Raw genomic sequence first — 71,578 nt, 5'->3', positions numbered from 1 at the left:
GAAGCTCCCCCACTGATGGGATAAGGGCATGCATATGGGTATTCTCAGTCTGAGGGGATGGCAGGGTGGCAGCATGCTTAGCCTCTCTATCTGCCCTGGCGTTACCCCGGCCACATCTTGATCCTCCCTCTGATGGGCTTTACAGTGTACCACCGCCACTTCCGAGGGGAGTTGTACGGCTTCTAGGAGCCGGAGGATTTGGGGCCCGTACTTGACTGGGGAGCCTTGGGCTGTCAGCATTCCCCTCTGCTTCCACAGGCCAGCATGAGCATGCAGCACCCCAAAAGCATACTTTGAATCAGTAAAAATGTTGACTCGCTTCCCTTTTGACAGTTCCAGTGCACGGGTCAGGGCTACCAGTTTGGCAAGCTGGGCAGAGGTCCCAGCAGGCAACCTCTCGGCCTCCACAGTATCATGGAGGGTCACAACAGCATAACCTGCCCTCCTTTGCCCATCTATCACAGTACTGCTGCCATTGGTGTACCACCATAATCTGCATTTGGGAGAGGTACATCCTTTAAATCCGGACGGCTGGAGTACTGGGCACCTATGATCTCTAGACAGTCATGTTCCTGTTCCTCTGTTTCTGGCAAGAGAGTGGCAGGGTTAAGGGAGGGGCAAGGCTGTAAGGTGACTTCAGAGTTCTCTAGTAGTTTGGCCTGATATCTAGCCATCCGAGCCTGGGTGAGCCAAAGGCCACCTTTTGCATCCAATAAGCCTCGGACCATATGGGGGAGTACATATTTGTATTGTCCCTCCCAAAGTTAGTTTTTCTGCTTCTGCCAGGGTCAGGGCAGTGGCTGCCACTGCCCACAGGCACGCTGGCCAGCTCTTGGCTACTTGGTCCAGTTGTTTAGAAAAATGTGCCACCGGACGTTTCCACGCTCCTAGCAGCTGTGTGAGCACTCCTAGGGCCACCCCCTTTCGTTCATGTACATACAACTGAAACGGCTTAGAAAGATCCGGCAGGCCCAGAGCTTCCATTAACTTTCTTTTCAAGATCTTAAATGCCCTGTCGGCCTCTGGGGTCCAATAGAAGGGGTCATGGTCTGCTCCTTTTACACAGTCCTACAGGGGTCTGGCCCATAGTCCAAACTCTGGGATTCATAACCTGCAAAAGCCTGCCATACCCAGAAATGCCCTGAGCCACTTACGATTACTTGGGGTAGGAACTTGGCATATAGCTTCCTTCCTTTCATTGGAAAGCTGGCACTCCTCTTGTCGTATGTGGAACCCGAGGTACCGTACCTCTGGGAGGGCTATGTGAGCCTTACTCCGTGCTACCCGATATCCTCTGAGTCCAATAAAATTGAGGAGGCTCAAGGCAGGGAGTTAAGCCCAGAGTGGCAATTTACAAATTATCTACATACTGCAGAAGGAGGGCCTCCTCATTGGTCTACTCCTCTAGATCTCTGGCCAGAGCCTGGCCGAAGAGGGTGGGGGAATTTTTAAATCCCTGGGCCAACACTGTCCAGCAAAGTTGTCTTTTAACTCTGTTCTGGTCCTCCCATTCAAAGGAGAAAACCTCCTGTGATGAGGATGCAACTAGGATGGCAAAGAAAGCATCTTTTAGATCTAAAACTGAAAAATGAGTATACTGTCCCCCTATAGGGTGTACGGGTTAGGGACGAAGGGTGCAGAGTCTTAACCCATTCATTTACTGCCCTTAGGTCTTGTACCAGCCGATAAGTGCCGTCAGGCTTCTGTACAGGTAAAATGGGAGTGTTCCAGGCAGACGGACATTCCCGGAGAATACCGTACATTAGGAATCGATGGCTTCCTGCAACCCCTCTCTGGCTTTCTTCTTGATTGGATATTGTTTTACTTGCACCGGGCCTTTACCTAGTATGAGCTGGACATGAATGGGGGCCTGGTGAGTAGTTTTCCCCGGGATCCCTGTTGCCCACACAAGGGGATACACTTGACCTTCCCATTGGCTCCATTGTGGGGGCTTGCATAGCCGAGGGTTTAACTGTAAGGGTCATGATCCATGCATTTTCAGAGGGTAGGGTAAGGGTTATTTCATCTTGAGTAAAATGCAGGGTGGTGCCTAGGTGGCACAGCAGATCTCGTCCCAGCAACGGGGTTGGGCAATCGGGGAGATATACCAGCTTATGGGAGATAGTCCTGTCCCCCAAAGTGCATTTCGCTGGGGCATACACTGGGCACTTGGTGCCTTTGCCTGTGGCTCCCACCACAGTAAGGGAATCTGCTACTGGCAGCTGAAGGGGTCGATTTACGGCAGTTTGTGCTGCTCCAGAGTCTACTAATAAGTCCATTTCTGCAATTCCCACTCATTTTTACTCGGGGTTCTGAGGGTAGGATGGTCCATCTCCCCTGACTCCCCTATTCTTGCTCCTCCACAGCCATCATAGAGGCACCTCCTATCTCCTTCCTGTTTGGGCACTCATTCTTCCAGTGTCCCTCCTGCCGACACAGTGCACACTGGTTGCATCCCAATCATCTCTCCTGCGGGCCTGGACATCCACTGTCCCTTCCTTCCCATCCACTTCCCCTCACACCAGCCTGCACCGCCGCTACCATCAGTCTCACTTGCTTCTTCTCCTTCTCCGTCTCTCTTAAACTATACACTCGATTTGCTGCTTCTAAAATCTGTGCCATGGTCACACCCATCAAATCCTTCTTTTTCTGTAGCTTTCTTCTAATATCTGGGGCTTCCCTGCTCGTAAATACCCCCTTTATGATTGCCTCGGTTTGCTGATCATCAGGGTCTGCATTGGTATTCTGCCAGATCATGTCCCGAATATGCTGTAGAAAGGCCCCTGGGCTTTCCTTTAGGTCCTGCACTACTTCATATGGTTTGGCCCAACTATTCTGCCGAACAGCTGCGTGACAGAGTCCATACAGCAACAGCTCCTTATAGGAGGTAAGGCGGGTCATATCTTGATTATCATTCGGGTCCCACCTAGGATCCACTAAGGGAACCTGGTCAGCCGGGGTCGGGACATGGTCACGGTTCTGGTCATATCGCCTTTGCGCTTCCTCCCTTGCCTTGGCTAGGACCTGTTGTCGCTCAACCTCGGACAGTAACGTTCGCAGAAGAATATTACAATCATCCCAATCCAGCTTCTGACTGCTAAGACATCCCTCAAAAACTGAAATAAACTTGCTGGGGTTGGTAGAGAACTCTCTTGCCTGTGCTTTGAAAGCAGCCAGGTCCACAGGATTAAAAGGCACATGAGTTTAGACCTGTATAGTCATGGTCGGCCGCCCTTCCTTTGCAGTACGGGCGATTTTAGTTCCAGTAAGCAATGGGTATAGTCCAGCAAATGGGACCTGGGCCTCTGTATGTGTGGGTGTAGGGGCCGAAGGGGACACCGGCTCTGCCATTACAGCTGGGGTGGGGGTCTGGGGACTAACAGCAGCCGCTACCGCTACCAAATCAGCCGAAGTCAAATTACAGCACTGTAAAATATCTGTTCTATTTCTTAAAACCATAAACAAATGCACATACAGATGTTCAGTCCACTTTCCCGCTCGCTCACAGAACAGGAGTAACTGGAGGATCGTGTTGTAATTAATTGACCCCCCCCGGTGGCCACCATTCCTGGTCCTCTAATTGATACTGTGGCCAATCAACCATACAGAACCTTTTTAATTTGCTTTTTGTCATTGGATCTGATCCAAATGCTTTCCAGTTTGCTAGAATGCAATCTAGGGGAGTACACTGTGCCTGCCTCCTGAGCTCTGTCCCTGTCCCATACCTACAGGGCAACTCTGGGCGTCCCCAGGTTCCAACAGAGCATACAATCCAGATTTCAAAAGGTTCCTACCTTATCCAAGGGACCGGTTCCCCACCGTCGCCCGCAGCTGCTCCTCTCCTTATCCAACAGATAGGTTCCTCACCATCGCCCACAGCTGCTTCTCCACTATATGAGTGTGTTGCACCATTGTGCCCTCCAGGGTCGATCAAATCACGTCTCCTCCGAGGCTCCCGATGAACTCACCGGTGTGCACTGGGCGTCGGTTGTTGCCGTAATCCTTGACCGCTGGGAGGGGTCTGGGCAAGGCTAAATAGCGGCCTCGTGGCCCACCCAGGGACGCCAAAAACTGTTGCCGGCACCCCGTGCCAGAGGCAAGCAACAGCAGGGGTTTGTTGCCCGGTATGCGTCACCCAATAAACACAACGGGGTGGAGAAGCAGAAAAGTTTATTTGGAGCTCCAAAGAAGATACAGGGAGAAAAGAATCTCAAATCCTGCACACAGAGCAGGCAGAGTCACATACCTTTATTCTCCTTATCTCTATTGCATTACACATCAGCCAGGTAAAACTGCTTTGCCTTATATGGGTTACAACAATACTTTTTCCGGCAACCTTGAATGAGCATTTTAGCAATTCAAAACAACAGCACAGCCTGCTTAGCCTTGCGATTAATGAGGCAAATAAGCAGTTATGGCCTTGTAGCTGATTCCTGCCGTTATCCTAATGTGGCGCCAGCAAAACCTACACAAAACAGCTCTATCTGCAGCTGCAGCATTATTCTGGGAGTGCAAGAGCTTTCTCAGGCCAGCCAGGACTGAATTCTGTGAAGGGGGGTTGAGCAAAGAGACTTCCTAGACACGCATGGCCTTCCAACCCCTCGACTTACCCAGTGGCCATGCCCTGGGACCCCAACACTAGGAACCTCTATCTTGCAGTGTCCAGTTTTGCCCGCTGGATGCTGAAATCTTATGAGTTTGTCAATTTAACAAAGAAGTTGATATGTACCAGCCTCTGATATGCTTCAAAGCAAACACACTGCTTCAGGTAGAACAAACAAACAGATTTATTAACTACAAAGATAATCATTTAAAATCTATAAGTCAAAACACAACAAGTCAGATTTGGTCAAATTAAATAAAAGCAGAACTCATTCTAAGCTGATCTTAACACTTTCAGGGCCCTTGCAAACTTAGATGCGTCTCACCACAGGCTGGCTAGTTGCCCTTCAGCCAAGCTCTCCCCTTTGATCAGCACTTCAGTCGCTTGATATGGTGTCTGTAGATGTAGGTGGAAGAGAGAAGAAGAGCATGGCAAATGTCTCTTCCTTTTATCATGTCCTTTCCTCACTCTTGGCTTTGACCCACCCTGACCCCCTTCAGCATCACATGAGAATTACTGAGTCTCTCCAAGCAAGGTTGAGCAATTCCCCTGGTGGGGCCTCATGCAGGTGAGTCATTGCATTGTAGCTCCCTTTCTGGACAATGGCTGTTGATGGGTTGTTTGACACACTGCCAGGGCTTTGGTTACTTTCCTTGCTGTTGCCTCTGGGGAGCTAATATCTGGTTAATTCCCCAATTTACAGCATGTTTTAGTGACAATCATACGACCAAATTCTCATAACTTCACATGCATCAATGATACACATATATGGACAGAGAAATGACTTTCAGCAGATCATAACCTTTCCCTTGATACCTTACATGTCATGCTTTATAAGCAAGATCACAATTATATGATATTGAGGAATATGGGGGCTAAAAAACACTCCCCCAAGATATAGAATGTCATAGAAGGGAGGTGGAAATGATCCAGCAAGTGACAGGGGGAGGGGAACAGAGGAGCCAACGACAGGGGTGGGGACTTGGGGGGAAAAGGTAAAGCAGGGTCAGAGCCTTAACACAAGAGATGGGGCAAGGGGTGGGGTTTCGGGGGTCCAGACACCAGCAGTTAGAGATGTGGCAACCCACTGAATTGTACATAGATCTATTGACCAGTTTGTCATGCTCACACAGCACAGTAAGGTCAGGAAAGGATTTAATGTCTCTTTGACTGTCCAGTAAGTGATTCAGGGAAGAGGGCCCAGCACCATGTCACCAGCCAGCTCTGCATGGAGCTCAGTCTGAGAGCCAGAGCATCAGGAGAAAACTTTACATCCCTTTATGAATAAGTAGCCAGAGCAGCCTGTCCTGGATCTGTTTCGTCCTCACCCTGTAGATGATGGGGTGCAGCATGGGGGGTATCAGGAGGTACACATTGGCCATGAGAACGTGGAAATGCAGGGCCACATTGTCACCAAATCGGTGCGTGAGGAAGGAGAAGATAACTGGGATGTAAGAGGCTAAAATGACAAATAGGTGGGAGCCGCAGGTCCCAAAAGTCTTGAGCCGGGCGTGTTTTGTCGGGAGACTGAAGATGGCCCTGAGAATCTGGATATAGGACATGGCAATAAAAATCACATCCAGACCCATCACCAAGAATGCCACAGAGAGACTATAGTAACTACTGATGCGGACATCAGCACAGGCCAGCTTCACCACGGCCATGTGCTCACAGTACGAGTGGGGGATAATGTTGGTTCTACAATATGGCCACCGCCTTGCCAGGATGGGATAGGGCAGTATGAGCATGCCACCGTGCAGCACCACGACCAGGCCAATCTTGGCCACCACGGGCTTTGTCAGGATAGTGGAATGTCTCAGGGGATCGCAGATGGCCACATACCTATCCAAAGCCATGGCCACGAAGATCCCAGACTACATCGTTGATACACAGTGAATGAAGTACATCTGGGTGAGGCAGGCACTGAAATTGATCTCCCTAGAATTGAACCAGAAGATGCTCAGCATTTTGGGCAGGGTGGACGTGGAGAGGACCAGGTCGCTGATGGCCAACATGCAGAGGAGATAATACATAGGCCCGTGGAGGCTTAGCTCCATCTTCACAATGAACAGGATGGTGAAGGTCCCAAAGACCGCAATGGAGTACATGGTGCAGAAGGGGATGGAGATCCAGACATGGGCAGTCTCCAGGCCAGGAATGCCCAGCAGGATGAAGGTGGAGGACTTGGTGAAGTCAGTTGTGTTGGAATTTGACATGGAGTATGGGAGAAGGTATCCAATTCTGAGGCAGAACCGTGTCTTCTGCATGTACCATACATTCAACAGACTTCTGTATGTGCCCAGAGTCAAGGGAGATGGTCACAGTACAAATGCCTAGTGGAGATACAATGTTAATATGAGACACTACATGCACTACTGGAGGCTGTTCTCATGGGTGAAGCAGATTGGTCTCTCTTCACACACTGAAAAATGACATTTTCTTTATTCAGATAAATGAATTATGAACAACTGACCCTACTAATGCCAATTCTGTATTTGATGGTGCTCCATGTGTCAATAATTCTAAATGTCATTGTATGGGAAATCTTAATAGGCAGCAGGAAACACGAGTTTGGATACTGGTTATCCAAGTGTTGTTTCTTAATGCAATGAAAGCCAGACTAGGGAGTCCATGCTGTAGGGAGTTCTCCATTCACCCGGTTGCTCAAATTTTGAGAGTGAAAAAAACCAAACCTTTGCCAAGACATTGCCAGGCAGAAACATCCCAACCAGAACACACCTCAGGGAGAAGACCTGGGTGTCATTAATAGCAGATCAACAAAACACCTGCTCGTTCACAGTAGTAGCCTGTCAAGGTTCCTTCCCCACTCTGAACTCTAGGGTACAGATGTGGGGACCTGCATGAAAGACCCCCTAAGATTATTCTTACCAGCTTAGGTTAAAAACTTCCTTAAGGTACAAACTTTTCCTTGGCCTTGAACTCTATGCTGCCACCACCAAGCGTGTTAAACAAAGAACAGGGAAAGAGCCCACTTGGAGACGTCTTCCCCCAAAATATCCCCCCAAGCACTACATCCGCTTTCCTGGGGAAAGCTTGATAAAAATCCTCACCAATTTGCATAGGTGAACACAGACCCAAACCCTTGGATCTTAAGAACAATGAAAAATCAATCAGGTTCTTAAAAGAAGAATTTTAATTAAAGAAAAGGTAAAAGAATCACCTCTATAAAATCAGGATGGTAAATACCTTACAGGGTAATCAGATTCAAAACATAGAGAATCCATCTAGGCAAAACCTTAAGTTACAAAAAGACACAAAAAGAGGAACATACATTCCATTCAGCACAGCTATTTTACCAGCCATTAAACAAAAGAAAATCTAACGCATTTCTAGCTAGATTACTTACTAACTTAACAGAAGTTCTAAAGAACATTCCTGACCTGGTTCCGGCGAAAGCATCACACAGACAGACAGACCCTTTGTCATCCCGTGTGTCCCCCCCGAGCTTTGAAAGTAACTTGTCTCTTCATTGGTCATTGTGGTCAGGTGCCAGCGATGTTATCTTAGCTTCTTAACACGTTACACATGAAAGGGTTTTGCCTCTGGCCAGGAGGGATTTTATAGTTCTGAATACAGAAAGGTGGTTACTCTTCCCTTTATATTTTTTGCCGTAGTGGCCAAATCAAAGACAATGTTTAGATGCCTAAGAAATGGGATGGAGAATAACCTGCTCTGCATATCAGCTCAGTTTTGGTCATCTAGTGTCTAAAAAGGATACAGCATTATAAAGGGGATTTCCAAAACAGGCTCTGAGAATGAGGAAAACTGCCATATGTGGACAAACTGAAAAGTTTAGGACTGTTTAGTTTAGAGAAGAGACAAAGAAGGGGGCAGATGATAGAGGAGAACATAATAAAAGAATGGAACAGATTACATTCAATTGGACAAACAGAGAACCGTTCCCAACTGTTAATAGCTATCTACAGATACCCTTCAAAAGGGCTAATTCCCCATAGCTCAAGAAATTATCAGCAAAGCTGATGGGGAGGAAAATATTCGACAGAAAAACGGGAATGAAAATTGGGAATTGATCAAGGGTACTGCACAGATGCAATAAAGTTCAATTTCTCTCAGACATTTGATTTAGTAGGGAAAACCATTCAGTTGAACACTCTACAAAGTCAGTGGAGCACATGTAAAATGTACTAAAAACTGGCTAACTGACAGATCTCAGAAAGTCATTGTCAAGGGGCCAGTCTCAGCAAATGGGGCTGTTCCCAGTGGGGTTCTGCAGGGATCAGTTCTAGGCCTGATGCTATTCAATATTTTCATCAAGGATCTGGAAGCAAATAGAAAATCACTGCAGATAAAATTTGTGGATGACCTGAAGATTGGCAGAGTGGTTATAATACAGTCAAATGCAAAGTGATCCTCTTGGAACAGGCAATGCAGGCTTGACCCACAGACTAGGGCATTGTATTATGGACACAGGGACCCTGAAAACAATTTAGGGGGTCACTGTGGAAGTCCAACTCATTGTGAGCTCCTAGTGTGATGCTGTGGCCAAAAGGGCTGATGTGATCCTTGGATGCATAAACAGGGGAGTGGTGAGTGGAAGCAGTGGAAGGATTTTACCTCTGCACATGGCATTGGTGAAAGCGACTGTGTCCACTTCTGGGGTCCACATTTCAAAAAGGAAGCTGAAAAATTGGAGCGGGTGCAGAAAAGAGCCACAGAAATGATTGGAGGATGGAGAAAATGCTGGACAGTGAGAGACTTAAAGGGCATCACATATTTAACTTATCAAAAAGACAACCAAGCAGAGACTTTTATGGGGTGAAAAACAATGGTAAAGCAGAGAAAGGCAGAGCAAGACCCAATGGCTGGAAGCTGAAAGCAGACAAATTCCAGCTGGAAAACTGGGCCAAATGTTTAGCACTGAGGGTGATTAACCATTGAAACAAACTGCCAAGGGTAGTGGTGGATTCTACAACTCTGCATGTCTGGAGCTCCAGTCTGGACACTTTTCTGGAAGATCTGCTTGATGGCTTCTCTGCACTTAAAACGCTACAGCAGTGCTACCGTAGCATTTCAATCTAGACACGACTCACACTGATGGCAGGGGCTCTCCTGTCAGTGTACGAGATCCACCTCCCCGAGAGGTGGCAGCAAGGTTGGTGGAAGAACTCTTCCATTGACCTCCTACTGTCTATACCAGTGTTAGGTTGATCTAGTGACATCCTTCAGGAGTGTGGATTATTTTGCTCTTGCAAACAAAGCAAATGCATTTTGGGGTTACATTAACAGAGACATAGCATGCAAGACACGGTAGGTGGTACTAAAACTCTAAGCAGTGCTGGTTAGGCATCAGTTGAAGCACTGTGTCCGGTTTGGGTCACCAGTGTATAGCAAGGATGTAGAGAAACTTGAAATGACCAGAGACAGGCGACATAAATGCTGAAAGGGATAGAGTTCAAGCCATACGAGCAAGGGCTGAAGGAACTGGCTATGTTTAGTTTGGAAAAGAGGAGATGAGTGGGACATGGCAGCAGTCTTCAAATACTTGAAAGGCTGCCATAAAAAAGATGAAGAAAAGTGGTTCTCTCTTGCCGCAGAGGACAGAACAAGAGGCGATGGGTTCAAACTACAGCATCGCAGATTTAGATTAAATCTCAGGATAAACTGCCTAAATGTAGGAACAGGAGGACAATGGAACAGAGGCCTAGGGAAGTCATGGAGGCTCCTTTACGGCAGGTTTTCTAAAGGAGGCTGGACACTCATCTGTCCTGGATGGTTTAGACACAACAAATCCAAAATCTTCGAAGCAGGTTAGACAAGATAACCCTTGCAGTCCCTTCTCATCCTGTGGCTCTAAGATTCTAGGATGTAGAATCCTAGTGTAGAACAGGCCTTAGTCAAACACAAGTCTTTGGGCTCAGTAGAGGGGTAACTGGGTGAACTTTAGTGGCCTGTGTTATACAGAAGGTCAGACTTGATGATCTAATGGTCTCTTCTGACCATAAACCCTATGAATCTATGAATAAAGAAAGTAGGTCAGGCATTTATATTTACTCTGTCTCACAACACACAAACAAGGGAACATTCAATTACATCAAAAGTCTGAATGTATAACACTGATGAAAGAAAATAGTTTACATAATCCATAGTTGGCCTGTGGAACTCCTTGCCACAGACGTTACTGAAGCAAAGTGTTTAGCTGAATGGGATTTACAAACGGATTGGCCATTGTCGGTGGTGCTGGTGGCACCACGGTTAGATAAATCTGTCTTACACCTTCAATTAGAAGACCTGATTTTCAGTTGCTTATAAGTTTGCCAATCTTTAAGCGTTTGGACTGAAATTTCCCACCCTGAGTGTCTGCTGCCGGCTGAATTGTTTTTTCAAAGTTTCAGACATAACAGATCAGCCGACTTCTCGAATGAAGCTAGGAAAGGCGATGTCTTGCCCATGTTGAAAAATTCTTATAGTTGTTCCAGTGAGGAGCCCTAGCACCTCCATGCTTTCCAGAAATTAAAAGTCAGGTAACAGCCCCACCCGTTAACAGCCAGAGCCCTGAGATGCAAGAGCAGGAGGAGACAGTGTCTGTGCATTAACACACAGCTGGCTCCTGAGGTCATTAATCAGTTTTTACTTCACAGGGAGTTTTGCCTCAGTGGGGCCAGAGAAATGTATGGGCCATGGCCTCAGAATTTGGCCTTGTACTGTCCCTTTACTGAAACCTTTCATCCTCAAGGATCCCCTGTGCCACTGAAATGCAGCCACCTCGGGGCTGGAGGCCATCAGCTGGGGCGGCACAGCAAAAAGGGACATTTTGGCCCATGATACTGGATCAAACTCATCCCTTGTGGCAAAAGCCCTGGGATGTTCAATGGCTGCACAGAGCGGAAAGGACCCCAGACCTATTCTCTGTCCCATCACGTCCATGTTGCCCTGGGTTTGTCGAGCAGCTGAGCTCCTCAGCAAGAGATGGTACCTGTGAATCCTGAGACGGAAGTGTCTTCCCTGGGAATCCCCTTCAGGCAGCCGTCTCCCACACCTCTCACCCCAGCATCTGCAGCAGCATCCCACACTGAGAGCTGAGACAGGGATCTGCACTGTTTATAATATAGCTCTGTGTAACCCCAGGGGGTTTGCTCAGCGTCTAGGGGAGAAGTGGCATCTGGATATAAACAGGCTGGAGACCGGAGACACTCTCGGCAATGTCTCTCTTTCCATGTCTGCGCTTCTGTGCTTTTTATCCATCTTTAGGAGTAAACCGTAATTAAGGGACCTTCCGAAAGGGAGAGGAGAACTCTTCAGCTTTGTGCTCAGTGAGGAATTGGCTGCTCTGTGTATTTGTGTATATTTAAAAATTATACTTGATTAGTAAGAAAACTAGGGATAATGCCTAGATCTGCCAAGGGTCTGATATCCTGGTTATTTACAGGGTGTCTGGATAGATTGTAGAAGGACAGATCTGGAGACTATGGGGAGACACAAGCACTCTCTGCAGGCACACGGGCCTGTTGCTAAGGGATCAGAGATCACTAATTCTCATCTAGAACTGTGACCATACTGTGCAGCACCTTTCATTGAAGGATGTTCAAAACACCTAGCAAAGGAAAGCCACTATGAACATATCCCCATTATGCAGACAGGTAAACTGAGGCATGAGGAGAGATGAAGTGGACATGGTCTCACAGAGATTGAGTGGCAGGATGACAGGCAGAACCCAGGAGTCCTGACATCCCTGCCATAAGCACAGTCTCTCCATCACACCAACACGGAAATGGACTCCACCTCTGGCAAGGGTTATCCGTTGGGTGGGATGCAGAGGAAAGTCTGGTAGAGGAAGTCTGAGCCTTCGCCATCTTCTGAAGGTGAATCTGAGGTTTTCAGAACTAGCTGGAGTTTGTGAGCTCCCTGTTCCTGTGAGGTGTGAACTCCAGGGCTCCACTTCCACTCCCATTCAGAAACCTGCCAACACATCCTAGTCCCTGTGGTCACTTCAGGGGAACAGACTCAGTAAAAGCAACACCAACCGAATGTTCCTGTGGATAGAGGGCAGTCAGAGGCCTTGTGACGTTGCACCCCTTAATGTTTTATGGAAATATGCTTATCAATGTTAATATGACATAACTGGAATATGTTTTATGCTACTGTCAAGATTCCTTCCCCACTCTGAACTCTAGGGTACAGATGTCAGGACCTGCATGAAAGACATCAGAAGCTTATTCTTACCAGCTGAGGTTTAAAACTTCCCCAAGGTACAAACTTTGACTTGGCCTTGAACCCTATGCTGCCACCACCAAGCATGTTAAACAAAGAACAGGGAAAGAGCCCACTTGGAGACGTCTTCCCCCAAAATATCCCCCCAAGACCTGCACCCCCTTTCCTGGAGAAGGCTTGATAAGAATCCTCACCAATTGGTACAGGTGAACACAGACCCAAACCCTTGGATCTTAAGAACAATGAAAAATCAATCCGGTTCTTAAAAGAAGAATTTTATTTAAAGAAAAGGTAAAAGAATCACCTCTGTAAAATCAGGATGGTAAATACTTTACAGGGTAATCAGATGCAAAACATAGAGAATCCCTCTAGGCAAAACCTTAAGTTACAAAAAGACACAAACACAGGAATACACATTCCCGCCAGCACAGCAAATTTCACAAGCCAAAAAAAAACAAAAGAAAATTTAATGCATTTTCCAGCTAGATTACTTACTAACTTTACAGGAGTTGGAAGGCTTGCATCCTTGATCTGTTCCTGGCAAAGGTATCACACAGACAGACAAAGCCCTTTGTCCCCCGTCCAGATTTGAAAGTATTTTGTCCCCTCATTCGTCATTTTGGTTTAGGTGCTAGCAAGGTTACCTTAGCTTCTTAACCTTTTACAGGTGAAAGGATTTTGCCCCTAGCCAGGAGGGAGTTTATAGCACTGTATACAGAAAGCTGGTGACCCTTCCCTTTGTAGTTAGGACAGCTACATATGCCATGTATCATTTCTCTGCAAAGGTTATGATCTACTGAATACATTCTTCCTATTTGTGTGCAAATATCATTTTTGTATTAGAAGTTATAAATATTGACTCTGTACTTGTTTGATTTTAAGTAGTCTTAGCTTAGTAAGGCATTTGGGCTGATTTTTTAGAAAGGAATGTGGAAGTTAAGTGCCCGATCAAGAAACACTTAACGGATGATGGATCTTGGAATACTCCAATCCACATACGAAGTCTACCTGAGGACTTTCAAGATAGCATGTGAACCATGGCTGCTACCTGTAAGTTCTGAGTCATGCATGGACATGTGACTTGCCCATGTGACTCCAAAACTCCATCTTGGAGCTGGGATTCTACACAGGGGGAGGGAGGGGTCTCCACCCACAAGAGAAAGTCTATTTAAGCCCCTGGGAGACTCCTCCATTTGGTCTTCAGCTGGCTCAAGAGATAGCCTCTCCACCCCCAAAGGATACCTGAAAGAAACTGGAACAAAGGACAGTAACCATCAGGGTGTGAGTGATTGCTGGACCTAGACTAGAAGGAGACTACTCTGTAAAAAAAAATTTACTGGAACATCTCTGAGGGTGAGATTTTCAACTGTAATCACTTTCTTATTGTATTAAGTTTAGACTTGCATGTTTTGTTTTATTTTGTTGGTAATTCACTTTGTTCTGTTTGTTATTACTTGGAACCACTTAAATCCTACTTCTTGTATTTAATAAAATCACTTTTTACTTATTAATTAACCCAGAGTATGTATTAATACCCGCGGGGGAGGGGAGGAGGGAACAGCTGTGCATATCTCTCTATCAGTGTTATTGAGGGCAAACAATTTATGAGTTTACCCTGTATAAGCTTTATACAGGGTAAGCTTTATACAGGGTAAAAAGGATTTAGTTGGGGTTTGGACCCCATTGGGAGCTGGGCACCTGAGCGTTGGAGACAGGAACATTTCTTAAGCTGTTTTCAGTTAAGCCTGCAGCCTTTTGGGGGACATTGTTCAGACCTGGGTCTGGGTTTGTAACAAGCTAATGTGTCTGGCTCAAGCAGGCAAGGTTCTGGAGTCCCAAGCTGGCAGGGAAAATGGCTTAGAGATAGTCCCAGCATATCAGTTGGCAGTTCCCGAGGGGTTTTCTGTGATCCAACCCATCACAGTAGCGTAGTCGAGCAGGATCTGTGCACAGCTGATTGCTTTGAGATACCGGTAGTGATTTTAAGTGTGTTTTGGGTGTGGTGGCTGGAGAACAGACAACGCAGTTACTGGTTTGTTATTTTCTGTTTGCTTATTTGTGGGAAGGGAATATAGGCAGGAAAATCAGCAACATGAGTGAGAGCAAGCCTCAGAAAAAGCTAGAACTGCACAGGCTGCAAATGGCTGAGAAAGAAAATGAACATAAAAGACAGATGGAATTAAAACAAATGGAAACTTATGCAGACGCAGCCAAGGAGGAAGCTGCCCACAAAAGGGCAATGGAAGCAGAGGCAGCCAGTGACAAAAGAGCCCTGGAGTTAAGAGAGAGAGAAATACAGACCCAGATTGAGGCCCAGAAGCATGAACTGGCTCTTATGGAGTGGAAGAGACAAAACCCTCCAGTTGCTGGCTCCACTTCCCCCAAAATCCACAAATGAGAGGAACTATGTTCACAGTATGATGAATCCAGCGATACTGCCAAATATTTCATCACCTTTGAGAGACTGTGCACCCTCCATGCAATCCCCAAAGATCCAAAGATGACCACATTGATAGGAAAATTGACTGGCAGAGCTCTGGACATATTCAATAAGATGCCTATTGATGATGCTTCAAACTATGGTAAATTTAAGGAATTGGTTTTGAAACAGTTTCACGTTACACCTAAAACCTACAGGGTTAAATTCAGGAGTCTTCAGAGGGGATCTGGATTGAGTAATGTGGCTTATGTAAATGAAATGATAGACTTGTTAGATAAGTGGGTGAGGGGAAATGGCATTACAAGCTTTGAAGGAATGTGTTATTTGGTTACTCAGGAACAATTCCTGCATATATGCAGTGATGACGTAAAACAGTATTTGTGGAACAAAAAGGTGAATTAGCTGGGTTTGCAGACTCTTTTTTTTTGGTTGGGTTTTTTTTTTTTGAGTATTGATTAGGCAATTGCATTGGGCCTAATGACCCACACTTGTGGTGGCTGTGGAATTGATTAAGGTGGTTAGCTCAGAACTTGTACGGCTCCAGTTACCCCCTTTGGTAGTCCCCTCAGCTCCCCCGGATTGCCCTGTCTTAAAAATAAAGGGAAGGGTAACCACCTTTCTGTATACACTGCTATCAAATCCCTCCTGGCCAGAGGCAAAATCCTTTCACCTGTGTAAGGGCTTGGGGGGGATATTTTGGGGAAATAGGAACTCCAAGTGGTCCTTTCCCTGTTCGTTGTCTAAAACACTTGGTGGTGGCAGCATTTTACCTAATCCAAGGGCAAAGACTTTGTGCCTTGGGGAAGTTTTAACCCAAGCTGGTAGAAATAAGCTTAGGGGGTCTTTCATGTGGGTCCCTACATCTGTACCCTAGAGTTCAGAGTGGGGAAGGAACCTTGACACCTCCCCTTGAGCTGCCTCTGAGCAGTATTTGCCCCTCTGTTCACTAGGTCCCACCAGGGGGTTTACCTCTCAGTCTCCTAATACACATTGGCCATCAAGGGAAGATAAGCATCCTACCCCCATCCTTTCTTTTGGGACTTCTTTAAAGTATAATTTAACCAATTTGGAGTATATTGTTTATTACTATTATTAGTTTTGTAAGGCACCTTTAGATTTCTTAACTTAGATTTAAGATTTAGAGTTAAGTTAATGTTAAATTTCCCTTCTTGTTACCACTCAAGAAAGAGATTTTGGAGTCACTGTAGATAGTTCTCTGAAAACATCCACTCAATGTGCAGCAACAGTCAGAAGTGTGAACAGAGTGTTGGCAATCATTAAAGGGATAGATAATAAGACAGAAAATATCATATTGCCTCTATATAAATCCATAGTACACCCACATCTTGAATACTGCATGCAGCTGTGGTTGACACATCTGAAAAAAACATATTTTGGAAAAGGTACAGAGAAGGACAACAAAAATGGTTGGGGTATGGAACGGCTTCCGTATGAGAAATTATAAAGACTGGGACTTTTCAGCTTGGAAAAGGCACAGCTAAGTGGGGATATGAGAGAGGTCTATAAAATCATGACTGGTGTGGAAAAGTTGAATAAGGAAATGTTATTTTTCTCCTTTACATAAGACAAAATCTAGGGGTCACCCACTACGTTCCTTCTAAGTTGCACAGCAAGCTATCGAGGGCCACACTGGTGGGGAGAGGTTCCCCTCCCCTGTCCCATCCCAGCCTGGCCCCGCCCCTGCCCAGTGCCTCTCACCCAGCCCCAAGCTGCTGTGGCAAGAGAGGGCTGAGGGGGTCCTCGCTCTCGCCACCACAGCCCCGGGCAGCCTGAAACCCAAGGCCCGTCATCCACGGCCCTACCTCAGACTCCACACCCTCAGCCAGAGCCCTCACCCCCTGTAACAAGGGGTGTTCTTGGACACACTGAGAGTTTCAGCGCAGGAGAAATTGCTTAGAGCAGGGCAGTCACAGCCCAAGGCTTGGGTCCCTTCACTACTAAGGCACCAAACCAGCCAAACAGAGAGGTCTTAGGATTCACCCCATTGGCTAACCAGAAGTCATACAAGCAATTCCCTCAGATGCACCAGTTCCCTTGTATCACCACCAATAGCACTCCTTATAGGAACAAATGGTTATGAAAATCAGTGTCCTCAATTAAAGGTTCTCCTGATCCCAAAGGACCAAGCCCCAGACCCACGTCAATATATAACTCAGATCTTACCCACAAATCACACTGTTGCCAATCCTTTGATAAACTAAAATCTAAAGGTTTATTCATAAAAAGAAAGAAATATAGATGAGCGTTAAAATTGATTAAATAGAATCAAATACATACAACAATTGCAAAGTTCTTGGTTTAGGCTTAAAGCAGTGATGGAATAAACTGCTGGCTCCAGACAAGTTGCTGGAGTATATCCACAAATTTGGATGGGTCGTTCAGTCCTTTATTCAGAGCTTCAGAACTTCTAGCAAAGTCCCTCCAGAGGTTAGAAGCAGGATTGAAGACCAAATGGAGGGGTTCCCAGGGCTTTTTATATCCTCTGCCATGTGCAAGGACACCCCTTTGTTCTTACTGTGGAAAATCACAGCAGCAAGATGGTGTTTGGAGTCACAATGGCAAGTCACATAGAATCATAGAATCATAGAATATCAGGGTTGGAAGGGACCCCAGAAGGTCATCTAGTCCAACCCCCTGCTCGAAGCAGGACCAAGTCCCAGTTAAATCATCCCAGCCAGGGCTTTGTCAAGCCTGACCTTAAAAACCTCTAAGGAAGGAGATTCTACCACCTCCCTAGGTAACGCATTCCAGTGTTTCACCACCCTCTTAGTGAAAAAGTTTTTCCTAATATCCAATCTAAACCTCCCCCATTGCAACTTGAGACCATTACTCCTCGTTCTGTCATCTGCTACCATTGAGAACAGTCTAGAGCCATCCTCTTTGGAACCCCCTTTCAGGTAGTTGAAAGCAGCTATCAAATCCCCCCTCATTCTTCTCTTCTGCAGACTAAACAATCCCAGCTCCCTCAGCCTCTCCTCATAAGTCATGTGCTCTAGACCCCTAATCATTTTTGTTGCCATGTCCATGCATGGCTCAGTTCTTTACAGGTAGAGCAGCCATTGCTCACGTGATACCTTGAACGTTCCCAGGAAGTCTCCTCAGATGTGGATTGGAGTCTCCTAAGGTCCATTGTCAGTTAAGTGTTTCTTGATTGGGCACTTAACCTGAATAGTCCCTTCTCAATCAGTTAGCCAAATGCTTCACTGGTGCTACTTTGAATATCAGAGTTATTTATAATAATAGAGTTTATAATAACAGAGTTTATTTATCGCTGTGCCCCCAAAGTTATATTATTCAGAGTTATATATCAGAGAATATTCAAAGGTGCAGGGGATAGGACTGGATAACCTCCTGAGGTCCCTTCAAACTCTAATCTTCTATGATTCTTCTACCATTCCCTCTGAAGCACCTGGCATTGGCCACTGTTAGAAGATAGGCTACTGGGAGAGATGGACCGTTGCTCTTACCCAGATGGCCATTCTGATGTTCTTATATAGAATGCAGATTTATCACCCTCTGCTGTATGCTATTAGACCCCTCTCCTCTCCCACAGCTGAAATAGAACCCAGGAGTCCTGATGGGGTCTCTCTCTCTCTCCTGAGTTAGTAACAAAGATGAGATTACTGGTTCTGTGGATGAAGGGAAAGTAGTGGATGTATTGTTTCTTGACTTTAGCAAAGCTTTTGACACGGTCTCCCACAGTATTCTTGTCAGCAAGTTAAGGAAGTATGGGCTGGATGAATGCACTATACGGTGGGTAGAAAGCTGGCTAGATTGTCGGGCTCAACGGGTAGTGATCAATGGCTCCATGTCTAGTTGGCAGCCGGTGTCAAGTGGCGTGCCCCAGGGGTCGGTCCTGGGGCCCGTTTTGTTCAATATCTTCATAAATGATCTGGAGGATGGTGTGGATTGCACTCTCAGCAAATTTGCGGATGATACTAAACTGGGAGGAGTGGTAGATACGCTGGAGGGGAGGGATAGGATACAGAAGGACCTAGACAAATTGGAGGATTGGGCCAAAAGAAATCTGATGAGGTTCAATAAGGATAAGTGCAGGGTCCTGCACTTAGGATGGAAGAATCCAATGCACCGCTACAGACTAGGGACCGAATGGCTAGGCTCCAGTTCTGCGGAAAAGGACCTAGGGGTGACAGTAGACGAGAAGCTGGATATGAGTCAGCAGTGTGCCCTTGTTGCCAAGAAGGCCAATGGCATTTTGGGATGTATAAGTAGGGGCATAGCGAGCAGATCGAGGGACGTGATCGTTCCCCTCTATTCGACACTGGTGAGGCCTCATCTGGAGTACTGTGTCCAGTTTTGGGCCCCACACTACAAGAAGGATGTGGATAAATTGGAAAGAGTCCAGCGAAGGGCAACAAAAATGATTAGGGGTCTAGAGCACATGACTTATGAGGAGAGGCTGAGGGAGCTGGGATTGTTTAGTCTGCAGAAGAGAAGAATGAGGGGGGATTTGATAGCTGCTTTCAACTACCTGAAAGGGGGTTCCAAAGAGGATGGCTCTAGACTGTCCTCAATGGTAGCAGATGACAGAACGAGGAGTAATGGTCTCAAGTTGCAATGGGGGAGGTTTAGATTGGATATTAGGAAAAACTTTTTCACTAAGAGGGTGGTGAAACACTGGAATGCGTTACCTAGGGAGGTGGTAGAATCTCCTTCCTTAGAGGTTTTTAAGGTCAGGCTTGACAAAGCCCTGGCTGGGATGATTTAACTGGGACTTGGTCCTGCTTTGAGCAGGGGGTTGGACTAGATGACCTTCTGGGGTCCCTTCCAACCCTGATATTCTATGATTCTATGATTCTATGATTCTCCCAGAGCTGAAATAGAACCCAGGAGTCCTGATGGGGTCTCTCTCTCTCTCTCTCCTGAGTTAGTAACAAAGTAAGAATACACATTCAAATTTTAAAACTCACCAGTGTCCCTTAAGTGACTTGATGTAAGAAAAATGTTAGTATCAGAGCTAAGTTGGTCTAATATTTATTTATTTTTCTTTTTTAGACAGGAATTAGATACAGTGCTCTTGTCAGCTAATTGCTAGGTTATCTGCCCAAAACCTAGAGTTTTCAGGTGCCTAATTAAATAGAGACCCCCTTGAGACTGTCACTTGATGCCCTGGGGTACCACTGATGACAACCCTCCTGCGAGAACGGGCGCCCCACCACTCTTGTCTTACTGAGCCAGACACTCCAGTTCAGCTCCAGCACAGACTCAGAGGTTGGACCACGCCCCTCTCCAGGCCACAGAAACTGAGATTCACTCAGCGCAGGGGACTTATCAGTTAACAGGGACTTTCCCAGTGTTTAGCCTTTCTGAGAGCCTGATCCCCAAATAAATCTGTTTTACTCTGTAGAAAGTTTATACACGGTAAATTCATAAAATGTCTGCCCTCTATATCACTGACAGAGAGATATGCACAGCTGTTTGCCTCCCCCAGGTACCAATTGCTTACTCTGGTCTTATTAATAAACAAAAGTGATTTTATTAAGTATAAAAAGTAGGATTTAAGTGGTTTCAAGTAATAACAGACAGAACAAAGTAAGTCACAAAGTAAAATAAAACAAAACACTCACTTCTAAGCCTAATACATTAAGAAACTGACTACAAGTAATATCTCACCCTGAAAGATGTTCCAATAAGTTTCTTTCACAGACTAGGCTCCTTCCTAGTCTGGGCCCAATCCTTTCCCCTGGTACAGTCCTTGTTAGTTCCAGCAGACATCTCAGGTGGTAAGCAGGAGTTTTCTCATGACTGGCCTCCCCCTTTGTCCTGCTCCACCCCCTTTTATAGCTTTGGCACAAGGCGGGAGTCTTTTCTCTGTGCTTGGCCCCCACCCCTCCTTCTAAATGGAAAAGTACAAGATTTAAGATGGATTTCAGTATCGGGTGACATGGTCACTTGTCCATGGGAGACCTCATTCTTCATTACCCACCAGCTGGCCCACATGTACACAGGAAGGCTTGCAGGTAAACGAGCCATTTACAACTCATTCTTTCTGAAGCACTCTTAATGGTCTCCACTTAATCTGACTAGGTTAGTAGTACAAGTTTATACCTTATATTTCTAAAGTCAGAAATAAGAACGATACATGCATACGAATAGGAAAATGAAATTTAGCACATTATAAATTTTCCAATGATATGTTACAAGAGACCTTTTGCATAAAGCATATCCCAGCTCTGTCCTTTTCAGACTCATAAGCCTATTTTCGTAGAGCATATGGAGTGCAACGTCACAGTAATGAACTATAGTTTTTAAACAAACACACATTACAAGAGCAGCCAGTTCCTCTCTCCCTGAACACAGAGCCCAAGAGTTCTCATCTCCGTTTGGGAAGATCCCATCATTGCTGTTTACTCCTAAAGCTGGATAAATAACACAGAAATGCAGACATGGAAAGAGACATTGGCTAGACTGCCTCCAGTCTCTAGCCTGTTTCATTCCATATGCTGCTTCTCCTCTAGAGGCTGAACAAACCCCACAGGGATTGCACAGAGCTATATTATAAACGGTGCTCAGCCCTCTGTCAGCTCTCGGCGTGGGATGTTGCTTCAGATGCTGGGGTGAGAGCGATGTGGGACACGGCTACCGGATTGGGATTCCCAGGGAAGACACTTCCGTCTCAGGATTCACAGGTACCATCTCTTGCTGAGGAGCTCACCTGCTCGACAAACCCAGGGCAACATGGGCATGATGGGCTAGAGAGTAAGACTGTGTTCCTTTCCGCTCTGCGCAGCCATAAAATTTTCTTTCATCAGTGTTATCTGTTCAGACTTTCAATGTAACTGGAAGAAAAGGAGGACTTGTGGCACCTTAAAGACGAACCAATTTATTTGAGCAAAAGCTTTCGTGAGCTACAGCTCACTTCATCGGATGCATTTCAGTGGAAAATAGAGTGGGGAGATTTATATACACAGAGAACATGAAACAGTGGGTGTTACCATACAGACTGTAACAAGAGAGTGATCAGGTAAGGTGAGCTATTACCATCTCTAAGGTGCCACAAGTACTCCTTTTCTTTTTGCAAATACAGACTAACACGGCTGCTGCTCTGAAATGTAACTGAATGGTCCCTTGTTTGTGAGTGGTGAGACAGAGTAAATATAAATGCTTGATCTAGTTTATTTATCGATAGATTCATAGGCTTCATGGTCAGAAGGCACCAGTAGATCATCCCCTATTACCTCCTGTATCATACAAGATGTTACATTTCACCCACTTTCCCCTGTATTGAGGCCAAAGACTTGTGTTTGACTAAGACCTGGTCTACGGTACAATTTCACATCATAGAATCATAGAGCCACAGGGTGAGAAGGGACCGCGAGGGTCAGCTAGTCTAACCCCCCGCCAAGATGCAGGATTTGTTTCATCTAAACCATCCAGGACAGATGAGTATCCAACCTTCTTTGGAAAACTTCTAGCAAAGGAGCTTCCACGTCTGTTCCATTGTCCTCCTGGTTTTACAGCTAGGAAGTTTTTCCTGAGATTTCATCTAAATCTGCTCAGCTGGAGTCTGAACCCACTGACTCTTTTCCCACCTCTGTGGCCACACAGAACAACTTTCCTCCAACTTTTTTTGTTATGGCAGCCTTTCAAAGATCTGAAGACCTCTGTCATGGCCCCGCTCAGCCTCTCCTTTTCCAAACTAAACATATCCAGTTCCTTCAGCCTTTGCTCGTGTGGCTTGCATTCCACCCCTTTGATTATCTTTGTCTCTCCCCTTTGGATCCTTTCCAATTCCTCTGGATCCTTCCTATACGTTGGTGACCGAAACTGGACGCAATACTCCAGCTGAAGCCTAACAAGCACTGAGTAGAGGAATATTATCATCTGCGGTGACTTGCATGCTGTTAATGCAACCTAAAACTGTAATTTTTTTTTGCAGTAGCCAATAAATCCACTCCCCTGAGACATGTAGCTATATCAACCTAACCCCGGTGAAGACCCCACCATGAAGTCAACCTAGCTACCGCCTCTCAGGGAGGTGGATTACCTATGCTGCCGGATAAGTAGTGTCTTCACTGAAGAGCTATGGCAGTGCCGCACTAGCATTTTAAGTGTAGACAGGCCCTCAAGCAGATCTTCCAAAAAAGCATCCGGTCTGGATCTGAAGACATGGGGACTTGGGGAACCCACCACTTCCAAACAGATGAAGCTCTTTAAGTCTCTCACTGGCCTGCATTTTCTGCAGCCTCCAATCTTTTTTGTGGCTCTTTTCTGCACATTCTCCAAATTTTCAAATTTTGAAATCTGGACCCCGGAACTGGATGCATTCGGTTTCTCCAATTCCATATGCAGAGGTAAAATCCTTCCCCTCCTCCAACTCACCACTACAATGAGTTGGTTATCCACAATGACCCCTAAATCCTTTTCAGGGTCCCTCAATTCCATAATATAGTGATCGAGTGTGTAGGTCGGGCCTGTGTTCCCTTTTCCAAGGTGATAACTTTGCATTTGACTGTATTAAAACATTTGTGTCTGCTGTGGCTGCCTCATTGTAACCACTCTGCCAGTTTTGGGTCCTCTGCTATTTTATCTACAGTGATTTTCTATTTGCTTCCATATCATTGATGAAAATATTGAATAGCATTGGGCCCAGAACTCATCCCTGCAGAACTGCACTCGAATCAGCCCCATTCCCTGCAACGCCCCATTGACAGCTGCTTCCTGAGATCTGTCAGTTAGCCAGTTTTTAACCTATTTTACATCTGCTCTACTGATATTGGATAGTGTTTTTATCTGACTGTTTTCCCCGACTACATCAAATGCCTCAGAGACATCGAAGTCTATTGTACATGTACAATTCCCTTGGTCAACCAAACGTGTACAGCCATTAAAGGATACACTTTTTTGGCAAGACCTGTTTCCATAACCCTGTTGGTGACTTGCATTAATTATATTCCTAGACTTTTTGTTAACTAATCCCATGCCAGATTTTCCATTTTTTCCTAACCTTGTCAAATCCTTATTTAAAACCTTTCCCTTTAATTTTTAATCATTTATGTTTCTGGTGTTTGTGTAACCCTTCTGCCGATCAGAGTCGGCAGCAACAAGGGCCGGGGTCAGTATCTAGGGGATCCATTCCAATAACACAATGCAAACCGGCTCGAGCCCCCACCCAGTGACCTGGGAGAAATATATACCACCCCCGCTGGGCGCCTCCAAGAGGCAATACTTCCCCTCTCGGAAGCACAGCGTCTGAGTGTAGCAAAAGCCTTTTAATAACAGAGAGAAACAATGTGGCATTATGTTGGGCAGACACCACAAACAGAATTCATAACACAACCCATGAGCAAGAAACCCACCCCAAGCAAATTGGGCTGTTTCCTTTCCCTTTGGTTCTTGAGTCCAGCAACCCAAAAGTCACCCAGACTCCCAAAAGTCCCAAAACCCAAAAGTCTCTGTCCCTGGTCAGTGGAGCAGTCAGAGTTTGAAAGTTTATCTGCAGAGTTTTACCTCCCACCCTGGGTGGAGATGAGGGGTTCAGGGGCACCTTACGTGGTCCAAAGCCGATTGCCCCACCTCTCCGTGGGGCTCCGCTCCGCTCCACCAGCCGTCCCACGAATCTCTCTGCTCTGCCAGGTTTCAGAGGAGCAGCCGTGTTAGTCTGTATCCACAAAAGGAAAAGGAGGACTTGTGGCACCTTAGAGACTAACAAATTTATTTGAGCACAAGCTTTCGTGAGCTACAGCTCACTTCATCGGATGCACGCAGTGGAAAATACAGTGGGGAGATTTATATACGCAGAGAACATGAAACAATGGGTGCTACCATACAGACTGTAACCAGAGTGATCATAGAATCTTAGAATATCAGGGTTGGAAGGGACCTCAGGAGGTCACCTAGTCCAACCCCCTGCTCAAAGCAGGATCAATCCCCAACTGATCAGGTAAGATGAGCTATTACCAGCAGGAGAGCGTGCCGGGGGTGGGGGGAACCTTTTGTAGTGATAATCAAGGTGGGCCATTTCCAGCAGTTGACAAGAACGTCTGAGGAACAGGGGGGGGTGAGGAGGGGAAATAAACATGGGGAAATAGTTTTACTTTGTGGAATGACACATCCACTCCCAGTCTCTATTCAAGCCTATGTTAATTGTATCCAGTTTGCAAATTAATTCCAATTCAGCAGTCTCTCCTTGGAGTCTGTTTTTGAAGTTTTTGTGTTGAAGAATTGCCACTTTTAGGTCTGTAATCGCGTGACCAGAGAGACTGAAGTGTTCTCCAACCGGTTTTTGAACGTTATAATTCTTGACATCTGATTTGTGTCCATTTATTCTTTTGCATACAGACTGTCCAGTTTGGCCAATGTACATGGCAGAGGGGCATTGCTGGCACATGATGGCATATATCACATTGGTGGATGTGCAGGTGAACGAGCCTCTGATAGTGTGGCTGACGTGATTACGCCCTATGATGGTGTCCCCTGAATAGATATGTGGGCACAGTTGGCAACGGGCTTTGTTGCAAGGATAGGTTCCTGGGTTAGTGGTTCTGTTGTGTGGTGTGTGGTTGCTGGTGAGTATTTGCTTCAGGTTCGGGGGCTGTCTGTAGGCAAGGACTGGTGTGTCTCCCAAGATCTATGAGAGTGATGGATCGTCCTTCAGGATAGGTTGTAGATCCTTGATGATGCGTTGGAGAGGTTTTAGTTGGGGGCTGAAGGTGACGGCTAGTGGCGTTCTGTTATTTTCTTTGTTGGGCCTGTCCTGTAGTAGGTGACTTCTGGGTACCATTCTGGCTCTGTCAATCTGTTTCTTCACTTCAGCAGGTGGGTATTATAGTTGTAAGAACGCTTGATAGAGATCTTGTAGGTGTTTGTCTGAGGGGTTGGAGCAAATGCGGTTGTATCGTAGCGCTTGGCTGTAGACAATGGATCGTGTGATGTGGTCAGGGTGAAAGCTGGAGGCATGTAGGTAGGAATAGCGGTCAGTAGGTTTCCGGTATAGGGTGGTGTTTATGTCACCATCGCTTATTAGCACCATAATGTTCAAGAAGTGGAACTCTTGTGTGGAGTGGTCCAGGCTGAGGTTGATGGTGGGATGGAAATTGTTGAAATCATGGTGGAATTCCTCAAGGGCTTCTTTGCCATGGGTCCAGATGATGAAGATGTCATCAATGTAGCGCAAGTAGAGTAGGGGCATTAGGGGACAAGAGCTGAGGAAGCATTGTTCTAAGTCAGCCATAAAAATGTTGGCATACCGTGGGGCCATGCGGGTACCCATAGCAGTGCCGCCTATTTCAAGGTATACATTTTCCCCAAATGTGAAATAGTTGTGGGTGAGGACAAAGTCGCAAAGTTCAGCCACCAGGTTTGCCGTGACATTATCGGGGATGCTGTTCCTGATGGCTTGTAGTCCATCTTTGTGTGGAATGTTGGTGTAGAGGGCTTCTACATCCATAGTGGCCAGGATGGTGTTTTCAGGAAGATCACCGGTGGATTGTAGTTTCCTCAGGAAGTCAGTGGTGTCTCGAAGATAGCTGGGAGTGCTGGTAGCGTAGGGCCTGAGGAGGGAGTCTACATAGCCAGACAATCCTGCTGTCAGGGTTCAATGCCTGAGATGATGGGGCGCCCAGGATTTCCAGGTTTATGGATCTTGGGTAGCAGATAGAATACCCCAGGTCGGGGTTCCAGGGGTGTGTCTGTGCAGATTTGTTCTTGTGCTCTTTGGTTACTCGATTACAGACCTAAAAGTGACAATTCTTCAACAAAAAAACTTCAGAAACAGACTCCTAGGAGAGACTGCTGAATTGGAATTAATATGCAAACTGAATACAATTAACTTAGGCTTGAATAAAGACTGGGAGTGGATGTGTCATTACACAAAGTAAAATTATTTCCCCATGTTTATTCCCGCTCCTCGCCCCCCACTGTTCCTCAGATGTTTCTTGTCAACTGCTGGAAATAGCCCACCTTGATTATCACTACAAAACGTTCCCCTTACACTCTCCCCTGCTGGTAATAGCTCACCTTACCTGATCACTCTCGTTATGGCGTGTATGGTAACACCCATTGTTTCGTGTTCTCTGTGTATATAAATCTCCCCACTGTACTTTCCACTTCATGCATCCGATGAAGTGAGCTGTAGCTCACGAAACTTATGCTCAAATAAATTGGTTAGTCTCTAAGGTGCCACAAGTCCTCCTTTACTTTCTGCTCTGCCAGCTGCCCCCAAGAGCTGCAACAGCGACCAATCTGCTTCACCCATCGGGAAAGTATCCGGTAGGGCATGTAGTGGCTCATATTAACATTGTCTCTCCATCCAGGCTTTTGTACTGCGAACATCACCCTTGGCTCTGGGAACGCCTCAGAGTTGAACACCTTTTCCCTTACTCCATGTCAGATTCCAACAAAACCGACTTCACCAACCCCTCCACCTTCATCCTGCTGGGCATTCCTGGCCTAGAGGCGGCCCATGTCTGGATCTCCATCCCCTTCTCCACCATGTACATCATAGCCGTCTTGGGAAACTTCATCATCCTGTTCATTGTCAAGACAGAACCAAGCCTCCATGGGCCCATGTACTATTTCCTCTGCATGCTGGCCATCACCGACCTGGTCCTGTCTACATCCACCCTGCCCAATATCCTGAGCATCTTCTGGTTCAATTCCAGGGACATCGATTTCAGTTCCTGCCTCACCCAGATGTACTTCCTTCACTGCTTCTCAGTGATGGAGTCTGGGATCTTCGTGGCTATGGCATTTGATCGCTACGTGGCCATCTGTGATCCCCTGAGACATTCCACCATCCTGACAAACCTCGTGGTGGCCAAGATTGGACTGGCCTTGGTGCTACGTGGCGGCATGGTCGCATTGCCCTTTCTCCTCCTGGCGAGGCAGTGGCCATATTGCAGAACCAATATCATCCCCCACTCGTACTGCGAGCACATAGCCGTGGTGAAGCTGGCCTGTGGCGACACCCGCGTCAGTAGTTACTACGGCCTCTTTGTGGTACTCTGTGTCAGGGGTCTGGATATGATTTTTATCGCTGTGTCCTATATCCAGATCCTCAGGGCCATCTTCAGCCTCCCCACGAAGGACGCCCGGCTCAAGGCTTTGAGGACCTGCAGCTCCCACCTCTGTGCCATCTTAACCTTTTACATCCCAGCTCTCTTCTCCTCCCTCACACACCGCTTTGGCCAAAATGTGCCCCTGTATTTCCACATTCTCGTTGCCAACATGTACCTCCTGCTGCCCGCCACGCTCAACCCCATCATCTACGGGGTGAGGACCAAACAGATCCGGGGCAGGCTACTCCGGCTCTTCACTCATAAAGGGATTTAAAGTTTTTTCCTGGTGCTCTGGCTCTCAGACTGAGCTCTGTGCAGAGCTGGCTGGTGACTTGGTGCTGTGCTCTCTTCCCTGAATCACTGACTGGGCAGTCAGGGAGACATTAGACCAGGGGTGGGAAAACTTTTGGCCCAAGGGCCCCATTGGAGCTGCAAAACTGTATGGACGGCCTGGTAGGGAAGGCTGTGCCTCCCCAAACAGCCTGGCCCTGCCCCCTATTCGCCCCTCCCACTTCCTAACCCCGAATGACCCCCTCAGAACCCCCCCATCAGCCCCCCCCCCCCTTGTCCCCTCACCGCCCCCTCCCCTAACTGCCGCTCTGGGACCCCACCCCCTATCCAATCCCCCCTGCTCCCTGTCCCCTGACTTTCCTGACCCCCTATCCACACCCTGCCCCCTGACTGGCCCCCCAGAACTCCCACGCATATCCAACCCCCCTGTTCCCCATCCCCTGACAGCGCCCCCCAGAACCTCCACCCCATCCAACTGCCCCCTCTCTCCTGACTGCCCCCGGGACCTCCCACCCCTTATCCAACACCCCCGCCCTGCATTAGACCCTTTCCTGACCTTACTGTGCTGTGTCAGTGCGACAAACTGGGGAGTCGGGCAGTGTAGATCTCATTGGTTTGCCACCCTTCTCATTCCTGATCACTGGACCTCTGCAAATATAAGAACATAAGAATGGCCAGACTGGGTCAGATCAAGGATCCATCCAGCCCAGTGTCCTGTCTTCCGGCAGTGGCCAGTGCCAGGTGCCCCAGAGGGAATGAAGAGAACAGGCAATCATCAGGTGATCCATCCCCCGTCACCCATTTCCAGCTGCTGGCAAACAGACTCCATCCCTTCCCATCTTGGCCATTGATGGACCTTCACAACATGCTCTGGCAAGGAGTTCCACAGGTTGGCTGTGTGTTGTGTGAAGAAATACTTCCTTCTCTTTGTTTTAAACCTGCTGCCTATTAATTTCATTTAGTGACCCCTAGTTCTTGTGTTATGAGAAGGAGTAAATACCACTTCCTTATTTCCTTTCTCCACACCAGTCATGATTTTATAGACCTCTCTCATATCCCCCCTTAGTCACCTCTTTTCCAAACTGAAAAGTCCCAGTCTTATTAACCTCTCCTCATATGGAAGCCGTTCCATCCCCCTAATGATTTTCATTGCCCTTTTTTGAACCTTTTCCAATGCCAATAAATCTTTTTTGAGATGGGGCAACCACATCTGCGCGCAGTATTCAAGATATGGGTGTACCAGGGATTTCTAGAGAGTCAATCTGATATTTTCTGCCTTATTTTCTCTCCCTTTCCTTGTGATTCCCAATAGTCTGTTCGCTTCTTTGAAGGCCGCTGCCCATTGAGTGGATGTTTTCAGAGAACTAGCCACCATGACCCTTGGATCCCTGCCTCTTACCCCGCTTCTCCCCACAAGGCCGTGCCCCTGGTACACATCTTCCCTCAAGGCCACAGCCCCTGCTCCACCTCCTGCCTCTTTGCCCCACTCCCTTTCCGCCTCTTGCCCCAAATGCCCACTGCTGCTGCTCGCTCTTTTTCTCCCCTCCCCGTCACTCGCTGGGTCACCTCCACCTCCCCGCCCCCCAGTTGGGCTCCATCTGCTCCGGGGCTGGGACGAGAGCTGCTGCAGCCTGGCAAGGAGCCTGCAGTGAGTGCAGCGAGGATGCCGCGCTGGGGCCGACAGCCCGTCGGGATCGGCGAGGGAAGCCAGGAAGCCGTATAAAAGCAGCTGAGGGGGGGAGAAGGGCTGTGTGGGAGGCAGACGAGGTTGTGCATCACACGGCTTGTGGGCCCTGAAGCTCAGCTACAAGGTCCTGAGGGCAGAGACCATTGTGTGGCCCATTTCCTTAGCTTTCAGCTCCCTTGTGTTCCTCCCAGCTGGGGGCCTGCAGAAGGCAGGGTCCCTGCAAAGGGGATGGGCTGGGAGCCCTTTGTCCTGAGCCAGGCCTCGGGAGCAGGGCAAGGGATCAGCTTTGAAGCTGGGAGGACAAGAGCTGAGAGAGGCAGAAGGATCAGCCCCTGCATTAGCTGGGAAGACGGGATGCTGGGCAGAGGTGGGGTGGCTTCCATAGCTCACAGGGCAGGAGATAAACTGCCCACCTGACATTAGCCGGCTATTTACACAGGTATACGGACACCTTATCTGGAACTGCAGGGGACGCGTTGCCCAGGGGCTGAAGCTGGACAGGGAAGCTGAGTCTAACGTCTTCTCTACAAGACGCTTTTGATCACTACATTTAGAAGCTCTGTAGCTAGGCTGCTAGGCAGCGTTATCCCCGTGTCATGGATGGACTGAGTCCTGCAGAGGTAAAGTGATTTACCCAAGGACACACAAGGAGTCGGTGGCAGAGCTGAGAATAGGAACTGGGAGTCCTGACACCGCCACACCCCCAGCACCACTGTTCTGGCCATGAACTGGCATTGCTCCTCTGGGTTGTATTTGAAACACACTGAGGCTATTTGTGTCTCGTGATCAGTGGAGCTGCAGTTCTTAAACGGGAGGAATTCATTACAGAAACTGTGGCCACAAAACAGGTTTCCACACAGCTCAGTTTTCAGTCCTCTCTTGCTTGTTTACTTTCATCGCAGTGATGGAAGGCACTGCGAGCTTGCAAAAGCCTCTCTAGAAATTACACAAGCAGGCTGGGGTCACCTGTCCTTGTTGAGAGCTTCCTTCTTGGAAAGCCAGTGCAGAGAAGATGAGATGAGTCCAGGGTCACATGAGCGTATCCCAGGTCCTTACATGCTCTGATGACTCACAGGATCAGCCATTTCCCATATTCTTGCAGAGGCGCGTTTCTTCTGTGGCCCTTTGTGATCACTAAGTGTCCTCGAAGGGCCACCAACGTACGGCCTTAGCCACCTGAGGGGTGTTTCCCAGGAACACAACACATAGAATCATAGAACTGGAAGGGACCTCCAGAGGTCATCTAGTCCAGTCCCCTGCCCTCCTGGCAGGACCAGCACCACCTAGACCAGCCCTGACACGTGTGTGTCCAACCTGTTCTTGAAAACCTCCAGGGATGGAGATTCCACAACCTCCCTGGGCAATTTATTCCAGGGCTTAGCCACCCTGACAGCTAGGAAGTCTTTCCTAATGTCCAGCCTACACCTCCCTGGCTGCAATTTAAGCCCATTGCTTCTCGTCCTGGCCGCAGAGGTTAAGGTGTAAGATACCCGTAGATTGTCAATAATGACTTCAGACACAAAGCTGATAGATGCATAGAAACAGGATAATCATACTTGGCAAAAATGGCCGCATTCAGTCATACAGCACCACACCAGGGTCTCCTCCCATGACGCTGCTACAGCTGCCAGCCACCGAAGGACGGGGCGTTGCCCGGGTTCGAGCAGGGCAAGCAGCTGGGACGCTGGAGCCACTGGAGGACGGGTAGAGAGCAGATAAAAACCTGTGTTGCCCCAGGGAGCCTGCTCCTTGTACAAAGAGAAGAGGGGAAAGTTTGTGAAAGTGAGAGGTGAGTGTCCAGGAACTCGGCTTTTTCCTCCAAGCGTCGCCAGCCAGCCCCCCTGGCTTTGACCAACCGTAACTTGTGCTTGACTAAAGCATCGTGCAGAAAGGCAGCCAGGGCTAGATCCACAAACGCAGTTCGGCGCCGCTGCCTTTCTCAAACCCGGCTCATCTGCTGCCGGACCCTGCAGGAGCCTCGGCTTCCGCCAGGGGCCTGCACGAAGCCACCCGAGGGCTGACACTGCTCCTCCGCTCGCAGACACCGAGTCTGTGGGGGCCCCAGGGCTGGCGCGCTCATGGGAAAAATACCGGCTGCTTAGCACCTCTTGGCAGCCCTGTTCCCCTCGCTACCCCGGCGCGTCTCACCCCCCGGCAGCCCTGCCAAGCAAATCCTCCCCGGGCCTCCCACCCACCCCAGGAGGTGCTGGGAGGGAGGGGGAGGAGTGGGGATGGGGTGCACTTGAGGGAAGGGGCAGAAAGATGCAGGAAAGAGACAGGACAGGGGTGGGGGACGGGGGAGCGATGGAGTGCGGGTGGGGGCTGGGGTGGAGTGGGGTTGAGCACTCCCCGGACAGAGAGGAACTCAGCTCTAATGCCACAGCTAACGAGCTGCGGAGAGTCTTCGCTCAGGCCTCAGTTCTGGTGGGATTCTCCAGCGAGGTGGAAGGATCAGGCCCTTTTCCTGCATGCAGAGCAGAGAGACCGTGCCAGGGAGGGGCCCTGGGACAGACGCCATCCAGCAGCTCTGGCCCTTGTCGCCAGTGGGAATGTTACAGTGTCTGATGACCCTGGACGGACCTAGGGCAGAACGGGGCAGCTCCCGGGGACCCCTGGGGGCCAGTCGTACCTGGGGCAGCTCCTGGGGACCCCCTGGGACCAGGCCATACCAGGCGTACGACGGGGCCAGTCATGGGGATCTCCGGGGCCTGGACGTACTGAAAGGATCAGACCCTTTTCCTGTAGCCATAGGATACGGCCTCTAGCTATCTTGTAAGGCCTAAAAGCCTACGGCCTTTGTCTGCAGCCACACTGAAAGGTGAACACGGTGCCCCTGTTGGGCTCGGACAGGAGAATTTGTTCAGTCTCACTCCACTGCTTAAAAACCCAGGTGCTCTGCACCAGACAAATACCCCCAGTGAGCCAGATGGGCAGGCAGAGAGTTCAGCTCTTGCAATCAGGCTCCTTCCTCCAGCCATTCCTCTGCATCCCACCCAGCGAACAGCCCCGGCCGGAGTGGGAGTCCATCTCCCTCTTGGCATGCCAGAGAGACCGTGCTTGCAGTAAAGAAGTCAGGACTCCTGGGTTCTGTCTGTCATCCTGCCACTCAATCTCTGTGAGACCTTGGCTAAGTCACCTCTCCCCATGCCTCAGTTTACCTATCTGTATACTGAGGATATGTTCACAGGACTTTCCTTTGCTGGTGTTTTCAAGAGCCTTCAGTGAAAGGTGCTGCACAATCTGATGATCGTTACTGATGAGAATGCCTGATCTCTGGTCCCTTAGCGACAGCCCCGTGTGTCTGCAGAGAGTGCTTGTGTCTCCCCTCAGCCATCTGTCTCCAGATCTGTCTGTCTACTCTCTACGCCTCCATCCTGGGCATTTACAAGGTATAAGACCCAATGGAGACACAGGTCTTATCCCTACTTTTCTTCCTAATCAAGTATAATTTTTATATATACACAAATACACAGAGCAGCCAATTCCTCTGTGCCTCAGCACAGAGCCCAAGAGTTCTCACTTCCCTTTGGGAAGGTCCCTCAATTATTGTTTTCTCATAAAGCTGGAAAAATAGCGCAGAAGCGCAGCCAGGGGAAGAGAGGCATTGGCTAGCGTGTCTCAAGTCACCAGCCTGTTTACATTCAGATGCCACGTCTCCGCCAGAAGCTGAGCGAACCCCCCTGGGGTTGCACAGAGCTGTGTTATAAACGGTGCGCACCCCTGTGTCTGCCCTCAGCGTGGGACACTGCTGCAGATGCTGGGGTGAGAGCGGTGTGGGGCACGGCTACCGGAGGGCGATTCCCAGGGAAGACACTTCCCTCTCAGGATTCACAGGTACCATCTCCTGCTGGGGAGCTCACCTGCTCGACAGACCCAGTGCAACGTGGGCGTGATGGGTCAGAGAATAGGTCTGGGGTCCTTTCCGCTCTGCACAGCCAGTAAAAATGGCAGTTGTGGGGCGCTTGTCTCCTTCACCTTTGCTCTGCACTGCAGCATGTCCCGAACACAGCTCTGTTCCCACAAGCGCCGTGACATCCGCCCGTGGAATTCGAATGCCGATGTGAAACACGACCTCATACATGGAATCATACCCCAATACAGGTTTAATACATGCCACTTTATTATTCTTTAGTTTTTATATTACATTATATAAAATACCACTGCACTGCACCTCGGTACAAGGAGCATGAGCGAAGAGTTCAGGAAAAGCCCACAGATATCAGGCTACAGAGAGTTCATACAATCTAACGGGAGTGAACAGGGTTAAAACATCTCCTCAAAGTGCAGTGGCAATCAAGCAAATGAACAGAATGTTGGGAATCATAAAGAAAGGGAGAGATAATAAGACAGAAAATATCATATTGCCTCTATATTAATCCCTGGTAGGCCCATACCTTGAATGCCGTGTGCAGAAAGGTACGGAGAAGGGCAACAGAAACGATTAGGGGTATGGGACAGCTTCATATGAGGAGAGATTAATAAGACTGGGACTTTTCAGCTTGGAAAAGAGACAGCTAAGGGGGGATATGACAGAGGTCTGTCAAATCATGAGAGGCGCAGAGAAAGTAAACAAGGAAATGTTATTTACGCCTTCTTATAACACACGATCTAGGGGTCACCCAATAGAATTAGTCAGAAGCAGATTTAAAACAAACAAAAGGAAGTATTTCCTCCCAGTCAACCTGTGGAACTCTTTGCCACAGGATGTTGTGAAGGCCAAAACTATAACATGGATCCAATAAGAACTAAATAACTTCATGTGGGATAGGTCAATCAATAGCTATTATCCAGGATTGGCAGGGACGGTGTCCCTAGCCTCTGTTTGCCAGAAGCTGGGAATGGGTCACAGGGGATGAATCACTCGGTAATTCCCTGTTCTGTTTGTTCCCTCTGGGGCAACTGGCATTGGCCACTGTCGGGAGACAGGACACTGGGCTAGATGGACCATTGGTCTGAACCAGTAGGGCCGTTCTGGTGTTCTCATAGATACCCCAGATGTATCTGCCCTCCCCACCCCCGCTGTAACGCACTACACCCCACTCCCCTCCCAGAGCTGAGATAGAACCCAGGAGTCCTGATGGGGTCTCTCTCTCTGCAGAGTAGTAACAAAGTAAGAATATACATGAATATTTTAAACCTAACCTGTGTCCATTAAGTGACTTGGCACAAGGTGTCTGAATGTGTTATTATCAGAGCTGAGTGGGTCTAATATTTATTTAAGTTTCTTTCTTTTACATCAGAATTAGATACAGTGCTCCCGTCAGCTAATGGCTAAGTTATCTGCCAACAAAACTAGAGTTTTCAAGACCCTAAGTACCCCTTGGAATCCTGGTTAAAGTTGCCACCCCCAACAAAATCTGAAAATGCTGCCTTGTAGCTGTGGTGAGGGGAGGGAGGTGGAAATGATCCATCAAGTGACAGGGGGAGGGGAATAGAGGAGCAAGCGACAGAGGCAGGGCCTTGGGGGGAAGAGGCAAAGCAGGATCGGGGCCTTGGCAGAAGAGGTGGGGCAAGGGGTGGATACATAGACCTATTCCCCAGTTGGTCACACAGACACAGCACAATAAGGTCAGGAAAGCATTTACTGTTTTTTTGACTGTCCGGAAAGTGATTCAGGGAAGAGGGCCCAGCACCATGTCACCAGCCAGCTCTGCACGGAGCTCGGTGTGAGAGCCAGAGCACCAGGAGAAAACTTTAGGTTCCTTTAGGAGTAAGTAGCCGAAGCAACCTGTCCCGGATCTGTTTGGTCCTCACCCCGTAGATGATGGGGTGCAGCATGGGGGGCATTAGAAGGTACGCGTTGGCCATGAGAACATGGAAATGTACCGCCACATTGTTACCAAACCGGTGCATGAGGAAGGAGAAGACAACTGGGATGTAAGAGGTTAAAATGACAAATAGGTGGGAGCCGCAGGTCCCAAAAGTCTTGAGCCTGGCGTCCTTTGTGGGGAGGCTGAAGATGGCCCTGAGAATCTGGATATACGACACAGCAATAAAAAACACATCCAGACCGGTCACCAAGAATGCCACAGAGAGGCTGTAGTAATTACTGATGTGGGTGTCGGCACAGGCCAGCTTCACCACAGCCATGTGCTCGCACTGTGTGTGGGGGATGATGTTGGTTCTGCAATATGGCCACTGCCTTGTCAGAAAGGGATAGGGCAGTACGAGCATGCCACCACGCAGCAGCATGGCCAGGCCAATCTTGCCCACCACAAAGTTTGTCAGGATGGTGGAATGTCTCAGGGGATGGCAGATGGCCACGTAGCGATCCAAAGCCATGGCCACGAGGATCCCAGAGCCCATCACTAAGAAGCTATGAATGAAGTACATCTGGGTGAGGCAGGCATTGAAATCGATGTCCCTGGAATTGAACCAGAAGATGCTCAGCATTTTGGGCAGGGTGGATGTAGACAGGACCAGGTCGCTGACAGCCAGCATGCAGAGGAAATAGTACATGGGCCCATGAAGGCTCTGCTCCATCTTCACAATGACCAGGATGGTGAAGTTCCCCAAGATGGCTATGGCGTACATGGTGCAGAAGGGGATGGAGATCCAGACGTGGTCTATCTCCAGTCCAGGAATGCCCAGCAGGATGAAGGTGGAGGGGTTGGTGAAGTCAGTTGTGTTGGAATCAGACATGGAGTATGGGAGAAGGTGTCCAACTCTGAGGCAGAACGGTGTCTCCTGCATGTACCATACGTTCCCCCAACTTCCTGGGTGTGCCCAGGCTCTTGGGTGATGGTCGCAGTACAAATGCCTGGATGGAGAGACAATGTTAGTTTGAGACACTACATGGACTACTGGAGGCTGTTCTCATGGGGGAAGCAGATTAGTCGCTCTTGACACACTGAAAAACGACATTTTCATTAGTCAGATAAATGAATTATGAACAACTGGCCTTACTAATGCCAATTCCATGGCTGATGGTGCTCCATGCATCAATAATTCTACATGCCGTGTTGTGGGAACCCTTAAAAGACACCAGCAGGAAACACGAGAGTGGATACTGGTTATCCATCGTTGTTCCTTAATGCAATGAGAGCCAGGCTACAGAGTCCATGCTATAGGGAGTCCCCATTCAACCGGTTACTCAAAATCTGAGCGTGTAAAAAAACCCCAAACCTTTGCCAAGACATGTGCCAGGGAGAAACATCCCAACTAGGACACACCTCAGGGAAAAGACCCGGGCACCAATGAAAGCAGGTCAACAAAACACCTGCTCGTTCGCAGTCGTGGCCAAATCAAAGACAATGTTCGGATGCCTAAGAAATGGGATGGAGAATAACCTGCTCTGGATTTGTGCTCAGTTTTGAGTCTGAGACAGTTTAGTTTAGAGAAGAGACAAAGAAGGGGGCAGATGATGGAGGAGAGGAGAAGAATAGAACTGGTTACATTCAACTGGAAAAAACAGAGAACAGTTCCCAACCAGTAATACCGATAGACACTTAGTGCTTCAAAAGCGCTAATTCCCCAAAGCTGAGGAAAATTATCAAGAAAACTGATTGGGAGGAAAATATTAGACAGAAAAATGGGAATGAAACGCAGGAGTCCTTTAAGAAGAGTTTCTTGAATAGCTAAAAAGTCACGATTCCACAGTCTAGGAAGTGGAGAACTTTGGCTAAAAACCCTTTTCAATGGCAAAGTGAAGGCAGCATTTATGTGGGAAAAAAGCAACAGATACAAATGGGAAAAAAGGGAATATAGCTATCGGGCAATACAAATGGGAAGTTATGAAAATTGATAAGGAACGTTTAAGACATCAGGGGAAACGCCGTGCTTGGCGGCACTAAGGATCACAAAAAGGGGGTTATTAAGTATATTAAGAACAAAAGAAATCCTAGGAAAGGTTTAAGACAATTCCTAGAGGGAGAAAGGAAACTTCTTAATGTTGCAGAAAACAGATGTGTTGAAGAACTAGGTGTGTTCTGCACTGGGAAAGAGGCAGTAGGAGGCACTCCTATCACGTGAGGTGATGGAATAGTCTCCAGCCCATTAGCGGCCAAGGAGGATGTTAAACAGCCTCCACAGTAGAACCGTAGAGTTACGAACACCAGAGTTACAAACTGACCGATCACCCACACACCTCACTCGGGAGTAGACGTACACGACCTGTCGGCAGCAGAGCCAAAACAAAAGGGCACATACCGGGCAGTTCTGTGTTAAATGAAAAGTATTTAAAAAAGCGGGGGCGGGTTTAAAAAAAAAAGATTTGACAAGGTCAGGAAACACTGGAAAAGCTGGTCTGGGGTTAGTTCAAAAAAAGTCGAGGAATATAATAACGCCCGTCACCAACACGGTTTGTGGAAATCAGGTCTTGTCAAATGAAACCGATTTCATCCTTCAAGGAGAGTGCAGGTTTGGCTGATCAAGGGAACTGCATGGATGCAATTAACTTCAATTTCTCTGAGACATGGGATTCAGCGGGGAAAACACTCATATGAAAAATGAACAGTCTGCATTATCAGTAGAGCACCTGTAAAGTGGATTAAAAACTGGCCTTGTCCATGGGGTGAACGGGGGTGTTTTTAGCAGGGTTCTAAGCCCGATGCCATTGAATATTTTCATCACTGATCTGGAAGGAAATAGAAAATCGCTGCAGAAAAACTTTGCAGACAGCCCAAAGATTGGCAGAGTGGTTCCACTGAGGAGGGCAGGCACACCGGCTGATCTGGAACATTTGATGAGCTGGGCCCACACAAACAACCTGTTTTAACACAAAAAGAAAAGGAGGACTTGTGGCACTGATGAAGTGGGCTGCAGCTCACGAAAGCTTATGCTCAAATACATGTCTTAGTCTCTAAGGTGCCACAAGTCCTCCTGTTCTTTTTGCGGATGCAGACTACCACGGCTGCTACTCTGAAACCTGTTTTAATACTGTCACAAGAAAAGTTATTCTCTCGGAACAGGCAATGCAGGCCCGACCCACAGACTAGGGCACTGTATTATGGACGCAGGGACCCTGTAACGAGGCTGGTTCTAGCGGGACCCAGCTGAGAGTGCCCATTCAGGACAAATTGCTTAAAGCAGGGCAGTTACAGCCCAAGGCTGGGGTTCCTTTGCACACCAAGGCAAACCCAACCAGCCAAACAGAGAAGACTTAGGTTTTACCCCACTGGCTAACCACAAGTCACACAAGCAACTTCCTTTGACACTCCAATTTCCCAGTATCACCACCAGGACCACTGGTTATGGAGACAGATGGTTATGAAAACCAATACCCCAGTAAAAGGAAAAAGGTTCTCTCGATCCCAAAGGACCAAGCCCCAGACCAAGGTCAATATACAAATCAGATCTTACCTACAAATCACGCTGTTGCCAGTCCTTTCAAATCTAAAATCTAAAGGTTTAGTCATAAAAGGAAAAAGATAGAGATGAGAGCTAGAATGGGTGAAATGGAATCAATGACACACAGTAACGGCCAAGTTCTTGGTTCAGGCTTGTAGCAGTGATGGAATAAACGGCAGGTTCAAATCAAGTCTCTGGAGAACATCCCCAGCTGGGATGGGTCTTCAGTCCTTGGTTCAAAGCTTCCTTTTTTAGCAAAGTCCCTCCAGAGGTCAGAAGCAGGACTGAAGACAAGATGGAGGAGCTGCAGCAGGTTTTTACATTCTCTTGCCATGTGGTCTCTCTTTCTTTGTCCCAAAGACAAGCTGCCTATCCCATGGCCTGGAAACACCTCAGAGTTCTGTCCATAGGCAGGGCCCTGAACACCTGGCTGAGTCCCCAGGCCTGTATGCCTTCTCTCAGTGGGTCAGTTGTGTAGCTGATGGTCCTTAATGGGCCATCCAGCAGGCTAGGCAGAGCTGACACCAATTTGTCTGCGGTGTCACCCAGAAGCGTAGCACAAGTTTGAACTACAGACAGTACAGAGCCAATGTTCATAACTTCAACTACAAAAATGTTACATGCAAACAGACAGCATCATCCTAACCAGCAAACCACCATCTTGTCTTAGACACCTCATTTGACCCCCTTTATACAAGATTTAGTGCCACTATAGGACTTTGGTTGCAACAATGATCTGTACGGTCCCAGTTCAAGTCAATAACGTCACAGCCCCTGAAAAGGATTTAGGAGTCATTGTGGAAACCAGCTCATCGTGAACTCCCAGTGTGATGCTGTGGCTAAAAGGGCTGATGTGATCCTCAGATGCTGTCAAGGTTCCTTTCCCACTCTGAACTCTAGGGTACAGATGTCAGGACCTGCATGAAAGACCCCCTGAGCTTATTCTTACCAGCTTCGGTTAAAACTTCCCCAAGGTACAAACTTTGCCTTGGCCTTGAACCCTATGCTGCCACCACCAAGCATTTAAACAAAGAACAAGGAAAGAGCTCACTTGGAGACGTCTTCCCCCAGAATATCCCCCCAAGCCCTACACCCCCTTTCCTGGGGAAGGCTTGATAATAATCCTCACCAATTGGTACAGGTGAACAGCCCCCCCGCCTCCAGCTTTGAAAGTATCTTGTCCCCTCATTGGCCGTTTTGGGTCAGGTGCCAGTGGGGTTACCTTAACTTCTTAACCCTTTACAGGTGAAAGGATTTTGCCTCTGGCCAGGAGGGATTTTATAGCACTGTATACAGAAAGGTGGTTACTCTTCCCTTTATATTTATCACAGATGCATAAACAGGGGAGTGGTGAGTTGGAGCAGGGGAAGGATTTTACCTCTGCACATGGCATTGGTGGAACCAACTGTGTCCACTTCTGGGGTTCACATTTCAGAAAGGAAGTTGAAAAATTGGAGAGGGTGCAGAAAAGAGCCACAGAAATGATTGGAGGATGGAGAAAATGCCGGAAAGTGAGAGACCTAAAGGGCATCACATATTTAATTTATCAAAAACACGATCAAGCAGAGACTTTTATGGGGTGAAAAATATTGGTGAAGCAGAGAAAGGCAGAGCAAGACCCAATGGCTGGAAGCTGAACCCAGATAAATTCCAGCTGGAAAACTGGGCCAAATGTTTAGCACTGAGGGTGATTAACCATTGAAACAAACTGCCAAGGGTAGTGGTGGATTCTACAACTCTGCATGTCCGGGGCTCCAGACTGGACGCTTTTCGGGAAGATCTGCTTGATGGCTTCTCTGCACTTAAAACGCTACCGTAGCATTTCAATCTAGACACGGCTCACACTGATGGCAGGGGCTCTCCTGTCAGTGTAGGTGATCCACCTCCCCGAAAGGTGGCAGCAAGGTTGGTGGAAGAACTCTTCCATTGACCTCCTACTGTCTATACCAGAGTTAGGTTGATATAGCACATCCTTCAGGAGCGTGGATTATTTTGCTCTTGCAAATAAAGCAAATGCATTTTGGGGTTACATTAACAGAGACATAGCATGCAAGACACGGTAGGTGATACTAAAACTCTACTCAGTGCTGGTTAGGTATCAGTTGAAGCACTGTGTCCGGTTTGGGTCACCAGTGTATAGCAAGGATGTAGAGAAACTTGAAATGACCAGAGACAGGTGACATAAATGAGGAAAGGGATAGAGTTCAAGCCATACGAGCAAGGGCTGAAGGAACTGGCTATGTTTAGTTTGGAAAAGAGGAGATTGAGTGGGACATGGCAGCAGTCTTCAAATACTTGAAAGGCCGCCATAAAAAAGATGAAGAAAAGTGGTTCTCTCTTGCCACAGAGGACAGGACAAGAGGTGATGGGTTCAAACTACAGCATCGCAGATTTAGATTAAATCTCAGGATAAACTGCCTAAATGTAGGAACAGGAGGACAATGGAACAGAGGCCTAGGGAAGTCACGGAGGCTCCTTTACTGCAGGTTTTCTAAAGGAGGCTGGACACTCATCTGTCCTCAATGGCTTAGACACAACAAATCCCAAATCTTCGAAGCGGGTTAGACAAGCTAACCCTTGCAGTCCCTTCTCATCCTGTGGCTCTAAGATTCTAGGATGTAGAATCCTCGTGTAGAGCAGGCCTTAGTCAAACACAAGTCTTTGTCTGATGATCTAATGGTCTCGTCTGACCATAAACCCTATGAACCTATGAATAAAGAAAGTAGGTCAGGGATTTATATTTACTCTGTCTCACAACACACAAACAAGGGAACATTCAATTACATCAAAAGTCTGAATGTATAACACTGATGAAAGAAAATTGTTCACATAATCCATAGTTGGCCTGTGGAACTCCTTGCCACAGACGTTACTGGAGCAAAGTGTTTAGCTGAATGGGATTCACAAACGGATGGGCCATTGTCGGTGGTGCTGGTGGCACCACGGTGAGTTAAGTCTCTCTGACACCTTCCATTAGGAGACCTGATTTTCAGTTGCTTATAAGTTTGCCAATCTTTAAGCGTTTGGACTCAAATTTCCCACCCTGGATGTCTGCTGCCAACTGAATTGTTTTTTGAAAGTTTCAGACATAACAGATCAGCCGACTTCTCGAATGAAGCTAGGAGAGGCGATGTCTTGCCCATGTTGAAAAATTCTTATAGTTGTTCCAGTGAGGAGCCCTAGCACCTCCATGCTTTCCAGAAATTAAAAGTCAGGTAGCAGCCCCACCCGTTAACAGCTGGAGCCCTGAGATGCAAGAGCAGGAGGTGACAGTGTCTGTGCATTAACACACAGCTGACTCCTGAGGTCATTAATCAGTTTTTACTTCACAGGGAGTTTTGCCTCAGTGGGGCCAGAGAAATGTACGGGCCATGGCCTCAGAATTTGGCCTCGTACTGTCCCTTTACTGACCCCTTTCCTCCTGAAGGATCCCCTGTGCCACTGAAATGCAGCCACCTCGGGGCTGGAGGCCATCAGCTGGGGCGGCACAGCAAAGAGGGACGTTTTGGCCCATGATACTGGATCAAACTCATCCCTTGTGGCAAAAGCCCTGGGATGTTCAATGGCTGCACAGAGCGGAAAGGACCCCAGACCTATTCTCTGTCCCATCACGTCCATGTTGCACTGGGTTTGTCGAGCAGCTGAGCTCCTCAGCAAGAGATGGTACCTGTGAATCCTGAGACGGAAGTGTCTTCCCTGGGAATCCCCCTCAGGCAGCCGTCTCCCACACCTCTCACCCCAGCATCTGCAGCAGCGTCCCACACTGAGAGCTGAGACAGGGATCTGCACCATTTATAATATAGCTCTGTGTAACCCCAGGGGGTTTGCTCAGCCTCTAGGGGAGAAGTGGCATCTGGATATAAACAGGCTGGAGACCGGAGACACTCTCGGCAAAGTCTCTCTTTCCATGTCTGCGCTTCTGTGCTTTTTATCCATCTTTAGGAGTAAACAGTAATTAAGGGACCTTCCAAAAGGGAGAGGAGAACTCTTCAGCTCTGTGCTCAGAGAGGAATTGGCTGCTCTGTGTATTTGTGTATATTTAAAAATTATACTTGATTAGTAAGAAAACTAGGGATAATGCCTAGATCTGCCAAGGGTCTGATATCCTGGTTATTTACAGGGTGTCTGGATAGATTGTAGAAGGACAGATCTGGAGACTATGGGGAGACACAAGCACTCTCTGCAGGCACACGGGCCTGTTGCTAAGGGATCAGAGATCACTAATTCTCATCTAGAACTGTGACCATACTGTGCAGCACCTTTCATTGAAGGATGTTCAAAACACCTAGCAAAGGAAAGCCACTATGAACATATCCCCATTATGCAGACAGGTAAACTGAGGCATGAGGAGAGATGAAGTGGACACAGTCTCACAGAGATTGAGTGTCAGGATGACAGGCAGAACCCAGGAGTCCTGACGTCCCTGCCATAAGCACAGTCTCTGCATCACACCAACAGGGAAATGGACTCCACCTCTGGCAAGGGTTATCCATTGGGTGGGATGCAGAGGAAAGTCTGGTAGAGGGAGTGTCATAAATATAAAGGGAAGGGTAAACCCCTTTAAAATCCCTCCTGGCCAGAGGAAAAATCCTCTTACCTGTAAAGGGTTAAGAAGCTAAAGGTAACCTTACTGGCACCTGACCAAAATGACCAATGAGGAGACAAGATACTTTCAAAAGCTGGGAGGAGGGAGAGAAACAAAGGGTCTGTATCTGTCTGTATGCTGCTTTTGCCGGGGATAGAACAGGAATGGAGTCTTAGAACTTAGTAAGTAATCTAGCTAGGTATGTGTTAGATTATGATTTCTTTAAATGGCTGAGAAAAGAACTGTGCTGAACAGAATGACTATTCCTGTCTGTGTGTCTTTTTCGTAACTTAAGGTTTTGCCTAGAGGGATTCTCTATGTTTTGAATCTAATTACCCTGTAAGGTACCTACCATCCGGATTTCACAGAGGGGATTCCTTTACTTCTATTAAAAGTCTTCTTATAAGAAAACTGAATGCTTTTTCATTGTTCTCAGATCCAAGGGTTTGGGTCCGTGGTCACCTATGCAAATTGGTGAGGATTTTTACCAAACCTTCCCCAGGAAGTGGGGTGCAAGGGTTGGGAGGATTTTGGGGGGAAAGACGTATCCAAACTACATTTCCCAGTAAACCCAGTTGGAGTTTGGTGGTGGCAGTGGAGATCCAGGGTCAAAGGATAAAATGAATTTGTACCTTGGGGAAGTTTTAACCTAAGCTGGTGAAAGTAAGCTTAGGAGGTTTTCATACAGGTCCCCACATCTGTACCCTAGAGTTCAGAGTGGGGGAGGAACCTTGACAGGGAGTCTGAGCCTTCGCCATCTTCTGAAAGTGAATCTGAGGTTTTCAGAACTGGCTGGAGTTTGTGAGCTCCCTGTTCCTGTGAGGTGTGAACTCCAGGGCTCCACTTCCACTCCCATTCAGAAACCTGCCAACACATCCTAGTCCCTGTGGTCACTTCAGGGGAACAGACTCAGTAAAAGCAACACCAACCGAATGTTCCTGTGGATAGAGGGCAGCCAGAGGCCTTGTGATGTTGCACCCCTTAATGTTTTATGGAAATATGCTTATCAGTGTTAATATGACATAACTGGAATATGTTTTATGCTACTGTCAAGATTCCTTCCCCACTCTGAACTCTAGGGTACAGATGTGGGGACCTGCATGAAAGACGTCGGAAGCTTATTCTTACCAGCTGAGGTTTAAAACTTCCCCAATGTACAAACTTTTTGCCTTGGCCTTGAACAGTATGTGGCCACCAACAAGCAATTTAAACAAAGAACAGGGAAAGAGCCCACTTGGAGATGTCTTGCCCCAAAATATCCCCCCAAGCCCTGCACCCCCTTTCCTGGAGAAGGCTTGATAAGAATCCTCACCAATTGGTACAGGTGAACACGGACCCAAACTCTTGGACCTTAAGAACAATGAAAAATCAATCTGGTTCTTAAAAGAAGAATTTTATTTAAAGAAAAGGTAAAAGAATCACTTCTGTAAAATCAGGATGGTAAATACTTTTACAGGGTATTCAGATTCAAAACATAGAGAATCCCTCTAGGCAAAACCTTAAGTTACAAAAAGACACAAACACAGGAATACACAGTCCCGCCAGCACAGCAAATTTCACAAGCCAACAAAAACAAAAGAAAATCTAAAGCATTTTCTAGATAGATTACTTACTAACTTTACAGGAGTTGGAAGGCTCGCATCCTTGATCTGTTCCCGGCAAAGGTATCACACAGACAGACAAAAGCCTTTGTCCCCGGTCCAGATTTGAAAGTATTTTGTCCCCTCATTCGTCATTTTGGTTCAGGTGCCAGTGAGGTTACCTTAGCTTCTTAACCCTTTACAGGTGAAAGGATTTTGCCTCTAACCAGGAGGGATTTTATAGCACTGTATACAGAAAGCTGGTGACCCTTCCCTTTATAGTTATGACAGCTACATATGCCATGTATCATTTCTCTGCAAAGGTTATGATCTACTGAATACATTCATCCTATTTGTGTGCACATATCATTTTTGTATTAGAAGTTATAAATATTGGCTCTGTACTTGTTTGATTTTAAGTAGTCTTAGCTTAGTAAGGCATTTGGGCTGATTTTTTAGAAAGGAATGTGAAAGTTAAGTGCCCGATCAAGAAACACTTAACGGACAATGGATCTTGGAATACTCCAATCCACATACGAAGTCTACCTGAGGACTTTCAAGATAGCATGTGAACCATGGCTGCTACCTGTAAGTTCTGAGTCATGCATGGACATGTGACTTGCCCATGTGACTCCAAAACTCCATCTTGGAGCTGGGATTCTACACAGGGGGAGGGAGGGGTCTCCACCCACAAGAGAAAGTCTATTTAAGCCCTGGGAAACTCCTCCATTTTGTCTTCAGCTGGCTCAAGAGATAGCCTCTCCACCCCCAAAGGATACCTGAAAGAACCTGGAACAAAGGACAGTAACCATCAGGGTGTGAGTGACTGCTGGACCTAGACTAGAAGGAGACTAGTCTGTAAAAAAAACTTACTGAAACATCTCTGAGGGGGAGATTTTCATCTGTAATCACTTTCTTACTGTATTAGGTTTAGACTTGCATGTTTTGTTTTATTTTGTTGGTGATTCACTTTGTTCTGTTTGTTATTACTTGGAACCACTTAAATCCTACTTCTTGTATTTAATAAAATCACTTTTTACTTTTTAATTAACCCAGAGTATGTATTAATACCTGCGGGGGAGGGGAGGAGGGAGCAGCTGTGCATATCTCTCTATCAGTGTTATTGAGGGCGAACAATTTATGAGTTTACCCTCTATAAGCTTTATACAGGGTAAGCTTTATACAGGGTAAAAAGGATTTAGTTGGGGTTTGGACCCCATTGGGAGCTGGGCACCTGAGCGTTGGAGACAGGAACATTTCTTAAGCTGTTTTCAGTTAAGCCTGCAGCCTTTTGGGGGACATTGTTCAGACCTGGGTCTGGGTTTGTAACAGGCTAATGTGTCTGGCTCAAGCAGGCAAGGTTCTGGAGTCCCAAGCTGGCAGGGAAAGTGGCTTAGAGATAGTCCCAAAATATCAGTTGGCAGTTCCCCAGGGGTTTTCTGTGATCCAACCCATCACAGTCACGTAGTCAAGCAGGATCTGTGCACAGCTGATTGCTTTGAGATACTGGTAGTGATTTTAAGTGTGTTTTGGATGTGGTGGCTGGAGAACAGACAATGCGGTTACTGGTTTGTTATTTTCTGTTTGCTTATTTGTGGGAAGGGAATATAGGCAGGAAAATCAGCAACATGAGTGAGAGCAAGGCTCAGAAAAACCTAGAACTGCAGAGGCTGCAAATGGCTGAGAAAGAAAATGAACATAAAAGACAGATGGAATTAAAACAAATGGAAACTAATGCAGACACAGCCAAGGAGGAAGCTGCCCACAAAAGGGCTATGGAAGCAGAGGCAGCCAGTGACAAAAGAGCCCTGGAGTTAAGAGAGAGAGAAATACAGGCCCAGGTTGAGGCCCAGAAGCATGAACTGGCTCTTATGGAGTGGAAGAGACAAAACCCTCCAGCTGCTGGCTCCACTTCCCCCAAAATCCACAAATGAGAGGAACTATGTTCACAGTATGATGAATCCAGCGATACTGCCAAATATTTCATCACCTTTGAGAGACTGTGCACCCTCCATGCAATCCCCAAAGATCCAAAGATGACCACATTGATAGGAAAATTGACTGGCAGAGCTCCGGACATATTCAATAAGATGCCTATTGATGATCTTTCAAACTATGGTAAATTTAAGGAACTGGTTTTGAAACAGTTTCACTTTACACCTGAAACCTACAGGGTTAAATTCAGGAGTCTTAAGAGGGGATCTGGATAGAGTAATGTGGCTTATGTAAATGAAATGACAGACTTGTTAGATAAGTGGGTGAGGGGAAATGGCATTACAAGCTTTGAAGGAATGTGTGATTTGGTTACTCAGGAACAATTCCTGCATATGTGCAGGGATGATGTAAAACAGTATTTGTGGAACAAAAAGGTGAATTAGCTGGGTTTGCAGACTCTTCTGAGCAGTTGAGGTTTTTTTTTTGTTGGGTTTTTTTTTTGAGTATTGATTAGGCAATTGCATTGGGCCCAATGACCCACACTTGTGGTGGCCGTGGAATTGATTAACATGCTTAGCTCAGAACTTGTACGGTTCCAGTTACCCCCTTTGGTAGTCCCCTCAGCTCCCCCGGATTGCCCTGTCATAAATATAAAGGGAAGGGTAACCACCTTTCTGTATACAATGCTATCAAATCCCTCCTGGCCAGAGGCAAAATCCTTTCACCTGTAAAGGGTTAAGAAGCTAAGCTAACCTCGCTGGCACCTGCCCCAAAATGACCAATGAGGGTGTAACGATGCTGGTTCTGGTGGGACCCAACTGAGAGTGCCCATTCAGGACAAATTGCTTCAAGCAGGGCAGTTACAGCCCACGGCTGGGGTTTCTATGCACACCAAAGCAAACCCAACCAGCCAGACAGAGAAGAGTTTGGTTTTACCCCACTGGCTAAACACAAGTCACACAAGCCATTTCCTTAGACACTCCACTTTCCCAGTATCACCACCAGTGCCACTCGTTATGGGGACAAATGGTTATGAAAACCAATACCCCAGTAAAAGGAAAAAGATTCTCTTGATCCCAAAGGCCCAAGCCCCAGACCCAGGTCAATATACAAATCAGATCTTACCCACAAATCTTGCTGTTGCCAATCCTTTCGAATCTAAAATCTAAAAGTTTCTTCATAAAAGGAAGGAAATATAGATGAGAGTTAGGATTGGTTCAATGGAATCAATGACATACAGTAACGGCAAAGTTCTTGGTTCAGGCTTGTAGCAGTGATGGAATAAACGGCAGGTTCAAATCAAGTCTCCGGAGAACATCCCCAGCTGGGATGGGTCATTCAGTCCTTGGTTCAAAGCTTCCTTTTTTAGCAAAGTCCCTCCAGAGGTCTGAAGCAGGACTGAAGACAAGATGGAGGAGCTACAGCAGGTTTTTATAGTCTCTTGCCATATGGTCTCTCTTTCTTTGTCCCAAAGACAAGCTGCCCATCCCATGACCTGGAAACACCTCAGAGTTCTGTTCAAAGGCAGGTCCCTGCATACCTTGTTGAGTCACCAGGCATGTCTGCCTTCTCTCAGTGGGTCAGTTGTGTCGCTGATGGTCCTTAATGGGCCATCAAGCAGGCTAGGCAGAGCTGACACCAACTTGTCTGGGGTGTCACCCAGAAGCATAGCATAAGTTTGGAATACAGACATTATAGAGCCAATACTTATATCTTTAAATACAAAAATGATACATGCAAACAGACAGCATAATCCTAACCTTGTCTTAGACACCTGATTTCACCCCCTTTATACAAGATTTGGTGCCACTACAGGACCTTGGTTGCAACCATGTTCTATACAGTCCCAGTTCAAGTCAATAACACCACAGAGGGGACAAGATACTTTCAAATCTGGAGGGGGGGAAATAGGCTTTTTCTGTCTCTGTGATACCTCTGCCGGGAACAGATCAAAAATGCAAGCTCTCCAACTCCTGTAAAGTTATTCAGTAATCTAGCTAGAAAATGCCTTAGGTTTTCTTTTTTTTTTTGGCTTTTAAATTCGCTGTGCTGGAGGAAATGCGTATTCCTGTTTTTGTGTCTTTTTGGAACTTACGGTTTTGGCTAGAGGGATTCTCTATGATTTGAATCTGACTGCCTGTAAGATTATCTTCCCTTCTGATCTTACATAGTTGTTCTCTTATCTTTTTTGTTGTTGTTGTTGTTCTTCTAATAAAGTTCTGAATTTTAAGAATCTGATTGGGTTTTTGGGGTCTTAAAAATCCAAGGCTGGTTTGTGCACATCTTCTTTATTCTCAAGCCTGCCCAGGAAAGGGGGTGTAAGGGCTTGGGGGGGATATTTTGGGGAAATGGTAACTCCAAGAGGTCCTTTCCCTGTTCATTGTCTAAAACACTTGGTGGCGGCAGCGTTTTACCTAATCCAAGGGCAAAGACTTTGTGCCTTGTTGAAGTTTTAACCTAAGCTGGTAGAAATAAACTCAGGGGGTCTTTCATGTGCGTCCCTACATCTGTACCCTAGAGTCCAGAGTGGGGAAGGAACCTTGACAGCCCCCCTTGAGCTGTCTCTGAGCAGTATTTGCCCCTCTGTTCAGTAGGTCCCACCAGGGGGTTTACCTCTCAAACTGCTAATACACATTGGCCATCGAGGGAAGATAAGATTACTGAATGAGGGAGGCAACCTAGTGACAGAGGATGTGGAAAAAGCTAATGTGCTCAATGCTTTTTTTGCCTCTGTCTTCACTAACAAGGTCAGCTCCCAGACTGCTGTGCTGGGCATCGCAACATGGGGAGTAGATGGCCAGCCCTCTGTGGAGAAAGAGGTGGTTAGGGACTATTTAGAAAAGCTGGACGTGCACAAGTCCATGGGGCCGGACGAGTTGCATCCGAGAGTGCTGAAGGAATTGGCGGCTGTGATTGCAGAGCCCTTGGCCATTATCTTTGAAAACTCGTGGCGAACAGGGGAAGTCCCTGATGACTGGAAAAAGGCTAACGTAGTGCCAATCTTTAAAAAAGGGAAGAAGGAGGATCCTGGGAACTACAGGCCAGTCAGCCTCACCTCAGTTCCTGGAAAAATCATGGAGCAGGTCCTCAAAGAATCAATCCTGAAGCACTTACATGAGAGGAAAGTGATCAGGAACAGTCAGCATGGATTCACCAAGGGGAGGTCATGCCTGACTAATCTAATCGCCTTTTATGATGAGATTACTGGTTCTGTGGATGAAGGGAAAGCAGTGGATGTATTGTTTCTTGACTTTAGCAAAGCTTTTGACACGGTCTCCCACAGTATTCTTGTCAGCAAGTTAAGGAAGTATGGGCTGGATGAATGCACTATAAGGTGGGTAGAAAGCTAGCTAGATTGTCGGGCTCAACGGGTAGTGATCAATGGCTCCATGTCTAGTTGGCAGCCGGTGTCAAGTGGAGTGCCCCAGGGGTCGGTCCTGGGGCCGGTTTTGTTCAATATCTTCATAAATGATCTGGAGGATGGTGTGGATTGCACTCTCAGCAAATTTGCGGATGATACTAAACTGGGAGGAGTGGTAGATACGCTGGAGGGGAGGGATAGGATACAGAAGGACCTAGACAAATTGGAGGATTGGGCCAAAAGAAATCTGATGAGGTTCAATAAGGATAAGTGCAGGGTCCTACACTTAGGATGGAAGAATCCAATGCACCGCTACAGACTAGGGACCAAATGGCTAGGCAGCAGTTCTGCGGAAAAGGACCTAGGGGTGACAGTGGACGAGAAGCTGGATATGAGTCAGCAGTGTGCCCTTGTTGCCAAGAAGGCCAATGGCATTTTGGGATGTATAAGTAGGGGCATAGCGAGCAGATCGAGGGACGTGATCGTTCCCCTCTATTCGACACTGGTGAGGCCTCATCTGGAGTACTGTGTCCAGTTTTGGGCCCCACACTACAAGAAGGATGTGGATAAATTGGAGAGAGTCCAGCGAAGGGCAACAAAAATGATTAGGGGTCTAGAGCACATGACTTATGAGGAGAGGCTGAGGGAGCTGGGATTGTTTAGTCTGCAGAAGAGAAGAATGAGGGGGGATTTGATAGCTGCTTTCAACTACCTGAAAGGGGGTTCCAAAGAGGATGGCTCTAGACTGTTCTCAATGGTAGCAGATGACAGAACGAGGAGTAATGGTCTCAAGTTGCAATGGGGGAGGTTTAGATTGGATATTAGGAAAAACTTTTTCACTAAGAGGGTGGTGAAACACTGGAATGCGTTACCTAGGGAGGTGGTAGAATCTCCTTCCTTAGAGGTTTTTAAGGTCAGGCTTGACAAAGCCCTGGCTGGGATGATTTAACGGGGAATTGGTCCTGCTTCGAGCAGGAGGTTGGACTAGATGACCTTCTGGGGTCCCTTCTAACCCTGATATTCTATGATTCTATGATTCTATGATAAGCATCCTACCCCCATCCTTTCTTTTGGGACTTCTTTAAAGTATTGTTGAACAAGTTTGGGGTATATTTTTTTATTACTATTATTAGTTTTGTAAGGTGCCTTTAGATTTCTTAACTTAGATTTAAGATTTAGAGTTAAGTTAGTGTTAAATTTCCCTTCCTGTTACCACTCAAGAAAGAGATTTTGGAGTCTCTGTAGATAGTTCTCTGAAAACATCCACTCAATGTGCAGCAACAGTCAAAACTGTGAACAGAGTGTTGGCAATCATTAAAGGGATAGATAATAAGACAGAAAATATCATATTGCCTCTATATAAATCCATAGTACACCCACATCTTGAATACTGCATGCAGCTGTGGTTGACGCATCTGAAAAAAATATATTTTGGAAAAGGTACAGAGAAGGACAACAAAAATGGTTGGGGTATGGAACGGCTTCCGTATGAGAAATTATAAAGACTGGGACTTTTCAGCTTGGAAAAGGGATGACTAAGTGGGGATATGACAGAGGTCTATAAAATCATGACTGGTGTGGAAAAGTTGAATAAGGAAATGTTATTTTTCTCCTTTACATAAGACAAAATCTAGGGGTCACCCACTACGTTCCTTCTAAGTTGCACAGCAAGCTATCGAGGGCCATACTGCTGGGGAGAGGTGCCCCTCCCCTGTCCCATCCCAGCCCGGCCCCGCCCCTGCCCAGTGCCTCTCACCCAGCCCCAAGCTGCTGTGGCAAGAGAGGGCTGAGGGGAGTCCTCGCTCTCGCCACCACAGCCCCGGGCAGCCTGAAACCCAAGGCCCGTCATCCACGGCCCTACCTCAGACTCCACACCCTCAGCCAGAGCACTCACCCCCGTAACAAGGGGTGTTCTTGGACACACTGAGAGTATCAGCGCAGGAGAAATTGCTTAGAGCAGGGCAGTCACAGCCCAAGGCTTGGGTTCCTTCACTACTAAGGCACCAAACCAGCCAAACAGAGAGGTCTTCGGATTCACCCCACTGGCTAACCAGAAGTCATACAATCAGTGTCCTCAATTAAAGGTTCTCCTGATCCCAAAGGACCAAGCCCCAACCCACGTCAATATATAACTCAGATCTTACCCACAAATCACACTGTTGCCAATCCTTTGATAAACTAAAATCTAAAGGTTTATTCATAAAAAGAAAGAAATATAGATGAGAGTTAAAATTGATTAAATAGAATCAAATACATACAACAATTGCAAAGTTCTTGGTTTAGGCTTAAAGCAGTGGTGGAATAAACTGCTGGCTCAAGACAAGTTGCTGGAGTACATCCACAAATTTGGATGGGTCGTTCAGTCCTTTATTCAGAGCTTCAGAACTTGTAGCAAAGTCCCTCCAGAGGTTAGAAGCAGGATTGAAGACCAAATGGAGGGGTTTCCAGGGCTTTTTATATCCTCTGCCATGTGCAAAGACACCCCTTTGTTCTTACTGTGGAAAATCACAGCAGCAAGATGGTGTTTGGAGTCACAATGGCATGTCACATGTCCATGCATGGCTCAGTTCTTTACAGGTAGAGCAGCCATTGCTCACGTGATACCTTGAACGTTCCCAGGAAGTCTCCTCAGATGTGGATTGGAGTCTCCTAAGGTCCATTGTCAGTTAAGTGTTTCTTGATTGGGCACTTAATCTGAATAGTCCCTTCTCAATCAGTTAGCCAAATGCTTCACTGGTGCTACTTAGAATCGAACATATTGAAATACAAGTAAATAACCAATATTCGTAACTTTAAATATAAAAATGCTACACACATACAAAGAGCATAATTACAATCAGCAAACTAGAACCATTTCATAGACACGTTACTTGTACAAGATTTGGTGCAACTATATGACCTGGGTTGCACCAATGATCTATACGGTCACAGTTCATTTAGATAATGTCATTCCCCCAATGCAAAATTGATGCAGGAAAGGATGACACAAACATCGCTGACTGCATCCCAAGAGCTCCCCATCCTTGGTTCAGTCTTACTACAGCCAGTATTGGGTTAGAAGCTTTATCCGTGCATAACACAAATGGTTCATCAAAGTTATGTTCAATAACATGATTGAATCTCTTTACAAACTCAAGGTAAAACTTGGTTAGAACACTAGTGGATTGGATCTGCTCTTGCAGCTTGGTTCCTGTATGTCTCATGTGATCTTGCCAAGAGCTAAAGAATATAGCTACTTTATCCATACAAGCTCTGGCAAATGTTTGGAACCCAAGTACTATCAAGTCAATGTAGATGTTAATGTTGTCCATGGTATAGGAATCTTGGCATTTATCCCAGGCACTGCTGCAGGCTGGGGACCGACTGGCTAGGCGGCAGTTCTGCAGAGAAGGACCTGGCGATTATAGGGGATGAGAAGCTGGAGATGAGTCCGCAGTGTGCTCTTGTTGCCAAGAAGACTAGCAGCCTCTTGGGCTGAATTAGTGGGAGCATTGCGAGCAGATCGAGGGAAGTGATTATTCCGCTCTATTCAGCACTGGTGAGGCCAAATCTGGAGTATTGCATCCAGTTGGGGTCCCCCCACTACAGAAGGGATGTGGACAAATTGGAGAGAGTCCAGCAGAGGGCAATGGAAATGATTAGGGGGCTGGGACACAGGACTTATGAGGAGAGGCTGAGGGAACTGGGATTGTTTAGTCTGCAGAAGAGAAGAGTGAGGGAGGATTTGATAGCAGCTTTCAAATATCTGAAGGAGGAGTCCAAAGAGGATGGAGCTAGGCTAGGTTCTCAAAGGTGGCAGATGAGAGAACAAGGCGCAGAGGTCTAAAGTTGCAGTGGGGGAGGTCTAGGTTGGATATTAGGAAACACTATTTCACTAGCAGGGTGGTGAAGAACTGGAATGGGTTACCTAGGGAGGTGGTGGAATCTCCATCCTTAGAGGTTTTTAAGGTCCAGCTTGACAAGGTCCTGGCTGGAATGATTTAGTTGGGGTTGGTCCTGCTTTGAGCAGGGGATAGGACTGGATAACCTCCTGAGGTCCCTTCAAACTCTAATCTTCTATGATTCTTCTACCATTCCCTCTGAAGCACCTGGCATTGGCCACTGTTAGAAGGGAGAGATGGACCGTTGCTCTTACCCAGATGGCCATTCTGATGTTCTTATATAGAATGCAGATTTATCACTCTCTGCTGTATGCTATTAGACCCCTCTCCTCTCCCACAGCTGAAATAGAACCCAGGAGTCCTGATGGGGTCTCTCTCTCTCTCCTGAGTTAGTAACAAAGTAAGAAGAAAAGGAGTACTTGTGGCACCTTAGAGACTAACCAGTTTATTTGAGCATGAGCTTTCGTGAGCTACAGCTCACTTCATCGGATGCATAGCATATCGTGGAAACTGCAGAAGACATTATATACACACAGAGACCATGAAACAAAACTTCCTCCCACCTCACTCCCCCGCTGGCAACAGCTTATCTAAAGTGATCCTCAAGTAGAGCCATTTCCAGCACAAATCTACTTGAGGATCACTTTAGATAAGCTGTTGCCAGCGGGGGAGTGAGGTGGGAGGAAGTTTTGTTTCATGGTCTCTGTGTGTATATAATGTCTTCTGCAGTTTCCACGATATGCTATGCATCCGATGAAGTGAGCTGTAGCTCACAAAAGCTCATGCTCAAATAAACTGGTTAGTCTCTAAGGTGCCACAAGTACTCCTTTTCTTTTTACGAATACAGACTAACACGGCTGTTACTCTGAAACCTAACAAAGTAAGAATACACATTCAAATTTTAAAACTCACCAGTGTCCCTTAAGTGACTTGATGTAAGAAAAATGTTAGTATCAGAGCTAAGTTGGTCTAATATTTATTTATTTTTCTTTTTTAGACAGGAATTAGATACAGTGCTCTTGTCAGCTAATTGCTAGGTTATCTGCCCAAAACCTAGAGTTTTCAGATGCCTAATTAAATAGAGACCCCCTTGAGACTGTCACTTGATGCACTGGGGTACCACTGATGACAACCCTCCTGCCAGAACGGGCGCTCCACCACTCTTGTCTTACTGAGCCAGACACTCCAGTTCAGCTCCAGCACAGACTCAGAGGTTGGACCACGCCCCTCTCCAGGCCACAGAAACTGAGATTCACTCAGCCCAGGGGACTTATCAGTTAACAGGGACTTTCCCAGTGTTTAGCCTTTCTGAGAGCCTGATCCCCAAATTAATCTGTTTTACTCTGTATAAAGTTTATACATGGTAAATTCATAAAATGTCTGCCCTCTATATCACTGACAGAGAGATATGCACAGCTGTTTGCCTCCCCCAGGTACCAATTGCTTACTCTGGTCTTATTAATAAACAAAAGTGATTTTATTAAGTATAAAAAGTAGGATTTAAGTGGTTTCAAGTAATAACAGACAGAACAAAGTAAGTCACAAAGTAAAATAAAACAAAACACTCACGTCTAAGCCTAATACATTAAGAAAGTGATTACAGGTAATATCTCACCCTGAAAGATGTTCCAATAAGTTTCTTTCACAGACTAGACTCCTTCCTAGTCTGGGCCCAATCCTTTCCCCTGGTACAGTCCTTGTTAGTTCCAGCAGACATCTCAGGTGGTAAGCAGGAGTTTTCTCATGACTGGCCTCCCCCTTTGTCCTGCTCCACCCCCTTTTATAGCTTTGGCAGAAGGCGGGAGTCTTTTCTCTGTGCTTGGCCCCCACCCCTCCTTCTAAATGCAAAAGTACAAGATTTTAGATGGATTTCAGTATCAGGTGACATGGTCACTTGTCCATGGGAGACCTCATTCTTCATTACCCACCAGCTGGCCCACATGTACATGTTAGAGAGCTTATTCCTTCACTCTCCCACTTCCCTGGTCCTTCTCGCATGGACAGAGAGCAACAATACCCAAAGTCCGAAGGTGCAAACAATTCGATGTTTATGGGGGTGAACTTCCAGCAAGCTTAAATACAAGTTCCTTTTTCCTTATTTTCAAATCCCAACTTACTTCCTGTTTGCCCCTAATTTATATAGTAATATTCGTAGCTATACCTTAACCAATCATTCTACTGAAATTTAACTAACCAATATTGTAACATGATTAGCTAACCAATTATATCCCACCACCTTAATTAGATTACACCCAGCAAAATTAATTATACAGCAGACAGAAGCAATCACAGAACCAGACAGAGATTATACAGACAAACCATAGCAAAGTGGGAACTATAATGACAAAACAATACAGAAGTGAGGATTTCACATCCCAGCTATTGATAAGTGAGTTCTTGCCAGACAGGATGCTATCATACTAAGTTTCCTTTTACATTTTCTAGGCACTTCCCTTTCTCTGGGGGGGATAGGAATTATCAGGACAGGATTGTATTCCTAACAGCCCCATAGCACCTTCTTTCAATGTGACTAGTTTGGAATGTGAGGATGTGACTGTTCGCTTCTTGGCTTATGGCTGCCTCTGCTGCTTAGCCAAAGGCCTTAGCCTAAGCACAGGGCCTCAAACTGTCACAGTAAGAGAAGGCCCTTACACCAGCAGACAGTGATTTTGATTCTTTCTTTTATACCTCTAGAACTAGCCAAGTGATAAGAATACCCCTAAATTCTTAAAGTACAGGCTTTTACAGACAGGCCTGAATATCTATATCCTAACAGTACACAGGAAGGCTTGCAGGTAAACGAGCCATTTACAACTCATTGTTTCTGAAGCATTCTTAATGGTCTCCACTTAATCTGACTAGGTTAGTAGTACAAGTTTATACCTTATATTTCTAAAGTCAGAAATAAGAACGATACATGCATACGAATAGGAAAATGAAATTTAGCACATTATAAATTTTCCAATGATATGTTACAAGAGATCTTTTGCATAAAGCATATCCCAGCTCTGTCCTTTTCAGATTCATAAGCCTATTTTCATAGAACATATGGAGTGCAACGTCACAGTAATGAACTATAGTTTTTAAACATACACAGATAACGAGAGCAGCCAATTCCTCTCTCCCTGAACACAGAGCCCAAGAGTTCTCATCTCCCTTTGGGAAGATCCCATCATTGCTGTCTACTCCCAAAGCTGGATAAAGAGCACAGAAATGCAGACATGGAAAGAGACATTGGCTAGACTGCCTCCAGTCTCTAGCCTGTTTCATTCCATATGCTGCTTCTCCTCTAGAGGCTGAACAAACCCCACAGGGATTGCACAGAGCTCTATTATAAACGGTGCACAGCCCCCTCTCAGCTCTCAGCGTGGGATGTTGCTGCAGATGCTGGGGTGAGAGCGGTGTGGGACACGGCTACCGGATTGGGATTCCCAGGGAAGACACTTCTGTCTCAGGATTCACAGGTACCATCTCTTGCTGAGGAGCTCACCTGCTCGACAAACCCAGGGCAACATGGGCATGATGGGCTAGAGAGTAAGACTGTGTTCCTTTCTGCTCTGCGCAGCCATAAAATTTTCTTTCATCAGTGTTATCTGTTCAGACTTTCAATGTAACTGGAAGAAAAGGAGGACTTGTGGCACCTTAAAGACGAACCAATTTATTTGAGCAAAAGCTTTCGTGAGCTACAGCTCACTTCATCAGACGCATTTCAGTGGAAAATACAGTGGGGAGATTTATATACACAGAGAACATGAAACAGTGGGTGTTACCATACAGACTGTAACGAGAGAGTGATCAGGTAAGGTGAGCTATTACCATCTCTAAGGTGCCACAAGTACTCCTTTTCTTTTTGCGAATACAGACTAACACGGCTGCTGCTCTGAAATGTAACTGAATGGTCCCTTGTTTGTGAGTGGTGAGACAGAGTAAATATAAATGCTTGATCTAGTTTATTTATCGATAGATTCATAGGCTTCATGGTCAGAAGGCACCAGTAGATCATCCCGTATTACCTCCTGTATCATACAAGGTGTTACATTTCACCCACTTTCCCCTGTATTGAGGCCAAAGACTTGTGTTTGACTAAGACCTGGTCTACGGTACAATTTCACATCATAGAATCATAGAGCCACAGGGTGAGAAGGGACCGCGAGGGTCAGCTCGTCTAACCCCCCGCCACGATGCAGGATTTGTTGCATCTAAACCATCCAGGACAGATGAGTATCCAACCTTCTTTGGAAAACTTCTGGCAAAGGAGCTTCCACGTCTGTTCCATTGTCCTCCTGGTTTTACAGTTAGGAAGTTTTTCCTGAGATTTCATCTAAATCTGCTCTGCTGGAGTCTGAACCCACTGACTCTTTTCCCACCTCTGTGGCCACACAGAACAACTTTCCTCCAACTTTTTTTGTTATGGCAGCCTTTCAAAGATCTGAAGACCTCTGTCATGGCCCCGCTCAGCCTCTCCTTTTCCAAACTAAACATATCCAGTTCCTTCAGCCTTTGCTCGTGTGGCTTGCATTCCACCCCTTTGATTATCTTTGTCTCTCCCCTTTGGATCCTTCCAATTCCTCTGGATCCTTCCTATACATTGGTGACCAAAACTGGACACAATACTCCAGCTGAAGCCTAACGAAAACTGAGTAGAGGAATATTATCATCTGCGGTGACTTGCATGCTGTTAATGCAACCTAAAACTGTAATTTTTTTTTTGCAATAGCCAATAAATCCGCTCCCCTGAGACATGTAGCTATAACAGCCTAACCCCAGTGTAGACCCCACCATGAAGTCAACCTAGCTACCGCCTCTCAGGGAGGTGGATTACCTATGCTGCCGGATAAGTCGTGTCTTCACTGAAGAGCTATGGCAGCGCCGCACTAGCATTTTAAGTGTAGACAGGCCCTCAAGCAGATCTTCCAAAAAAGCATCCGGTCTGGATCTGAAGACATGGGGACTTGGGGAACCCACCACTTCCAAACAGATGAAGCTCTTTAAGTCTCTCACTGGCCTGCATTTTCTGCAGCCTCCAATCTTTTTTGTGGCTCTTTTCTGCACATTCTCCAAATTTTCAAATCTTGAAATGTGGACCCCGGAACTGGATGCATTCGGTTTCACCAATTCCATATGCAGAGGTAAAATCCTTCCCCTCCTCCAACTCACCACTACACTGAGTTGGTTATCCACAGTGACCCCTAAATCCTTTTCAGGGTCCCTCAATTCCATAATACAGTGATCGAGTGTGTAGGTCGAGCCTGCGTTCCCTTTTCCAAGGTGATAACTTTGCATTTGACTGTATTAAAACATTTGTGTCTGCCCTGGCTGCCTCATTGTAACCATTCTGCCAATTTTGGGTCCTCTGCTATTTTATCTACAGTGATTTTCTATTTGCTTCCATATCATTGATGAAAATATTGAATAGCATTGGGCCCAGAACTCATCCCTGCAGAACTGCACTAGAATCACCCCCATTCCCTGCAACGCCCCATTGACAGCTGCTTCCTGAGATCTGTCAGTTAGACAGTTTTTAGTCTATTTTATGTCTGCTCTACTGATATTGGATAGTGTTTTTATCTGAAAGTTTTCCCCGACTACATCAAATGCCTCAGAGACATCGAAGTCTATTGTACATGTGCAGTTCCCTTGGTCAACCAAACGTGTACAGTCATTAAAGGATACACTTTTTTGGCAAGACCTCTTTCCATAACCCTGTTGGTGACTTGCATTAATTATATTCCTAGACTTTTTGTTAACTAATCCCATGCCAGATTTTCCATTTTTTCCTAACCTTGTCAAATCCTTATTTAAAACCTTTCCCTTTAATTTTTAATCGTTTATGTTTCTGGTGTTTGTGTAACCCTTCTGCCCGTCAGAGTCGGCAGCAACAAGGGCCGGGTTCAGTATCTAGGGGATCCATTCCAATAACACAATGCAAAACCGGCTCGAGCCCCCACCCAGTGACCTGGGTGCTTCCAAGAGGCAATACTTCCTCTCTCGCAAGCACAGCGTCTGAGTGTAGCAAAAGCCTTTTAATAACAGAGAGGAACAATGTGGCATTATGTTGGGGAGACACCACAAACAGAATTCATAACACAACCCATGAGCAAAAAACCCACCCCAAGCAAATTGGGCTGTTTCCTTTCCCTTTGGTTCTTGAGTCCAGCAACCCAAAAGTCACCCAGAGTCCCAAAACTCCAAAAACCCAGAAGTCTCTGTCCCTGGTCAGTGGAGCGGTCAGAGTTTGAAAGTTTATCTGCAGAGTTTTACCTCCCACCCTGGGTGGAGATGGGGGGTTAAGGGGCACCTTACGTTGTCCAAAGCCGATTGCCCCACCTTTCCGTGGGGACCGCTCCACTCCACCAGCAATCCCATGAATCTCTCTGCTCTGCCAGGTTTCAGAGGAGCAGCCAAGTTAGTCTGTATCCGCAAAAAGAAAAGGAGAACTTGTGATACCTTAGAGACTAACAATGGGTGTTACCATACACGCCGTAACGAGAGTGATCAGGTAAGGTGAGCTATTACCAGCAGGGGAGCGTGTCGGGGGAACCTTTTGTAGTGATAATCAAGGTGGGCCATTTCCAGCAGTTGGCAAGAAACATCTGGAAAAAAAAGTGGGGGGCGAGGAGCGGGAATAAACATGGGGAAATACCCCTTCCTGCTTCTCCACGTGGGCACCAATGATACTGCCAAGAAAGACCTTGAGCGGATCACTGTGGACTACGTGGCTCTGGGAAGGAGGATAAAGGAGTTTGAGGCGCAAGTGGTGGTCTCGTCCATCCTCCCCGTGGAAGGAAAAGGCCTGGGTAGGGACCGTTGAATCCTGGAAGTCAACGAATGGCTACGCAGGTGGTGTCGGAGAGAAGGCTTTGGATTCTTTGACCATGGGATGGTGTTCCATGAAGGAGGAGTGCTGGGCAGAGACGGGCTCCATCTTACGAAGAGAGGGAAGAGCATCTTTGCGAGCAGGCTGGCTAACCTAGTGAGGAGGGCTTTAAACTAGGTTCACCGGGGGAAGGAGACCAAAGCCCTGAGGTAAGTGGGAAAGCGGGATACCGGGAGGAAGCACAGGCAGGAACGTCTGTGAGGGGAGGGCTCCTGCCTCATACTGAGAAGGAGGGGCGATCAGCAGGTTATCTCAAGTGCTTATATACAAATGCACAAAGCCTTGGAAACAAGCAGGGAGAACTGGAGGTCCTGGTGATGTCAAGGAACTATGATGTGATTGGAATAACAGAGACTTGGTGGGATAACTCACATGACTGGAGTACTGTCATGGATGGGTATAAACTGTTCAGGAAGGACAGGCAGGGCAGAAAAGGTGGGGGAGTAGCACTGTATGTAAGGGAGCAGTATGACTGCTCAGAGCTCCGGTACGAAACTCCAGAAAAACCTGAGTGTTTCTGGGTTAAGTTTAGAAGTGTGAGCAACAAGAGTGATGTCGTGGTGGGAGTCTGCTAAAGACCACCGGACCAGGGGGATGAGGTGGATGAGGCTTTCTCCGGCAACTCGCAGAAGCTACTAGATCGCACGCCCTGGTTCTCATGGGTGACTTTAATTTTCCTGATATCTGCTGGGAGAGCAATACAGCGGTGCACAGGCAATCCAGGAAGTTTTTGGAAAGCGTAGGGGACAATTTCCTGGTGCAAGTGCTAGAGGAGCCAACTGGGGGGGAGCTTTTCTTGACCTGCTGCTCACAAACAGGGAAGAATTAGTGGGGGAAGCAAAAGTGGACGGGAATCTGGGAGGCAGTGACCATGAGTTGATTGAGTTCAGGATCCTGACACAGGGAAGAAAGGTAAGCAGCAGGATACGGACCCTGGACTTCAGGAAAGCAGACTTCGACTCCCTCAGGGAACGGATGGGTAGGATCCCCTGGGGGACTAACATGAAGGGGAAAGGAGTCCAGGAGAGCTGGCTGTATTTCAAGGAATCCCTGTTGAGGTTACAGGGACAAACCATCCCGATGAGTCGAAAGAATAGTAAATATGGCAGGCGACCAGCTTGGCTTAACGGTGAAATCCTAGAGGATCTTAAACATAAAAAAGAAACTTACAAGAAGTGGAAGGTTGGACATATGACCAGGGAAGAGTATAAAAATATTGCTCAGGCATGTAGGAATGAAATCAGGAGGGCCAAATCGCACCTGGAGCTGCAGCTAGCAAGAGATGTCAAGAGTAACAAGAAGGGTTTCTTCAGGTATGTTGGCAACAAGAAGAAAGCCAAGGAAAGTGTGGGCCCCTTACTGAATGAGGGAGGCAACCTAGTGACAGAGGATGTGGAAAAAGAGAATGTGCTCAATGCCTCTGTCTTCACTAACAAGGTCAGCTCCCAGACTGCTGTGCTGGGCATCACAACATGGGGAGTCGATGGCCAGCCCTCTGTGGAGAAAGAGGTGGTTAGGGACTATTTAGAAAAGCTGGACATGCACAAGTCCATGGGGTCGGACGAGTTGCATCCGAGAGTGCTAAAGGAATTGGCGGATGTGATTGCAGAGCCATTGGCCATTATCTTTGAAAACTCGTGGCGAACGGGGGAAGTCCCAGATGACTGGAAAAAGGCTAATGTAGTGCCAATCTTTAAAAAAGGGAAGGAGGAGGATCCGGGGAACTACAGGCCAGTCAGCCTCACCTCAGTCCCCAGAAAAATCATGGAGCAGGTCCTCAAGGAATCAATCCTGAAGCACTTACATGAGAGGAAAGTGATCAGGAACAGTCAGCATGGATTCACCAAGGGGAGGTCATGCCTGACTAATCTAATCGCCTTTTATGATGAGATTACTGGTTCTGTGGATGAAGGGAAAGCAGTGGATGTATTGTTTCTTGACTTTAGCAAAGCTTTTGACACGGTCTCCCACAGTATTCTTGTCAGCAAGTTAAAGAAGTATGGGCTGGATGAATGCACTATTAGGTGGGTAGAAAGTTGGCTAGATTGTTGGGCTCAACGGGTAGTGATCAATGGCGCCATGTCTAGTTGGCAGCCGGTGTCAAGTGGAGTGCCCCAGGGGTCGGTCCTGGGGCCGGTTTTGTTCAATATCTTCATAAATGATCTGGAGGATGGTGTGGATTGCACTCTCAGCAAATTTGCGAATGATACTAAACTGGGAGGAGTGGTAGATACGCTGGAGGGCAGGGATAGGATACAGAGGGACCTAGACAAATTGGAGGATTGGGCCAAAAGAAACCTGATGAGGTTCAATAAGGATAAGTGCAGGGTCCTGCACTTAGGACGGAAGAACCCAATGCACAGCTACAGACTAGGGACCGAATGGCTAGGCAGCAGTTCTGCGGAAAAGGACCTAGGGGTTACAGTGGACGAGAAGCTGGATATGAGTCAGCAGTGTGCCCTTGTTGCCAAGAAGGCCAATGGCATTTTGGGATGTATAAGTAGGGGCATAGGAAGCAGATCAAGGGACGTGATCGTCCCCCTCTATTTGACATTGGTGCGGCCTCATCTGGAGTACTGTGTCCAATTTTGGGCCCCACACTACAAGAAGGATGTGGATAAATTGGAGAGAGTCCAGCGAAGGGCAACAAAAATGATTAGGGGTCTGGAACACATGACTTATGAGCAGAGGCTGAGGGAACTGGGATTGTTTAGTCTGCAGAAGATCAGAATGAGGGGAGATTTGATAGCTGCTTTCAACTACCTGAGAGGTGGTTCCAGAGAGGATGGTTCTAGCCTATTCTCAGTGGTAGAAGAGGACAGGACAAGGAGTAATGGTCTCAAGTTGCAGTGGGGGAGGTTTAGGTTGGATATTAGGAAAAACTTTTTCACCAAGAGGGTGGTGAAACACTGGAATGCGTTACCTAGGGAGGTGGTAGAATCTCCTTCCTTAGAACTTTTTAAGGTCAGGCTTGACAAAGCCCTGGCTGGGATGATTTGATTGGGGATTGGTCCTGCTTTGAGCAGGGGCTTGGACTAGATGACCTCCTGAGGTCCCTTCCAACCCTGATATTCTATGATTCTATGAAATAATTTTACTTTGTGTAATGACACATCCACTCCCAGTCTTTATTCAAGCCTAAGTTAATTGTATTCAGTTTGCAAATTAATTCCAATTCAGCAGTCTCTCGTTGGAGTCTGTTTTTGAAGTTTTTTTTTTTTTGAAATATTGCCACTTTTAGGTCTGTAATCAAGGGTTATCAAAAGAAACTACACCAGCTGCTCAAGAAACTCCATGAAAAAGCACAAGAACAAATCCACACAGACACACCCCTGGAACCCCGACCTGCGGTATTTTATCTGATACCCAAGATCCATAAACCTGGAAATCCTGGACACCCCATCATCTCAGGCATTGGCACCCTGACAGCAGGATTGTCTGGCTACGTATACTCCCTCCTCAGGCCCTATGCTACCAGCACTCCCAGCTACCTTCGAGACACCACTGACTTCCTGAGGAAACTACAATCCTTTGGTGATCTTCCTGAAAACACCATCCTGGACACTATGGATGTAGAAGCCCTCTACACCAACATTCCACACAAAGATGGACTACAAGCCGTCAAGAACACTATCCCCGATAATGTCACGGCAAACCTGGTGGCTGAACTTTCTGACTTTGTCCTTACCCATAACTATTTCACATTTGGGGACAATGTAGACCTTCACATCAGCGGCACTGCTATGGGTACCCGCAGGGCCCCACACTATGCCGACATTTTTATGGCTGATTTAGAACAATGCTTCCTCAGCTCTTGTCCCCTACTCTACTTGCACTACACTGATGACATCTTCATCATCTGGACCCAGGGCAAGGAAGCCCTTGAGGAATTCCACTATGATTTCAACAGTTTCCATCCCACCACCAACCTCAGCCTGGTCCAGTCCACACAAGAGATCCACTTCCTGGACACTACAGTGCTAATAAGCGATGGTGACATAAACACCACCCTATACCGGAAACCTACTGACCTCTGTTCCTACCTACATGCCTCCAGCTTTCACCCAGACCACACCACACGATTCACTGTCTACAGCCAAGCTCTACGATACAACCGCATTTGCTCCAACCCCTCAGACAAACACCTACAAGATCTCTATCAAGCATTCTTACAACTACAATACCCACCTGTCTGAAGTGAAGAAACAGATTGACAGAGCCAGAATGGTACCCAGAAGTCACCTACTACAGGACAGGCCTAACAAATAACAGAACGTCACTAGCCGTCACCTTCAGCCCCCAACTAAAACCCCTCCAACGCATCATCAAGGATCTACAACCTATCCTGAAGGACCACCCATCACTCTCACAGATCTTGAAGACAGGCCAGTCCTTGCTTACAGACAGCCCCCCAACCTGAAGCAAATACTCACCAGCAACCACACACCACACAACAGAACCACTAATCCAGGAACCTATCCTTGCAACAAAGTCCGTTGCCAACTGTGCCCACATATCTGTTCAGGGGACAGCATCACAGGGCCTAATCACGTCAGCCACACTATCAGAGGCTCGTTCACCTGCACATCCACCAATGTGATATATGCCATCATGTGCTAGCAATGCCGCTCTGCCATGTACATTGGCCAAACTGGACAGTCTCTACGTAAAAGAATAAATGGACACAAATCAGATGTCAAGAATTATAACGTTCAAAAACCAGTCGGAGAACACTTCAATCTCTTTGGTCACTCGATTACAGACCTAAAAGTGGCAATTCTTCAACAAAAAAACTTCAGAAACAGACTCCTAGGAGAGACTACTGAATTGGAATTAATTTGCAAACTGGATACAATTAACTTAGGCTTGAATAAAGACTGGGAGTGGATGTGTCATTCCACAAAGTAAAACTATTTCCCCATGTTTATTTCCCTGCACTGTTCCTCAGACGTTCTTGTCAACTGCTGGAAATGGCCCACCTTGATTATCACTACAAAAGGTTCCCCCCGCCCCCCGCCCGCTCTCCTGCTGGTAATAGCTCATCTTACCTAATCAGTTGGGGATTGATCCTGCTTTAAGCAGGGGGTTGGACTAGGTGACCTCCTGAGGTCCCTTCCAACCGTGATATTCTATGATTCTATGATCACTCTGGTTACAGTGTGTATGGTAACACCCATTGTATCATGTTCTCTGCGTATATAAATCTCCCCACTGTATTTTCCACTGCATGCATCCGATGAAGTGAGCTGTAGCTCACAAAAGCTTATGCTCAAATAAATGTGTTAGTCTCTAAGGTGCCACAAGTCCTCCTTTCCTTTGTGCTCTGCCAGCTGCCCCCAAGAGCTGCTCCAGCGACCAATCTGCTTCACCCATGGGGAAAGTATCCAGTAGGGCATGTAGTGGCTCATATTAACATTGTCTCTTCATCCAGGCTTTTGTACTGCGAACATCACTCTGGGCCCTGGGAACGCCTCAGAGTTGAACACCTTCTCCCTTACTCCATGTCAGATGCCAACACAACCGACTTCACCAACCCCTCCACCTTCATCCTGCTGGGCATTCCTGGCCTAGAGGCGGCCCATGTCTGGATCTCCATCCCCTTCTCCACCATGTACATCGTAGCCGTCTTGGGAAACTTCATCATCCTGTTCATCGTCAAGACAGAACCAAGCCTCCATGGGCCCATGTACTATTTCCTCTGCATGCTGGCTGTCACCGACCTGGGCCTGTCTACATCCACCCTGCCCAAAATGCTGAGCATCTTCTGGTTCAATTCCAGGGAGATCGATTTCAGTGCCTGCCTCACCCAGATGTATTTCCTTCACTGCTTCTCAGTGATAGATTCTGGGATCTTCGTGGCCATGGCATATGATCGCTATGTGGCCATCTGTGATCCCCTGAGACATTCCACCATCCTAACAAACCTCGTGGTGGCCAAGATTGGACTCGCCTTGGTGCTGCGTGGCGGCATGCTCGTACTGCCCTTTCTCCTCCTGGCGAGGCAGTGGCCATATTGCAGAACCAACATCATCCCCCACTCGTACTGCGAGCACATAGCCGTGGTGAAGCTGGCCTGTGGCGACACCCGCGTCAGTAGTTACTATGGCCTCTTTGTGGTACTCTGTGTCAGGGGTCTGGATATGATTTTTATCGCTGTGTCCTATATCCAGATCCTCAGGGCCATCTTCAGCCTCCCCACGAAGGACGCCCGGCTCAAGGCTTTGGGGACCTGCAGCTCCCACCTCTGTGCCATCTTAACCTTTTACATCCCAGGTCTCTTCTCCTCCCTCACACACCGGTTTGGACAAAATGTGCCCCTGTATTTCCACATTCTCGTTGCCAACATGTACCTCCTGGTGCCCCCCACGCTCAACCCCATCATCTACGGGGTGAGGACCAAACAGATCCGGGGCAGGCTACTCCAGCTCTTCACTCATAAAGGGATTTAAAGTTTTTCCCTGGTGCTCTGGCTCTCAGACTGAGCTCTGTGCAGAGCTGGCTGGTGACTTGGTGCTGTGCTCTCTTCCCTGAATCACTTACTGGGCAGTCAGGGAGACATTACACCAGGGGTGGGCAAACTTTTGGCCCAAGGGCCCCATTGGAGCTGCAAAACTGTATGGACGGCCTGGTAGGGAAGGCTGTGCCTCCCCAAACAGCCTGGCCCCACCCCGTATTCGCCCCCTCCCACTTCCTAACCCCTGACTGACCCCCTCAGAACCCCCCCATCAGCTCCCCCCCCTCCTTGTCCCCTCACCGCCCCCTCCCCTAACTGCCGCTCTGGGACCCCACCCCCTATCCAATCCCCCCTGCTCCCTGTCCCCTGACTTTCCTGACCCCCTATCCACACCCTGCCCCCTGACTGGCCCCCCAGGACTCCCACGCATATCCAACCCCCCTGTTCCTCATCCCCTGACAGCGCCCTCCAGAACCTCCACCCCATCCAACTGCCCCCTCTCTCCTGACTGCCCCCGGGACCTCCCACCCCTTATCCAACACACACCCCCGCCCTGCATTAGACCCTTTCCTGACCTTACTGTGCTGTGTCATTGCGACAAACTGGGGAGTCGGGCAGCGTAGATCTCATCGGTTTGCCACCCTTCTCATTCCTGATCACTGGACCTCTGCAAATATAAGAACATAAGAATGGCCAGACTGGGTCAGATCAAGGATCCATCTAGCCCAGTGTCCTGTCTTCCGGCCGTGGCCAGTGCCAGGTGCCCCAGAGGGAATGAAGAGAACAGGCAATCATCCGGTGATCCATCCCCCGTCACCCATTTCCAGCTACTGGCAAACAGACTCCATCCCTTCCCATCTTGGCCATTGACGGACCTTCACAACATGCTCTGGCAAGGAGTTCCACAGGTTGGCTGTGTGTTGTGTGAAGAAATACTTCCTTTTCTTTGTTTTAAACCTGCTGCCTATTAATTTCATTTGGTGACCCCTAGTTCTTGTGTTATGAGAAGGAGTAAATACCACTTCCTTATTTCCTTTCTCCACACCAATCATGATTTTATAGACCTCTCTCATATCCCCCCTTAGTGGCCTCTTTTCAAAGCTGAAAAGTCCCAGTCTTATTAACCTCTCCTCATATGGAAGCCGTTCCATCCCCCTAATGATTTTCATTGCCCTTTTTTGGACCTTTTCCAATGAAAATAAATCTTTTTTGAGATGAGGCGACCACATCTGCGCGCAGTATTCAAGATGTGGGTGTACCAGGGATTTCTAGAGAGTCAATCTGATATTTTCTGCCTTATTTTCTCTCCCTTTCCTTGTGATTCCCAATAGTCTGTTCGCTTCCTTGAAGGCCGCTGCCCATTGAGCGGATGTTTTCAGAGAACTAGCCACCATGACCCTTGGATCCCTGCCTCTTACCCCGCTTCTCCCCACAAGGCCGTGCCCCTGGTACACATCTTCCCTCAAGGCCACAGCCCCTGCTCCACCTCCTGCCTCTTTGCCCCACTCCCTTTCCGCCTCTTGCCCCAAATGCCCACTGCTGCTGCTCGCTCTTTTTCTCCCCTCCCCGTCACTCGCTGGGTCACCTCTACCTCCCCAACCCCCAGTTGGGCTCCATCTGCTCCGGGGCTGGGACGGGAGCTGCTGCAGCCTGGCAAGGAGCCTGCAGTGAGTGCAGCGAGGATGCCGCGCTGGGGCCGACAGCCCGTCGGGATCGGCGAGGGAAGCCAGGAAGCCGTATAAAAGCAGCTGAGGGGGGGAGAAGGGCTGTGTGGCAGGCAGACGAGGTTGTGCATCACACGGCTTGTGGGCCCTGAAGCTCAGCTACAAGGTCCTGAGGGCAGAGACCATTGTGTGGCCCATTTCCTTAGCTTTCAGCTCCCTTGTGTTCCTCCCAGCTGGGGGCCTGCAGAAGGCAGGGTCCCTGCAAAGGGGATGGGTTGGGAGCCCTTTGTCCTGAGCCAGGCCTCGGGAGCAGGGCAAGGGATCAGCTTTGAAGTAGGGAGGACAAGAGCTGAGAGAGGCAGAAGGATCAGCCCCTGATTTAGCTGGGAAGACGGGATGCTGGGCAGAGGTGGGGTGGCTTCCATAGCTCACAGGGCAGGAGATAAACTGCCCACCTGACACTAGCCCGCTATTTACACAGGTATACGGACACCTTATCTGGAACTGCAGGGGACGCGTTGCCCAGGGGCTGAAGCTGGACAGGGAAGCTGAGTCTAACGTCTTCTCTACATGACGCTTTTGATCACTACATTTAGAAGCTCTGTAGCTAGGCTGCTAGGCAGCGTTATCCCCGTGTCATGGATGGACTGAGTCCTGCAGAGGTAAAGTGATTTACCCAAGGACACACAAGGAGTCGGTGGCAGAGCTGAGAATAGGAACTGGGAGTCCTGACACCGCCACACCCCCAGCACCACTGCTCTGGCCATGAACTGGCATTGCTCCTCTGGGTTGTATTAGACACACTGAGGCTATTTGTGTCTCGTGATCAGTGGAGCTGCAGTTCTTAAACGGGAGGAATTCATTAAAGAAACTGTGGCCACAAAACAGGTTTCCACACAGCTCAGTTTTCAGTCCCCTCTTCCTTGTTTACTTTCATCGCAGTGATGGAAGGCACTGCGAGCTTGCAAAAGCCTCTCTAGAAATTACACAAGCAGGCTGGGGTCACCAGTCCTTGTTGAGAGATTCCTTCTTGGAAAGCCAGTTCAGAGAAGATGAGATGAGTCCAGGGTCACATGAGCGTATCCCAGGTCCTTACATGCTCTGATGACTCACAGGATCAGCCATTTCCCATATTCTTGCAGAGGCGCGTTTCTTCTGTGGCCCTTTGTGATCACTAAGTGTCCTCGAAGGGCCACCAACGTACCGCCTTAGCCACCTGAGGGGTGTTACCCAGGAACACAACACATAGAATCATAGAACTGGAAGGGACCTCCAGAGGTCATCTAGTCCAGTCCCCTGCCCTCCTGGCAGGACCAGCACCACCTAGACCAGCCCTGACACGTGTGTGTCCAACCTGTTCTTGAAAACCTCCACTGATGGAGATTCCACAACCTCCCTGGGCAATTTATTCCAGGGCTTAGCCACCCTGACAGCTAGGAAGTCTTTCCTAATGTCCAGCCTACACCTCCCTGGCTGCAATTTAAGCCCATTGCTTCTCATCCTGGCCGCAGAGGTTAAGGTGTAAGATACCCGTAGATTGTCAATAATGACTTCAGACACAAAGCTGATAGATGCATAGAAACAGGATAATCATACTTGGCAAAAATGGCCGCATTCAGTCATATAGCACCACACCAGGGTCTCCTCCCACGAGGCTGCTACAGCTGCCAGCCACCGAAGGACGGGGCGTTGCCCGGGTTCG

General features: G+C 47.3%; 3 protein-coding genes, 1 long non-coding RNA gene and 1 pseudogene across 4 annotated transcripts; 2 read left to right on the top strand and 3 right to left on the bottom strand.

Moving 5' to 3' along the window:
- Window positions 1-5,871: 5,871 nt before the first annotated feature.
- Window positions 5,872-6,870, bottom strand: LOC119565120 (annotated as a pseudogene).
- Window positions 6,871-27,599: 20,729 nt separating this feature from the next.
- LOC119565119 (olfactory receptor 52M1-like) lies at window positions 27,600-28,547 on the top strand. The gene has a single exon (XM_037889541.1). It carries the CDS (start codon window positions 27,600-27,602, stop codon window positions 28,545-28,547), a length of 948 nt encoding a protein of 315 aa, XP_037745469.1.
- A 135-nt stretch (window positions 28,548-28,682) lies between these two features.
- Window positions 28,683-28,978, bottom strand: LOC122462536. Its single transcript, XR_006285146.1, has 2 exons — window positions 28,943-28,978; window positions 28,683-28,761 (listed from the first exon to the last, which is right to left on the bottom strand). It is a non-coding gene; the product is annotated as an uncharacterized LOC122462536 (long non-coding RNA).
- Window positions 28,979-35,945: 6,967 nt separating this feature from the next.
- LOC119565118 (olfactory receptor 52K2-like) lies at window positions 35,946-36,893 on the bottom strand. The gene has a single exon (XM_037889540.1). The coding sequence runs from the start codon at window positions 36,891-36,893 to the stop codon at window positions 35,946-35,948; it is 948 nt and encodes a 315-aa protein (XP_037745468.1).
- Window positions 36,894-67,259: 30,366 nt separating this feature from the next.
- Window positions 67,260-68,207, top strand: LOC119565116 (olfactory receptor 52M1-like). The gene has a single exon (XM_037889538.2). It carries the CDS (start codon window positions 67,260-67,262, stop codon window positions 68,205-68,207), a length of 948 nt encoding a protein of 315 aa, XP_037745466.1.
- Window positions 68,208-71,578: the final 3,371 nt, after the last annotated feature.

Source organism: Chelonia mydas, chromosome 1, assembly GCF_015237465.2.
Source record: "Chelonia mydas isolate rCheMyd1 chromosome 1, rCheMyd1.pri.v2, whole genome shotgun sequence".
In the NCBI taxonomy this organism is placed as follows: domain Eukaryota; kingdom Metazoa; phylum Chordata; order Testudines; family Cheloniidae; genus Chelonia; species Chelonia mydas.
Note: the sequence above shows the minus strand (reverse complement) of the source record. Positions and strands in the feature narration are given on the sequence as shown.

Excerpts from the sequence above, each read along its gene's own strand:
- LOC119565118 (XM_037889540.1), bottom strand. The coding sequence starts at position 36,893 with ATGTCTGATTCCAACACAACTGACTTCACCAACCCCTCCACCTTCATC.
- LOC119565116 (XM_037889538.2), top strand. The coding sequence starts at position 67,260 with ATGTCAGATGCCAACACAACCGACTTCACCAACCCCTCCACCTTCATC.
- LOC119565119 (XM_037889541.1), top strand. The coding sequence starts at position 27,600 with ATGTCAGATTCCAACAAAACCGACTTCACCAACCCCTCCACCTTCATC.